The sequence below is a fragment of the Narcine bancroftii genome, chromosome 1 (genome assembly GCF_036971445.1).
Source record: "Narcine bancroftii isolate sNarBan1 chromosome 1, sNarBan1.hap1, whole genome shotgun sequence".
Lineage (NCBI taxonomy): Eukaryota > Metazoa > Chordata > Chondrichthyes > Torpediniformes > Narcinidae > Narcine > Narcine bancroftii.
This window is the reverse complement of record NC_091469.1, coordinates 460,460,079-460,532,167: the sequence shown is the minus strand read 5'-3', so window position 1 is coordinate 460,532,167 and position 72,089 is coordinate 460,460,079. Positions and strand designations below refer to the sequence as shown.

Sequence of the window (72,089 nt, the reverse complement as noted above, 5' to 3'; positions counted from 1 at the left end):
TCCTGAAATAAAATGGAGATTGTGGTAGACTACTTCAAGCTGAACACAAAGATAATTTCAGATGTCTTCTATCAAGTACAAAGTTGGAGAAACATCATGTTCACTTTTATTGAATTTAGCTTGTTTCATCGCTGAATGAGGCTGACACATTGCAGTCAATCAACTGATCTAAAAATGTTTTGCCCCTAATTTTAATTTGTCCTCAGCATCTGGTGCTTCTCTTATCAGTGTCCGACAATAGTCAACCAGCATTGGTGGATTCCATTTGCCCTAATACCGCTTTTCCATGGTTCCAATGTCCTGGTAAAACCATCTACTATTTCGTCACTGACCACACCAAGATCTGCAAGGAAAGAGTCCAAGTGAAAATGAATTTTCAATGATAATGTTGCACTTTATGTTTGTAAGCTTGAAGTAGACTTAAAATATGACAGGAAATCACAAAAGTAGGTAGGATCTAAAAAAAAAGATATTTGATAGGAAAATTTTAAGGTGATATCGTTACCCATTATCCATAAAACACACCCAAAAGTGTTCAGGAAGCAAAATCTTTGTAGTCTGTTGTTATAAGGAAAGATAAGAAGAGTGTGAGCTGGTGGGCATAGGTGGAGGAAAGGAGATGCAGAAGGAAGGAGAAGATATAGCTGGGGTAGATAATATGAGCAATAAAGTTACAAGGAAAACAAGAGTGTATAGGTTTCCAGAGGAAATATCCCTAGTTGCAAACTGGGCTTAGCCTATCAATCAGACTTACCATCTGCAATGTTCAACTACTCAACCACACACCCACATTCAGTTACTTTCTTGGGATGAAATAAGATGAATGAAATGGACCTGCAGACCCAAGAGCTGCATTTCTGTATTCTGAGACCTTGACTGAAGAGACCCTGAGAGTACAGCAATGGTTCATAGAAATGAATAAATGTATTCCATTGGAAAAAATAACATATAATTTAAGAAATAAAGTCACAGTATTCGAACAAATTTGGGAACCGTACATGGAACACAACAGAGAGGGCCTAGCGTGGACCTTCACCCCCTAAAATGACAGAATGAGAAGACGACGAAATGAACTGACCCAGTGTGTAAAAGTAGATGGTACAATTTTCTTGTTTATTTTCATTGTGTGATGACATTGTTTAATGGGTTTATTGTATTATATATGTTCAACATTTAGTGGATAGGGAGGGGGTGGGAAGGAGGAAGGCAAGGGAGGGAAAAAAGGGGAGAAAATGACACTGTGTATATTCAAGAGGGAAATGTTTGTGTGTACTTTGGTTAATATGGTTCATAGTGTGAAAAATTAAAAAATAAGAATCCCATGTTGGTTTTGATAGATCACCACTGCCTCGAAAAGATTTTGAAATTGTTTTTATTTGTGTCAGAGAGAGAGAGAGAGAGAGAGAGAGAAGTAATCGGTACCTTACTGATCAGTGAGATCATTTATGTCGAGCCTTATAAAATGGAGATGGTCTTAAATGAATATTTCTCACCTGTATTTACCAGAGCTCAGAGGAAGCATTGGTGATCAATACACATAATGGTGAGCATATCTTTCGATCTTAACCAAATGTACCCAGACTTTTGGCAAACAAGTAACAGAATTCCTGGAGCACTGGCAGATAATTTTGTATCTTCCTTAGCTGCCATTTTTTTTAAATTTAGACATACAGCACAGTAACAGGCCATTCCAGCCCATGAGCTCATGCCAACCAATTACATCCAATTAACCTACAACCCCTGGTACGTTTTGAACAGTGGGAGGAGTCCAGAGCCACCAGAGAAACCCCACAGAGGCACAGGGAATATGTACAAACTCCTTACAGATAGTGCAGGATTCAAATCCTGGTCCCAATCGCTGCCACTCTAACAGCATTGTGCTAACTGCTATATTAACCATGCCAACCAGGTACCAGAAACTGGACAGTGGCTTTATTTACAAATGTAATGAGCATTATTGCTAAGTTTATGGATTACCACAGGATCTAGATGAAATGGGAAAGTGGCCAAGTAATGGCAAATGATATTAAATATGGACAAGTGCAAAGCATTTCACTTTGTTAGTTGAAACCAGGGCAGGATTTACAGAGTAAATGGTTGGATCCCTGAGACAGGCAGACAGGGAGATAAAAACCATTTGATATCTTTGGATTGATTGGTCAGGGCACTGACTATAGGAGCTGCCACATCACAAACTGAATTAAATTAAATTGTTTATTATCAAGAGTCTGAAAATAAAGCGAAACTGTGCTAGATCTATTAGATGTTGGTGAGAGCATATTTACAGAACTCTATACAGTGCAGGGTATAGTGGTAACAAAGAAAAATGCAGGGTGTAGAGAAGAGTACCATAAGTACGGTACAATGAGTGTATGGACACCATCCTTTACCAATGAGAGGTCAATTTAAGTGTCTGATAATAGCAGGAAATAAACTGTCCTTGAACTTGTACATTTGTGTTTTCAATCCTGTGTATCTTCTGAATGAAAGAAAGGGGGAAAGGAGAATGTGACTGGAGTGGGATTTATCCTTGAATATATTGGCAGCTGTCCTGTGGCAGTGGGAAGTATGGACAATATAGCTCACTACTAACTTTGGTTTAGTAGATCTGAGACTGAGTGTTGATAACACTAACCAATAAATATTTTGCTTCCTGAACACATATGGGTATATTTTATGGATTTGGTACTGCTGATCACCTTAAAATCTTTTTATCATGTACCATTTTTCAAAGATATAGCCTAGTTTTGTGATTTCAAGCAAACAAAACCATAAGGTGCAACATGTCATTGACATTTCATTTTCTGTATTCACACTTGGATATCTCTCCTGATCTTGGTACAGTCAGTGACCAACATGGTGAAAAGTTTCTCCAGGATATCTCATCCATGGAAAATCACTATCATGGCAACTAGAATCCATCAATGTCGGCTAACACAAGAGGTAACAGTGGCAAAACATTTTTAGATTAGTTGAATCAATGCAATGTGTCAGTGTCATTATGTGATGAACCAAACTAAATTTAATCAAGTTAATTTAATGTTTCTCCAACTTCCTACATGATCCAGAAAATCTGAAATTATCTTTGTGTTCAACTTGAAGTTGTCCATCATAATCCCCATTTTTTTTTCATGAAGCTGTGACAAAGTTTATAGAATATATAGATATGTTTTTGGGAGATAAATTGGGAAAGGTTTGTTAGAGTAGGTCACATACAAACACTTTAAAACAGATCTTATTTAAAATACTGGAGCTCTTCCCCATGGTTGACATATCAGCTCCAGAGCTTTTGCAAGAGGTTTTGAAGAATGATCAAAAAACTTCACTAATGGATTGTTGTTTACAAAAGGCAACAAATGAAAGAGTATATCTGGAAGAGAACATGCTTTTCTGTGAGGGTCACGTGGGTTTGCAAGCAGAGAGAGTCAAAAAGGCTTTTTCTCACAGAGAGAGAGAGAGAGAGAGAGAGGTCACTTGTACAGTGTTACAGTTAGCAGACAGCAGCTGGGACTGGAACAGGACAAGCTGGTAAGCTTATGAAAAGTCCCCTACTTGAAAGACAGCCTGGTCAAAGCCCTTGTGGTTCATGCAAGAAGAGAGGTCTGGCTGTCTAATATTTCACTTGGAATAAGTGAAACAGAAAGGAACTCTGTGGTGACCTGAAAGAAATGGTTATCATCTGGAGAACCTTAAAGGGGCAAGTTTTGTCAGTAAGACACTGAAGTGGCTGATTAAAAAGGAACAACAAATCTCTCTCTGAAAACCAACAAGAACCTTCCTGAGCGGTAACCATTTACTTTTCAAGCACCAAAGCCTGCTGAACTTTATAAATGTTAAATTCTGAGCACAGTATAAGAATTGCCTGCAACCAGTGAACTTGGAGGAATGAGAAGTGAGATTGGACTGTGAACCAAAGAACTTTTCTGAACTTACACACACATTGCATCCACGTGCACTTAGAATTAAAAGGGGGTTAAGTTAGGTTAAGTAAGTCAATCAATAGAGATAAGTTAAAGTTTGATTCTATTTTCATGTTCAAAGATAATTAAAAACAACTTTTGTTTAAGTAACCATTTGTCTTGGTGAATATCTATTGCTGCTGGGTTTTGGGGTCCTCTGGGCTCATAATAAAGCAAATATTTTGAAAACATTTGTTGTCAAGTGCAACCTGTCACAGTTTAAGGCAAATCAGAATAATCAGCTCTGTGAAGGCCAAGCTGAGATAGCACAGTAGCACAGAGTACGCAAGATGTGCACAGTGTCTGGGGGCTTCGACGATAATTGTATCTTCATAAAGATCTCTTAAGTGTTGACCAATATTGACCTTCAACCAGCAACACTAAATCAAACTGCAACAAAGCAAGATGCTGGAGGAACTCAGTGGGTCAGGAAGCATCTGTGGATGGAAATGGCAAGTCAACTCTTCGGTCAGTGCCTTCATCAAGATCCCAGCATCTACAGTCCCTTGTGTGTCCTGTCATTAAAATTGATTACCTGCTAAATATTACATTGCTTTTCATGGATCTTGCCAGGCACAAATCAGTTTTGTGCAAGATTAAATTTCGGTGGCTAAAAGAAAAGCCCTGAATTTATAAATGATGCTATTGAAATGCAAGCCTCAGGTTCTCTTTTATTTAAATTGGCCTTCAAAACTGAATGGTATAGTTAGGACTGAATTAACGACTCCTGGGAGATTACTTGACGCAAATGAATAAGAAGAGGAAGTAAAGGTTGCATTTAGTTGAAAGTTATTTTGGTGAAACAATGGTATTAATATCGCGAGAAGGGTGGAGAATTCCACATGGGGTGTTACTGTACTTTTGACAAACAATGAGAAAGCAGACAAATTCCAGCCAGAGCACATTACACTATTCAGCTGGCCAATTTACCTTCATTTTAGCATCTAAGACTTTTCTCTAGTAAGATTATTGAGTATTGAAGGAAGCTTCAAAAACTTTAATGGCTCCCTTCTTGCTTTCATTTTTTCTTCAGGCTTGTAACCTGGTCAAGTCAAGTTTATTGTCATCTGATTGCAAAAGTACAACTTGATGAAACAGCGTTCTCCAATCCTCAGTGCAAAACAGGCAGACACTCAACTAGAGATAACACATACAGACAAACAATACATATGCAGGACAAGTATTCATACATACAAATAAATTAATAAATGCTGTTTCATAAATATAAGAGACTCAGATGGTTAGTATGAGCAGTTCTTAATACAGTGCCCTGGGAGGATGCAGTGGAGGAGGTCTCTGAGTGCAAGAAACTGAGGTATGTTGAGCTTGCAGCTGATGTGCAGCAACATGCCTGGAAGGCAAGGGTCCGACAGGTTGAAGTAGGCTGCAGAGGACTAATAGCTACATTGACATCAGGGCTACTCCAGAAGTTGGGGGTGCAAGGAAAGGTATACTGACAAGCAGTTAATGATCTTTCCAGAGCTGCCGTAAGGAGTAGTTGGTGGCTCTGGATGAGGAGAAAGGATTCCATTTGGGCCCCCGAGTGAATGAATGATATCTAGGGGGTGAGCCCGGGAGGCCGGGATTCACTGCAGAACCCTCTGAAGGATTCATGGGTCTATCAGCGAAACACTGAGGAAGGATCAGCCCACTTGATGCCACCATTCACTTGGTTACACCGCAGAGTCTCGGTAGCAAGTCTCAGGAGTACAATAAGGGATATTTACACCTCATCCTACATTACACACCTGATCCAATGAATGCTGTGAAAGAGCAGGTGACAACTAGGGAAAGATCTTGTGACAGGACAGAAAGACAGCTGGCAGGAGGGAACAGACCCTGCTTGGCCTTCCGCAGGCTGGTTACCTGCAGAAGCAGGGCCCAGCAAAGTCCCACTCACTCTGGATACAAAAACTTGTAAGAAGAAGATACCCCCCTGAATCAACGAGTACAGGGGCGGAATATGACTCATCAGCAGATAACCTGGTAACTGACACAGGAATGGAATGTGTTGGATGATCAGCATACCTGAGGCTGCCACAGCTGCAGCAGGACACACACTCTAGAGTTGCATATGTGGCTATGCAAAGGTTACTTCCACTAGAGGCCTGAAGATACATCAGGGCAGGAAAATATGCCCGAAGAAGTGGCAACAGGGACCTCGCATCGACAACGACTTTTGGAGAAGCGGGTCGAGTCAGTCAACTGAAGTTCAGCAGCAGAACAAAACCCAATGTCTGCATATCATCAATACCTCTGCCCCAACGGAGGAAGGGCAAGGCACAGGAGAACAACCCAAACCCAGCCCATTTCGATCGGAAACGGTAAAGAAGATCCAGGGGCCAAAATAGTGTGAGAAGGCAATGTGGGGGGAGGTTAATGCTGATCTCTGCAACATCTTTGTGATGTTCAGAGGCAATACCATGAAGAAGTTGGAAAGAATGGGGGAATTAATCTATAGTTAAGAGCAAGAGAGGAAGAAGACTACACCGAAGATCCCCACTAGGGAGACAGAAGGAGATAGATCATCTGGTCAGAGAGAGGAGGCAACTGAAGAAACAATGGAAGGCAACAGAGGAGGAGAAGGAAGGTATAAACCTTTTGCAAGCAGAAATCATGAGCAGGTTTGCATCACTAAGGAGAGCTGAGAACTTGGTAAGGAAGCACAAGAAGAATGAGCAGACCAGAACAAGCTTCCTTTCTTGCTTCATAGTCTCTTCACAGTGGATAAGAGTGGAAGAATCTCAGTGTCAAGGGCAGAAATGGAAAAAGCACATGGGTAAGATCAACACAGACAACCAACACCCACAAAGAAATCACCATCCCTCCTAACATGCCACCAATCCATCCAGCAGAGTACCACTTTGATATCACCCCACCTGGATGGAGTGAGGACAAAATTGTGCAGAGAGCAAGTGTTGCATCAGGCCTGGGTCACAATCAAGCGCCATACAGGCTCTACAAAAATGTACCAGGTGTCCTGCGGTTCCTCTTGGAAGCTCATGAATGTGGTATGGCATAATCAGGAGATACTAACATCCTGGTGGAGAGGTGGAAGTATCCTGACCCAAAGGAAAATGGTTCATCAGAAATTAACCAATTCCATCAGTTCACTCTTCTGAACATTAAGGGGAAAATCTTCTTTAATGTAGTAGTTCATAGGCTGTCAAGATATCTACAAAAAAACCATTTATAATTCAATCGAGAAAGCAGGAATCTTGGGCTTCTCTGACTATCTTGAACATGCTTGTGCTCTCTGGCATCAGATCCAGGTCTTCAGGAAGGAAGGAACAGATTTTCACATAGTGTTCCTGAACCTCGTCAATGCCTTCGGCTCAGTCCCTCATAAATTCCTCTGGACTGTTTTTGACTTCTTCAGGGTCCCAGTGGCCCTTACAAGCCTCATTAAGGCCACATCTAGGATGTGCAGATATGTTTGACAACAGCAGACGACACCACAGCATGGCAACATCTGGAGGTTGGAATCATGGCCAGTTATAGCATCTCCCCACTAGCCATCACTATAGCCAGGGAGATGATCTTTAGAGCATCTTGATGGGTGGTTAGAGGGTAGTGTATAAGACCTGGCTTGAGGATGCCATCTATCAGAGCATATATGGATGATCTCACAACACTGACCTTGATGAAGGCTTGAACTGTACGCCCATTGAGGAAGCTTCAAGAGAACATCAAGCAGGTTCGGATGAAGATCAAGCTGAGCAAATCCAGAAGCATCTCCACCATCAAGGGGAGCTCATAAACCAACACTTCTACATGGGCAATGAGATGATTCTAATAGTCTTTGGAAACCAGTGAAAAGCTCAGGTTGGTGGTATCCTTCAAAGATACAGAGAAGGAACATCAGCTCAGGAAGGATGCCGTCAGTGGTCTTGAGAGCATTGACAGAACCACACTACCTAACAAGTTGAAGCTCTGGTGTATGCAATTTGGGCTCTTTCCATCCTCATGTGGCCACTAACCCTACACAAAGTTCCAGTCTCAAATGTGGAAAATTTGGAGAGACAGATCAACTCCTACACAAGGAAGTAGATTGGTCTTCCCAGATGTCTCAGCAGCATAGGGCTTTATGGCAAAGGAGTCCAATATTTTAGAGGTGTATAAGGGCCCCAAAGTAAGAATGGAGATGATGTTAATAGAGGTGAGTGATCCATTTGTAGCTTAAGTTGCCATCATCCTGGATACTGGGAGGAAATGGATTCCATCAGAAGCAACCAAGCAAGCAAAATTGTCACTCAAGCATCGGGACATTGTGGGCCGAGTGCAGCAAAGGACGGACTGTCTTGGTCTTAGGACCGGTGCACTAGCCTGGGAAAAGGCTGCTCCATCTCAGAGTCACAGGCTTGTGGTGCAGAAGATACGTCGGCAAGAGGAGGTGGGAAGGTACACAAAGGCCATCGCTCAGGCAAGGCAAGAGCAATTGATGAGATGGAAGGCAATGGTGAAAATAAAGATCTCCTGGAAAGACCTGTGTGAGATGGAGACACTCAGCGCGAGCTTCACCATCAGGCCCGCTCTCTGCCATGAATCTCAGTCATTGGTGTGGAGAGGGCCCCACATGTTTCTTCTGCCTGATTTTGGCAATGTTAAAACCGATACACATGGCATCACAACTAGATGCTACAGTGTCTTGCAGCAGTGCTGGAAAATTGGCGAACGAATGTCAACACTTTACCTCCCCTTCAAGGTCAAGCCGGAATTGCCACATTAAGATTAGACTCTGGGCAATTAGGAGGGGCACGCGGTTGGAAGATGGCAGCAGACTTAGGCCAGAGGCTCTGCTTCCCAAATGAAATCATGGAAAGAAACCTCAGACCAGACCTTGTGGTCTGGTCAGCCTCATTCCGACATGTTTATATCATTGGAGGGCCGGCACCAAGTGGGGGGAGGGGGAATCCACAGGCATTGCCCCCCCAAATGAGACATGGTAGCCCCCATAGGCTCGCAGCCATCATTCACCTTCAGACCTGACCACACCCCCACCCATATCACTAGCATGTCAAATGTCAGCAGTGTCTAGCTTAACGCACACTATTGACTCTCCACACAATAAAAGCAGCACTTTCGTCTGCTATTTCAGAGGAACCTAGGACGTCAATATTTGTTTGGTAGGTAGGTAGGTACCAGCACCAGTGAGTTTACAAGTGTTAGACTGTGCCCATTCCCCCCCACCCCCACCCTGGTTACCCTAATGGCCCTCTCTAACACTCATTCTAGCACTGATCCTGCATTATTGGTGTAGGGCACTATCAGTAGCCAAAAAGACTAGGCTAAGGGAAAGATAGGCTTTTAATATACAGAAGAACCTTGCTGGCCCGGATCCAGGAATAGAAATGGAGGGAAGGGAGAGGTGGCTCAAGCTTTATGGCCCAAGGCCACGGGGGAGGAGTCATAGGGTATGAGTCATCAGTGGGCGAGCCAGCTCCATAAGTACAGTAGCCAACAATAACTATATACAATGGAGGAAACATATCACCACAATCGAGCTTTAGGTGCTCTGGGAGGATGCAGTGGAGGAGGCTTCTGAGAGCAAGAAACTGAGGTACGCTGATCTTATAGCTGATGTGCAGCAATGTGGCTGAAAGGCAAGTATCCAACTGGTTGAAGTAGGCTGCAAAGGACTTGTAGCCACATCAACATCAAGGCTACTCTGGGAGTGCGAGGAAAAATACACCGACAAGCAGTCAAAGATCTTTCCAGAGCTCCTGGAAAGGGTAGTCAGTGGCTCTGGAAAGGGAGAACAAAATCCACATAAGTGAATGTCATCTGGGGGGGGTGAGCCCAGAACACTGGGATTCACTACTGAACCCTCTGGAGGTGTTGTGAGTCTATCAGCCAAAAAACTGACGAAGGATCCGCCCACTTGATAACCCAGAAGATGCCACCATTCACTTGGTTACCCCGTAGAGTCCAAGCAGCAAGTCTCAGGGTGCAATAACATACCTTGGTTGTTCAGCATTCTCACTGCCCATGGGAAGAAGCTCTTCCTCAGCCTGGTGACGCTGACTCCGATACCCCTGTATCTCTTTTCCAATGGGAACAGTTGGAAGATGCTGTTTGCAGGGTGGAAAGGGTCATCAATGATTTTGCACGTCCTTTTCAGGCCATGATTCCGGGAGATCACATTGATGGGAGGGAGGGAGACTTCAGTGATACTATTTGCCTCTCTTATGGTCCTGTGGATTGACCTCTGATCCATTTCTCTGCAGCAACTGTACCACATCATGATACAGCTGGCAAGGACGCTCTCGCTGGAGCTCCAGTAGAAGGTTGACATAATGGTGGCATGTAGCCATGACCACTTCAATCTTCTCATTGTTGTGCCTTCCTGAGAAGTGAGGAGATGTGTTTTGTTGGTTGTGTGGAACCATCTGATCATCCTCCTTATCATTGGTCTAATTGAGGTCAAAGGCCAGATCTCTTAGGGGTACAGTGTCAATACTCTCGTCTGGGAATTTAACATGAGCGTAGTTGGGGTTAGTATGTAGTATCTGAACTGGTTGGACTAGGGGATCTGTTTTACACACCCGAGCATGGCTCTTCAGCAGCACGGTTTCAGGCTCAGATAAACAGGCTGGCCAGTCCATCACAGTTCTTGATTTCCTAGGAAAGGCAAACATACGTTCATGAGGTGTTTGATTTGTTGCAGTACACAATAATGACCGAATAGAATGTAGTGCCTCAGGCACCACCTCCTGCTACCGGGTAACAGGGTAATCATGTGATTTTAAAGCAAGATTAACAGTCTTTCAGACTACAGCATTAGCCCTTTCAACCTGCCATTGCCCTGCAGGTTGTAGCTCGTGGTAAGGCTGATGGCAATCCCCTTCCGTAGCAGGGCTCGCTGCAGTTCAGCGCTCATGAATGCTGAGCCTCTATCGGCATGAATGTAATTGGGAAAACCAAAAATGCTGAAAATTCTGTCAAGTGACTTAATGACAGACGCTGACAAGACGTCGAGGCAGGGTATCGCAAAGGGGATCCTGGAATATTTGTCAATTACAGTAAAGAAATATACATTTTTGCCATTGAAAGGTAACAGTCCTTTAAAATCTAAGCTAATCCTCTCAAAAGGTCAGGTTGCCTTAATGAGAGTGGCCTCCGGAGCATTGAAGTATTGCAGTTTGCATTCTGCGCAATTTCCTGACTTCTTCCAGAGAGTAAGGAAGGTTGTTAGCCCTTATGTAGTGGAAGAACCTTGTGACTCCTGGGTGGCACAGTCTGCTATGGATCTCTTTTAGCCCCTCCAGCTGAGCACCAGCAGCAAATCGTGACAATGCGTCAGAGGGATCATTTAACCTGCCCGGTCTGTACTGGATCTCATAATTATAATTTGAGAGTTCTATTTGCCAGCATGCCATCTTATCATTCTTGATTTTACTTTTGTGTTTAGTACTGAACATGTAGGCTACAGATTTCTGATCAGTGACAAGAGTAAATTTTCTGCTGGCTAGAAAGTGTCTCCAATAGCGAACAGCTTCAATAATAGCCTGAGCTTCTTTTTCAATGGGAGGATGTTTAAGTTCAGGTCCGTGTAATGTGCGGGAGAAGAATGCCCTTTTGATTAAGGGTTCCTGCCAAGGCACAATCTGAGGCATCAGTTTCCACTTTGAATGGGACATCCTCGTCAATGGACGAGAGTGCAGCTTTGGCAATATCAGTTTTAATTCTCTCGAAAGCCTTCAAGGCCATTGGAGAGAGAGGAAAAGATTTAGTGTCAAACAGAGGGTGTGCCTTCATGTCGTAGTCCCGAACCCATTTACAGTAGTAGGAAAGGAATCCCATACACCTTTTAAGGGCTTTTGCTGAGTCTGGGGGTGGTAACTTCTTAAGGGGGGGCCATTCTTTCTGGGTCGGGGCGGATTTCGCCCTTGCGGACAATGTAGCCCAGAATGGGTAGCTCTGTCGCATTGAACACACATTTGCCCTTGTTAAATGTAAGGTTGAGTTCTTTAGCTGTTGCTAAAAATTTCTTTAAGTTGTTGTCATGCTCAGCCTGTGTTTTCCCACAGATAGTGACATTATCCAGATAGGGAAACGTACCCTGAAACTCATTCGTCCTAACAAACTTATCCATTTCCCTGTGAAACACGGACACACCATTAGTGACCCCAAAAGGTAGCCTTTTAAACTGGTATAACCCCCCATCAGCCTCAAAAACCATATAGGGCCTTTCCCTTTTCTTAATGGGGATTTGGTGATAAGCTGCTTTGAGGTCGATAGTGGAGTACACTTTGTATTGCGCTATCTGATTAATCATTTCATTGATGCGTGGCAGGGGGTAGGCATCCAGGTTCGTGTAACGGTTGATTGTCTGGCTGCAGTCAATAGCCAGTCGTCCCTTAGTGTGATTTTTCACGACTACCACTTGGGGCCACGGACTCTTACTAAGTTCAATTACTCCCTCTTTAAGCAGTATCTGGGTCTCCGCTGGCTTATAGCATTAAAAAGAAATTCCTTTCTGCAAACTTCCTCCATATTATTTTTGTTTAATGGCCCTCCTGAGCCAACATGTATATAGATGAAGATTATGATATGATTTGAGGTTATTATCTTACACATAAGCCTACTCAATGTAGGAGGAAGCACTGAGGGTGGCAAATGTGAATATGTGCTCTGGGTGGAAGACTTCAATGTCCATCAAGATTGGCTTGGTAGCACCACTATTGGTTGAGTCGTCTGATATTGGTGTTAGATTAGGTCTGCATCAGGTGTTGAGGAGACTGAGAAGAGGGAGAAATCCATTTTCCTCCATCTACCCATTGCAGGTACAAGAGTATTGGTAGGAGTGATCACTGCACAGTCCTTGTGGAGAAGAAGTCCTGCCTTCACTGTGAGAATACCCTTCATTATCCTGTGTGTCAGTACCACAATACTAAATGAAGCAGAGGTCAAATAGACCAAGCAACTATTTTCCCCCTCTATCGTAGCCATCTCTATCCTGCTGCCATTGCAATTTACATTTAGGACACTAGTTTCAGGCACAAATTATTCATCTTCACACTGAGTCTGAATGCTCACTATTTCCTTGGGGGGATTTTCACAATGAGATCATTAATTAATCCTGTTTCATTTTACACAGCACAAGATCTAAAATTAACTACTTTCTGAGGATTTCTCAATGGGTGATTCTATGAACTTGTCCTGAAAGCTACCCTTTCCATTTTGAATCATTCAATCCATGTGATCATTAAAATTTCCCCAAACCATTACCTTTTGATGCATATTTTTCTGGGTCCCACCACTTTCTTTCTTTTTTCTTTTTCAATCTTTTTATTATTATTATAATTTATAAACACATACAGTTCAAAGAGATATAAAAAAAATACATAGTAAGTAATGAATTAATACAGAACAATAATATTACAGAATAAAAATATATCATTAAAAAAATTTTGATCAGTTTAGGGTGTGAACTATTTCTAAAAAAAAGATATAATTAATAACAATATATGAAAAAATAGAGAAAAAAAAACCCAAAAAAGAAGAAAAAACAAATCTGAATTAAAAAAAACTTAAAAAAAAAACTTAAAAAAAAACCTACAGATATAGCTAAACCACGCCGATCACTCCGATCTCATCTTACAGCCCAATTATCATACATAATCATAGAAAGAAAACAGAGCCAGATCAACTCACCACAAATGAAAATATTGAATAAATGGTCGCCAGGTTAACTCAAACTTAGAAGGGGATTCATAGACAGAGTTTCTAATTTTCTCTAAATTTAAACATAGTATAGTAAAATGGGTCCCACCACTTTCAACTGTTTCATATACCGCTTTCCCATCCTAAAGAGGTGTCTTGAGGCTTCCTGAATGTGGCTGAAGTTGCAAGTATTCATAAAAGTGGAGGTATTCTATCATGTTTCTGGTTTGTGCCTTCTGGATAGTTAAAAGTGTATGAGGAATTAGGAAGTGAGTCCTTCACCACAGGCCCAGCCTCTGTCCTATCGATCCCATTATATATTTTTTTAAATGTTTTATTTAAAATTTAACAAACCACTAAATAATTGACAATGAATATTGTATATCATTATAAAGATACAAAATAACCCCCCCCCTTTCTCTCACCACCCCCCTCCCACCCAATAACACCAACAACAAAAAAGAAAGAAAGAAGGAGATTTTAAACAACCAACTGCTGTGCATCAGGACAACACCACCTAAATGAGCTATAGGTGATTCAAATTTGTCAACCCATTTGGTCTAAATAAAAGTCTGAAAAATATGATAATTGTCACATAAATATATGTTTTTTTTCCCCAATGGAATACTGGATTTTACTTCCATATGCCATCTCTTTAATTCCAAATCAATCTAATTTTTCCAAGTAATAGCTATACATTTTCTCGCAACAGCCATTGCTTATCTTAAAAATGCAATTTGATTCATAGTCAATCTCAATTTTAAACTAAGCATTTTAACATTGCCTAATAAAAATAACATTGATAATTGAACTTTTAAAACTTTCTCCATAAATTCCTTGTCATGCCCAAAATAACTTAACGCTATCACATAACCAAGTCGAATATAAAAATGAACCTACTTCTTTGCAACATTTACAGCATAAGCCTGAAGAATCAATCCTACTATGCTGGTCCAGTTGATAATCTTATCATGGTGTCTCCAAGAATGTTGAGGTGGGATGCACATGGGGTCTTGGTGATGGCAATGCCTGAGGTGAATGGCTAGTGCTATGTGCAGTGGAGACATGAAAAGGGTTGGAGCAGGTTACGCTTGAAAGATCTGAGATGCTACACACTCCTTCTGCTTTAATTGGAAAGACATGAAGATCCCGGCAACTTTCCAGATAACTCTCCAACATTCCAAACAGCCCTGATTTCTCGAGCAATTGATATATTACAGGGGAAGAAAAACAGGAGAGAAATACGAGTCAAAACTGAGGAAAAGCTGAGGCTGCACAATTTATGTTTTCTCATAGGTCATGTATTTTACACGTGCTGTGAAATTCTACACTTGTGGCGTCACCTCCTCCAAAAGTACTTCTCTTGTGAACCTGCAGGAGTTATCTACTACATCTGGTGCTTCTGCTGTGGCCAACTCAACACCAAAAAGACTGGACGCAGACTGGGAGATCATTTCCCAAACTCTCCTGCCTGATGGTCTGTGCTCCTCCTCCTGCCCCTTCTTCCCTCCTTCTCCCACCTTTTTATTCAGTCACCTCCCTGCTTTTTGCTCATACCTCGACGACGGGCTCAAGGCCAAAGCCCTGGTTATATGCTTTTGTTTCCTATGGACACTGTGTGACCTGCAGAGTTTCTCATTCGACCTTCTGCCACCAGAAGAGGGGTATGTTAGCCCGATTGTTTTAGAGCCTGTCAGGGTCAAAGGCACATCTAACAAACAGCTGGTTTCAATGCATCCACTGCTGAAGGGACTTGCTCTGTTCACTTTCTGCCTTTCATTCCTTGCATTTGCTAGTGGATTGTCACAACTTCTTGTTTCTGAAGAGTGGCACTTAGAAGTTAATTCTTTATTCAAGACTTACAGGAGATGACAGACAATGGAATATAAAGACAAACAAAATCTGCTGGAGGAACTGAATGGTTCGAGCAGCATAAAAATATTGGCCGACATTTTAAACCAAAACTCTTTGTCAGGACAATGATGAAGAATTTTGGTTTGATTCATTGATGATCCTTTTCTCCCACTGATGCTACTTAATCTGCTTAACTCATTATTCTCCTCACTGGAGCTCTGTGGGTAGCATTTTAACTTATCAGGTGGGTTTGTGCTCCGAGAATAAAAAAATTAACAGGATGCTTCAATTTGAAGAAGTAATGTACCCTTACTGGGAGGAGATATTTAAAGAAATCTGACCCACCCTTTAATGTGGCCCATTTGAACATCCATGTGATAATTTTGTGGGTCATGGTCCATAACTCATCATCACATATCATGTTATAACAACCGAGAGAGATGCAGGACTGAAATGGCCCCTATTGGTCCACCAAAATGAGGCAGGACATCAATCCCATTAATCCTACTTTATGGGCTCTCCGCATTCTTATCAGTCGGCCATCTATGTACTGTAAATGCGATTTTGGGGATTTTCTGCGCAGATATTGGAAACTTGCTATGATTTAGAGCTTCAAAATACAGTAAAACCCCTGTTTTCTGGAATTCAAGCAACTAGCAACCTCAACCAAGCAGCAAAATCATCACGGAAAATAAATAAATATATACACAGACTGAAATAAATAAGAATAAATAAATTTTTAAATTAAAAGTTTTAAATTGTAAATGTTCTCTGAAGTGACACATAAGCCTTTAGTGTTACTTCAGCCAGCTGACTGCCTTGGTCCTGTTTTGCTCAGAGCAGCTATTTGAATAAAATAGCAATGCCCAAGGATGACTCTCTGAAAGTATCTCCTTATCCCTGCTAGGTTATGTAATAATTAGGTAATAATTAGACTTTATCTGTAAACTTGAATAATTATGATGTTATTGTTCATCATATGGGCGGCTCCATGGAGGGAGAGAAGCCAATAGATGTAATGACAGTTAAATGCTTTCAAAGAACGTGACTGAAAATAAAGCTTTATCTTTTATACATTCATGCAAGTGAAGTTTATTCAATGTAAGTACACTATAGTATTTTTGCCTTTTAAATTATTTATTATTACTGCACTAGTTAGGCATTCAAAGAGTGAGTCAAAAGCAAATGGAAATTTCACTTATTCGGTGTAATGCGCGTCGAAAGAACCAAAGACTTGTTGATCCAAACCAAGGCTTTTATTAACTAAAAGACTGGAGCATATAACAAGTAGGTCGACCAGTCCAGAATGACCTGGTCTGACTAGGAGCAATCCTTTAAGACCTGCCAGTAGGTGTGGCTACACTCTCAGCCAATCACAGTCATCCTACATTACCATCTGTACATATGTACATATACACATTGGTGATAGAATCTGTACTATCACATTCACCCCTTCTTTGAGAACTGACCCTAGGGTGAATGGAGGTTAGGGGCTGTACCGGTCAGGGGGTCTGACCATCTGGCATGACCGCCGTGGTGCCAGGACTGGGGTCGCCGGAGTCGTGTCGCAGGCAGGCCCATGGGGTGCGGCCACTGCTTCGCTCAATTCCCCAATGGCATTGTCGACAGTCTGGCCTGAGCTGGTGGGAAGGTGCTGGTCCCTCTGTTCAAGCACATGACCTGGGGGAGAAGGAATGGGGGAGGTTGGGTTAAAGGCACTGCTGCGTCTGATCTGGCTTGGGCTAGGTCCCTTAGCAAGATTGTGTCCTCCCGTCCGTCTGGGTACTCAACGTAGGCGTAATGCGGGTTCGCATGGAGCAGATTCACTCAGTCAACCAAGGGGTCATTCTTAGAGTACTGGACATGACGCCGTAAAAGGACTGGACTGGGAACCGTGAGCCATGCCGGTATGGTCATACCCGACTCGGATTTCCTCTGGAAAGAGAACATCCTTTCATGGGGGGTGGCATTGGTCGTGGTACATAAGAGGGAGCGGATGGTGTGTAGGGTACTAGTGAACACATCCTGCCAGTGAGAGGTGGGGAGACCTTTGGACCAGAGGGCAAGCATAACCACTTTCCAGACAGTGGCATTCTCTCTTTCGACTTGCCCATTACCGCTTTGGTTATAGCTGGTGGTCCTGCTTGAAGCAATACCATGTTCCAAAAGGTACTGCTGCAGCTCCACTCTCATAAACGAGGACCTCCGTCACTGTGGATGTAACTGGGGTACCCGAAGATGGCAAAGATGCTGTGCAGGGCCTCTATAACTGAGGAGGCAGTCATGTCCGATCAGGGCACAGCGAACGGGAAGCGGGAGTTCTCATCGATGGCCATAAGGATGTAGGTGTTATGGTTGGTTGATGGTAGGGGCCCGTTGAAGTCTAAGCTGAGACGCTCAAAGGGGCGGTTGGCTTTGATGATGTGGGTGTTCTCCAGATGGAAGAAATGGGGCTTGCACTCAGCACACACAGGGCGGGCTCGGGCCATGGAGTGAATCTCCTCGACTGTGTAGGGCAGGTTACGAGATTTGACAAAGTGCGTGAATCTAGTGACCCCTGGATATCAGAGCTCCTCGTGGAGTTTCTGCAGCCTGTCCAGTTGCATGTTGGCGCAAGTCCCCTGGAGAGCGCATATGGCGGGTCATTGAGTTTACCTAGCTGATACAGTATGTCATAATTAAAGATGGAGAGCTCTATTCTCCACCTGGTGATTTTGTCATTCTTGATCTTACCTCATTGGGTATTGCTAAACATGAAAGGAGACCGCGTGTTGGTCGATCAGCAATGTAAAGCGCCTGCCAGTGAGGTAGTGTGTCCAACGACATACTGCATCGACTATGGCCTGGGCCTCCTTCTCGACAGAGAAGTGTCCACTCTCAGGGCCCCGGAGGGTTCCGGAGAAGAAGGCTACCGGCCATATGGCCTGGTTCAAAGTGGCAGCCAGTGCAAAGTCAGACGCATCGCTTTCGACTTGAAACGGAATGGACTCATTGATGGCATGCAGCATTGATGCAGTCGAAGGCCGCTTTGACTTCAGTTGACAGGGGGAAGGAGGTGATCTTGATGAGTGGCCGTGCCTTGTCAGCATAGTGTGGAACCTATTGGGCATAGTAAGAGAAAAAACGAAGACAGCATTTGAGTGCCTTCTGGGTGTCGGGGGTGGGGGGACAAGTCCATGAGGGGCATATCCGGTCAGGGTCTGGCATGACCATCCCTTTCTCCACCACACAAATCAGAATTGCGAGGTGAGTGGTCCGGAAGACATACTTGTCGAAATTGTAGGTCAAGTGCAGCCGAGTTGCAGTCTGAAAAAAATTCTCAAGGTTGGCATCATGATCCTCCGTGTCGTGGCCGCAGAGGGTGACATTATCCAGATACGGGAAAGTAGCAGTCAGCCCGTTCCTGTCCATTTCCCTCTGGAAGACCGTGATGCCATTTGTGACCCCAAAGGGTACCCTGAGGAATTGATACAGCCGCCCATTCACCTCGAAGGCCGTGAAAGGTCGGTCTTCTCGGCGGATCAGGAGCTGATGATAGGCCGAACGTAAGTCAATGGTGGAAAATACACAGAATTGGGCGATCTGATTCTCCACATCCGTGATCTGTGGAAGGGGGTATGCATCCAGGAGCGTAAAGCGGTTGATTGTCTGGCTGTAGTCAACCACCATCCGTGGCTTCTCCCCATTTGTAACAACTAATACCTGGGCCCTCCATGAACTCGAGCTAGGTTCGATAATGCCCTCATCCAGCAGTTTGCGCACCTCATTTGTGATAAATTTCCTGTATTCATAACTATTTTGCCGGCTTTTGGTGGCCACAGGCTTCCAGCCAGGGGTGAGATATGCAAAAAATGCTGGCGGAGCAACTCGGAGGGTAGAGAGACTACAGGTGAGGCCCTGGGGTGCGGGGTTGGGTGGCTCGGGCGTCCACTGGCAGGAGGTTCCCAGGGTGGACTGGTTACAGACAGAAAGCGGTACGTGAGGCCCCTCAAAGTGCAGGGTAATGGTTTGAAATTGGCACTAAAAATTCAGTCCCAGCAGAGCAGGGTTGCACAATTGGGGAAGGACTCGAGATGGCAGAGGTCGACAGCATCGAGTCCACGCTGCTGAAGATCCAGCTGTGCTGGGTGGGTCACATCTCCAGAATGGAGGACCATCGCCTTCCCAAGATCGTGTTATATGGCGAGCTCTCCACTGGCCACCGTAACAGAGGTGCACCAAAGAAAATGTACAAGGACTACCTAAAGAAATCTCTTGGTGCCTGCCACATTGACCACCGCCAGTGGGCTGATATCGCCTCAAACCGTGCATCTTGGCGCCTCACAGTTTGGCGGGCAGCAACCTCCTTTGAAGAAGACCGCAGAGCCCACCTCACTGACAAAAGGCAAAGGAGGAAAAACCCAACACCCAACCCCAACCAACCAATTTTCTCCACCGCTGCAACCGTGTCTGCCTGTCCCGCATCGGACTTGTCAGCCACCAACGAGCCTGCAGCTGAACTGGACATTTTACCCCCTCCATAAATCTTTGTCCGCAAAGCCAAGCCAAAGAAAGAATAGTTTGAAGTCTGTGAACGTGATGCCCTGGACTTTCAGGGTCACCATGCAGTACCCCTTTGCCCCAGTCGAGAACGATCTGGTCGCCAATGAAATTCTCAGTGTAGTGGGGAGAATAGCTAGTCCACAACGGTGGGCCAGGTCCGGGCAAATAAAACTGTCAGTTGACCCCGAGTCAAATAAGCAAGTGGTATAGTGTCCATGCACTTTAATCAGTTCCATTGCTTTTGTGAGGGGCTGGGGGAAGTCCTGATCAAGGGTTATTAATGCAGAGACATGTAATGTAGACAGTGGAGACCTGCGTGATGACGTCACGCAAACAGTGGGGCCTGAAAAAAACAGTGTCGGGGAGGTGGTGTTGGTGCCTGAAGCCAAATGTAAGTGTTGGGGTCATTGCTTGCCGTCGGTGGTGGGGCGTTCAGCGCGGGGGTGGTCAGTGGTGGCGGGTCCCCGGATGGCAGCGTCGGGAACCTGGATGGCAGTGTCAGCAGGTACCGGGTCGGCAGCGTCGACTTCTCCTCAGTCAGCAGTGGCGGCGGGTGCCCGGTTGGCAGCGCCAGATCTCTGGTCGGCAGCGACAGCGGGTCCCTGGTCATCGGCGGTGGTGGCAGCGGGTCCCTGGTCAGCGGCAGCTGCGGGGGCTGAGGTTGGGGCTGGGGCCTTGTCAGACATTAGGGTGAATGTCATTGAGGCGAGGGTAGGTTGTACCTTGCGTGCTCGGCGTCTGCCCCGTGACGTCAGGTGCTGCCATGCGGTAGAGTCCTCGCTCTCATTGGATGAGAGCTCTGAGGAAGAAGTGTTTCAAATGGAGAGTGGTGATTTGGCTTCACATGAGGCACTATGTTTGACGGCGGTCATTTTGGAGCGACAGACTGCAGCAAAGTGGCGATTTTAAAGACACTTCTGGCACCTGGCTTTTTTCACTGGGCACTGGGACCTGCTATGCTTGTTCTTCCCGCAGAAATAACACTTTGGGGTTTTATCGGGCAGCGTAGCGGCAGTAGTAGGGTAGAGGGAGGTCATCCTACTCACATCAGAATGTGGGGTCCAGCCCCGAGAGTATATGTCCATACTTAAGACCACAGCCTCCATTATCTCTGCGATCCGGATCACGTCCTCTAGGTTTTCTTCCCCTGTGCTCTAGCAGGTGCTGCCTCACCTCATTCAATCAAACCCCGGCTACATATGCATCCTGAATGAGATCGTCTGTGGTCTCCACAGCAGTTCTATCTGTGCAGGCACAGTCCCTGCCCATTGCCCTTAGTGACTGAATATAAGCTTTGCAGGACTCGCGGGGCTGTTGCCTCCTTGTAGCAAGTTTGTACCGAGCATAGACCCTGTTCACCAGTCGCTCATAGAACCCTTTCAGCACCTTCATGGTCACGTCCTGGTTACTCTGGTAGACTCTCGGGGACACCATAGTCATCAATATTAGTAATTGATGGCTGTCCTCTATCACGGCAGGATCAGAGAGCTGTAAGTATGTTTCGAAGCATCTCACCCAGTGTTTAAAGTCATTCGAGGCTGTAGCTGTCTGTGGGTCGACGTCGAGGCATTCCAGCCGTAGCAGACGCTCCATCTCTTTAAAATTTATTTTTAGTTAATAAAATTGTAATGCGTGTCGTAAGAACCAAAGACTTGTTGATCCAAACCAAGGCTTTTATTAACAAAAAGACTGGAGCATATCACAAGTAGGTCGACCAGTCCAGAATGACCTGGTCTGGCTAGGATCAATCCTTTAAGACCTGCCAGAAAGCGTGGCTACACTCTCAGCCAATCACAGTCATCCTACACTACAATCTGTACATATACACCTGTACAATCTGTACTATCACATCCGGCATCTACCAATCACTATAGTTTCAGGATACCAGGGGTTTTGCTGTACATAGGCTCAACAGAAACTCAGTTTCCTTACATATAGACCAGAATTTTAGATTTATGATGATTTAGTCTGCATTTAATTTCCAGACTGAGAATTAGAAACATTGTGTTCCCAAAGCCCTTTACAGAACATTGAACAATACCAGCACAGGAACAAACCCTTTATCCCATGTTGTCTGCATTGAACACGATGCTCAAATTAAGCACCAACTCTGCTGCTTGCACATTGAAAATATTCCTTACTCCCTGCATATTAAGACCAGAAAATGTCGGTCCAAAATTGGACAATTCAGCATTTAGCATCTGGTCTGCCAATCCAACAAGACTGGTTTACTTTCCCCTCTCAATCCCATTCTCCTTTCTTTCTCCCTTTAACCTTTGACACCTCCACTAATCTAGAAACAATCAACCTCCACTGGAAGTATTCCTAATGACTTGGCCTCTGCAGCCATCTATGGCATTGAGTTAAACAAATTTACCACAATCTGCCAGAAGAAATTTCTCTTCATCTCTGTTTTAAAGGGACCTTGTTTTATTCTGAGACTTTACCTTCTGATTCTAGACTCTCTCTACTGGAAACAAGCCTTTCCACATGCACTCTATCCAGGCCTTTCAATGCACTGGAGGCTTCAATGAGATTCTCCCCCTCATCCTTCTCAGCCCCAGTGAGTACAGGCCCAAACTCTCCTCATACGTTAACCATCGGATTCAGAATTTATTGCCATCCACATGTGTCATGAAAATCATTGTTTTGTGGCAGCAATACAGTTATAAGATTGCTATAAATTAAATTTTAAAAAATAAATAGGTGCAAAAGAAGAGAAAATGAGATAGTGTCTGTGGTTCATTGTCTATTCAGAAATCTGAATGTGGAGGGGAATAAGCCATCTTTGTGCCATTGGGTATTCATCTTCAAGCTCCTCTACCTCTTTCCTGATGGTGGAAGTGAGAGTAGTCCATTGCCTGGTTCGTGATGGTCCTTGAGGATAGAGGATGAGACACTGCGACTTGTAGATGTCCTTAATGGAATGAAGATTGATGCACATGATGGTGTTGGCCAAGTTCACAACTCTCTGTAATTTTTTTTCTGTTCTGTGCATTGGCACCTCCATACCAGGTAGTGAAGTCCACAATCAATCCCATAGTTTTGCTAACGTTGAGTGCAAGGTTGTGGTTGAGGTGGTGCCCTCATCCTGCTGATCTATCTCATGTCTGCTTGCTTCCTCATTGTCGCCTGTGATTCTGCTGATAACTGTGGTATCAACAGCAAATTTTTATGTGGCATTCGAATTGTGCCTGGCCACACCGTCAAGGGTGTAGAGAGTGTAGAGCAGTGGGCTAAGCACATATCCTTGAGGTTTACCTGCATTCCATACTGACTGTGGACTTCCGATGAGGAAGTCAAGGATCCATTTGCAGAAGGAAGTGCAGAGGCTCAGGTTTAGAAACTTCCTGACCACTACTGAGTCCTAATGATGGTGTTGAAAGCTGAGCCATAGTCAGTGAAAAGCAACCTGATGTACATGTTTCTGTTGTCTAGGTGATCCAGGGCGGAGAGAAGAGCCGGTGAGATAGAATCTGGATGGTGTGATTGTGACAGTAAGCAAATCGCCCCTAACTAAAAAAAAAGAGAAGAAAAAGAGAGACAGAGACTCCCCACAGCTGCACAGACCACAGGTAACCCAATCTCTCGAGCCAAACTTCTGATACGATCAGGAAGCCTTCAGAGCCCAAGGCCCATCAGAAGCTCCTCTTGCTCTCAACACCCCCTCGAATTCTGGTTCTGATATTGGGTTCTCATGAGCCAGTCATTGTAGGTATTATTTTTATATAATTTTTGATTTAATATTTCACTGTGAACCATATCATTAATATATACAAATATTCATAATTAAAATATACCCTCCCCACTCCTATAATGTAAAGCAAGAAATAAAAAGAAGAAAAACATTAAAAGAACACAAAAGAAAAGAAAAATAAATTGTGTCGTCCAAGATTCCATATTTAAGTATTTCCATACTTGTATCTTATCACTTTGAGAAATGGAGGACTGAAATTGGCGGTTTCTAATAAACTCTATATATCGTTCCCAAATTTCTTCAAATAAAGTATGTTTGTCTTTTAGATTGTAGGTAATTGTTTCGAATGGAATACACTTTTTCATTTCTATGTACCATTGTTGTATTTTTAAGGTGGCTTCCATTTTCCAAGTTATCATTATGCGCAATCGTAATAAATCAATTTTGAGCCCTATCTAATTTTAGGCTTAATTCTTTGTCTTTTATGTTGTTTAACAGGAAGATTTTTGGATCTTTTGGTACCTTATTTTTTGTAATTCTATTTAATATTAAGTTTGAATCTTCTCAAAATGTTTTCACTTTTGTACATGTCCAAATATAATGCTGTTCCAATTTATTGTTTACAACGGAAGCATTTGTCCGATATTGTTGGATTCCATTCTTTTAACTTTTGAGGTGTAACATATAATCTCTGTAAGTTGTCAGCAGCCGTGTGGGGTCCTTTGGCCATTGAATCCTTCACTGGTCTGCTATCACGGTCACTGTCATGTAGGACCATCTCCTTCTCAACAGTGGGGGGGGGGGGGGGTGGGGAAATATTCTTGGTTGCTGATCCCCAAGAATCTGCAATCATTTGTGGGGTTCTGCTTATCACAAGTGCCTGCATCTTGCCCACAGACTCCATGGTTGCAAGATTTTATTTTAAAACTCACCGTTAGTTTTCTTTTTTTTAATTATATATTTTTATTTTTCACACTGAGCCATATCAACCAAAATACATACAAACATTTCCCTCTTAAATATACACAGTGGCATTTTCTCCCCTTTTTTCCCCCCTACATTCCCTCCCCCCTTCCCACTCCCCTCCAAAACCAATAAACATTCAACATATACAATATAATAAAACCATTAAACAATGTCATCACACAATGAAAATAAACAAGAAAAATGTACTTTTCCACACTGGATCAAGTCATTTTGTCTTCTTATCATTTTAGGGGGTGGAGGTCCGCGGTAGGTCCTCTCTGTTATGTTCCATGTACGGTTCCCAAATTTGTTCAAATAATGTTACTTTATTTTTTTAATTATATGTTATTTTTTCCAATGGAATACATTTATTCATTTCACCTGTTAATTTTCTTAAAAGGCCATTTAAAACCTATATGCAGCTGTTGACATTAGAACTGGGTGGTAGGACCCCGTTGGATAGCGCTGCTCTGCTTCTCCGCTCTTCTGTGTCCACACTAACTGCAGTTACAGCAGCTCTCTCTGGCAGCATTCCCATTTTTTTTTCTACCATATGGATAGAACTGCAAAATGCTTTGCACTCCATTGAATAAGCCCTTGACTTCGGTCACTGTTTACTTCTAATTCCATTTGCCTGTGGTCCTTGAAGATCCCAGTGCATGTTCTGTTCATCAATCACCGGTGACAAAAACTCATTCACTTCTCACAGAGAAAAACGAAACTTGGTGAAAACTCCAAACGTGACCCTCCATGTCTTGTTTGAATTTATTCTTGTTTTAGAATAAACTGTTTGACTTATGAAATGATAGATCATGGTTGCAGGAAGCTTTGTTGTGCTCAAAAATGCTTCAGTTTACAGCTACATGTGAGATGTGTTAACTGTAGTTTGCTGGACACTTTGAAGTCCTCGCATGTATTAATCTTAATTATTGTTGAAGCTTTGATAGAATCTGTTTATACATGTTTCTGAATGCCATTTTCTGGGATAATTTAAGATGAAGTGGATGTTCTCTTCCTTGGATGGGCCGTACAAATTTATGAATCCATGCTATTACTCCCCTCTTAAATGCATCAAAATATTTTGAGAAAGAATTATTCAGTCACGATTGCTCATATATCTCAGGAGAAAAAGGCAGTAAATAGTTTTTGAACAATCCGTTTATTGTGAGTTTTAACTCAACTTGACTCCTTTTCGGTGAGCCAAATATTGTGTTCACTCGCGTGTATTCCCTTGAGTTCTGAGTCAACTGGGTAGCAGCGATAAATATTTGAGAAAAATATATTGCTGCTCCTGTACCTTTCCAAGAATTGGTTCCCCAAATCTTACCAGACATTCACACAACACAAAAAAAAACTTTGCAATTCTCTGAAGCTGAAACAGAAATCTATAGTTCATGTATATTATAGATGCTGGAATCTTGAGTGAACAAAGAAATGGTGGAGAGAATCAACAGGCCAGACTGAGACAGTCCATGGAGAGACAGTGATCATTGAAACGTTCAAGCCAGGACCTTTTGACAAAACTAAAGTGGGAAGTTGAGATAGACAGCACAAAAAAAGAGGGTTCTGGGGAAAAGGCCAAGATCTGATGGGATACTGGGCAAATAATGTGGGGATAGGTGGAGAGGGAGGTGGAGAAGGAGCTGGGATGAATAGGCAATAAGTAGCAGATTTAAAAAAAAACAGCTGAAAACAGTAAAACCAAATCAAGGTGGAGATTACCTAGTCTTGGGAAACACAGTGACTCACTTTGGCCAGTGACAGACGTGTTTTCGTGGAATGGTGAAAGGACTGGCTGGCGTCTGAGAGTTCAAGCTCGTACCCAGTGCTTGATGAATGCATTGAACCAAGGCCCTGCACAATGTCTGACCATAGTGAGTAAGGTTATTCTGAATGCCTTTAGCCAATGCCCAGCCTCCAGAATGTCTGCCGTGGATCTGCATCAGGGACCTGCATTTACAAATATTTGGAAGAACAGGGATTGATAGGTAGTAGTCAGCATGGTTTTGTCAGGGGTAGATCATGCTTAACAAACCTTATAGAGTTTTTCGAGGGGTTTACAAAAAAAGATTGATGAAGGGAAGGCTGTGGATGTTGTCTATTTAGACTTTAGTAAAGCTTTTGACAAAGTTCCGCACATGAGGTTAAAGGTGGAGGCATTAGGTATAAATAAGGAGGTAGTGAAATGGATTCAGCAATGGTTGGATGGGAGGTGTCAGAGAGTACTGGTAGAAAATTGTTTGTCAAATTGGAGGCCGGTGACTAGTGGAGTTCCTCAGGGATCGGTCCTGGGTCCACTATTGTTTGTTATATATATTAACGATCTGGAAGAAGGGGTGGTGAATTGGATAAATAAGTTTGCAGATGATACAAAGATTGGTGGTATTGTGTACAGTGAGGAAAATTACCGTAGCTTAAAAAGAGATATAGGAAAGCTAGAGAAGTGGGCTGAGAAATGGCTGATGGAATTTAATATGGATAAGTGTGAAGTGTTGCATTTTGGAAAGGCAAATCTAAATAGGTCATATACATTGAGTGGTAGACAATTGAGGAATGCAGAGCAACAAAGGGATTTAGGAGTTATGGTAAATAGTACCCTCAAAGTTGATACTCGGGTAGATAGAGTGGTGAAGAAGGCATTTGGAATGTTGGCCTTCATAAATCGGAGTATTGAATTCAAGAGTTGGGATGTTATGATGAAATTGTACAAAGCATTGGTGAGGCCAAGTTTGGAATACTGTGTGCAGTTTTGGTCACCAAATTATAGGAAGGATATAAACAAAATAGAGAGAGTGCAGAGAAGGTTCATGAGAATGTTGACAGGATGCCAGGATTTGAGTTACAAAGGTTGAGCAGCCTGGGGCTTTTTTCTCTGGAGTGTAGAAGATCGAGGGGGGATTTGATGGAGGTGTTCAAGATTTTAAAAGGGACAGAGAGAGTCAACGTGGATAGGCTTTTTCAATTAAGAGTGGGGGATATTCAAACCAGAGGCCATGGTTTGAGATTGAAGGGGGAAAATTATAAAGGGAACATGAGAGGAAATTTCTTCATGCAAAAGGTGGTTGGGATGTGGAATAAGCTTCCGGCAGAGGTGACTGAGGCAAGAACGTTATTTACATTTAAGGAAAGACTGGATAATTACATGGAGGGGAGAGGATTGGAGGGGTATGGACCAGGTGCTGGTCAGTGGGACTAGGAGGGGGAGGATTTGTTCTAGCATGGACTAGTAGGGCAAAAATGGCCTGTTCTGTGCAGTATATGGTTATATGGTTACATGGTTTTATGGAACAAAATCTTCTGGACTTGATAGACTACATTTCCCTTCCCGGATTGTATAGAATTAGCTGAGTGTAGCCAAGGTAGCAATCAGAACTTTAGAATCAAGATTCATGAAATAGGGAAATTACTTCAGTGGGTCTACACACAGTTTTATATTTAAATAAATGTTTTGTCTGTTATGGATATGGGTAGAGTGCGTAAGGGTTATTGATAAATTCCTGTACACAAGAGTCCTCCCCCTTTACATCAGGGACCTGAGGTGGAGAGGGCTGCACTGAGCAATGCCGTGTACCCACTTCCTGAGTCAGTTCACCGACACCCTGGCCGCCTGTCACTTCTGCAGCCAAAAGGAGATGGTTTACACATCTTTGAGGAATGTGTGAGGTTGCTGCCCCTCCTCGCCTACCTGAATGGGATGCTGCTCAAACTCTGGTGCACTTCAGCCCCACGCACCTGATCTATGGCTGCCCGGTGTGAAAGGGTGGTGGGGGGGGGTCAGGCATTCAGTGGATCTTCTTGTGGGGTTGCGGTGAAACTGACCATTCATGGCTTGAGGCGATGGGTGGTTGCGGGGGTGGGACTGCCTGCCTGTCTTTCGGGGTGACGTCCAGGCCCAAGCAGTGTTGGAGCGGGAACATACGGTGGCTGAGGGGACGGTGGCTGAGTTCAGGGAATGGTGGGCCCCCACAGGGGATCACGTATGCGATAGACGATGAAAATTGTGCTTTAATTTGATATGTATTATGTGTAATAGAGAAGTGGCCATAATTACTGCTTCTCACAGTTTTGTTGCCATATGTTATGGTGGGTTTTGATTTTAGTTGTAGCTCTATGTGTGTTTGTGTTTGTAATGTTGTAGTTGAATAAAGTTTGCATATTTATTTAAAAAAAGGGTTACTTGATCAGAAGGGTTAATCAGTAAATCCTGACACTGAGTATTTGCAGTATGTATAGAAATAGAGCACATGGTCAGAAGCAGAAAACAAAGGAAGTAAATCACTAATAAACCTAACAAATAGGTGAAATATCTTTGTTTAAACTAAACAATGAAGAAGTAGATATGCTTCTGAGAGGCATAAAAAGGCTGAGATTGAAAGCTCACAAACAGTTTGTGGAAGAACTATGTATTTTTAGTGCAGCTATTAAAGTTAAATTGTGCAGCCATCTGGCTGCAAACTCATTTGTTGATTAAAATAATGGGATCACCCGACAGTTAGTCTGGTTTAGGTCTAGAAAATGTTTTCCACTGGATAGGAATGTTAGTCTGGTACTAGCATGGCAGGCTAACAACATTTCTTTTTAAAGATGCATTTCTGAATGATTTTACAATTCAAAAAGTTCATGACATCATGTGTCATTGGATACGTCTCATCAAAGAAGTGAAACTCTTTCATAGAACATAGAACACTATAGCACAGTACAAGCCCTTCGGTCCTCAATGTGCTGACCTATATAACCCTATTAAAAAAAAGGACTAAATCCGCCCTACTCTGTAATACTCTATTTTTCCTTCATCCACATGCCTTTGCATATGGATCTTTAGTACTTTCAATGCATTGTTTTTTTTTCACTTGTAGTTTACATGAACTGACCTGTTACACTTCGGTAAACTTTGAGTGATTAACAGCCAGGAATTTGTCATAATCTTTTTTTCAGAAATGTCTGCATATGTTAACCATATAACCGTTTATAATGCGGAAACAGTCCATGTCGGCCCTTCGAATCTACGCCAGTTCACACGAACAACTCCACTAGCTCAACCATCCCGCTCTCTTCCCATAACCCTCCAACCCCCTCACATCCATGTACACATCCAACCTTGTCTTAAATCACAGAAGGGACCCTGCCGCAACTATCTCTTCTGGAAGATCATTCCATTTCGCCACCAGTCTCTGAGTGAAAAAGCATCCTCTCATATTTCTTTTAAAGTTTTTCCCCCTTACCCTTAACTTATGCACTCTTGTTCCAACCTCCTCTGCCCTCAGGGGAAATAGTCTATTTACATCTAGTCTATCTATTCCCTTCATAGTTTTAAATACCTCTATCAAATCCCCTCTCAGCCATCTACGTTCCAATGAATAAAGTCTCCTTAATCTTTCTCCGTACTCTAGATGCTGTAAGCCAGTTAACATCCTTTTAAATCTTCTCTGCACCCTCTCCCCCTTATCTATATCCTTCCTATAATTTGGAGACCAGAACTGAACATAATAATCCAAACCTGGCCTCACCAATGCCTTAAACAGCCACAGCATCACTTCCCAGCTCCTATACTCTATACTATGATTTATGAAGGCCAGCATACCATATCCCTTCTTAACCACCCTGTCTACATGGGAATCCACCTTCAAGGAACTCTGTACCATAACCCCTAGGTCCCTCTGTTCCTCAGCATACCTCAATGCCCTCCCCCTTAACTGCATATGTCTTATTTTGTTTTTTTTTCCAAAATGCAGCACCTCGCACTTGTCTCCATTAAATTCCATCTGCCATCTTTCAGCCCGCTCTTCCAAACAAACCAAATCCTCTGTATTCCAAGAAAACCTTCATCATTATCCACCACTCCCCCCATTTTCATATCACCTGCATATTTGCTTACCCAGTTAACCACACCCTCCTCCAAATTATTAATATAAATGATAAACAACAAGGGACCCAGCGCTGATTCTTGAGGCACCCTGCTCATCACAGGCTTCCAACCTGACAAACGGTTGTCCACCATGACTCTCTGCTGTCTATCTTCCAGCCATCTCTGAACCCATGTTACTATCTCTCTATTAATCCCCCGTGACTGAACCTTCCTTAATATCATGTTCATCGGTGGGAAGGCTATGCCTCTTGTCTGTTGGCCTGTGCTCCTTCCCCTGCTCTTTCTTCCCTCCTCTGCTCTCTTCTCCTTACCCTACTTTTTATTCAGGCCCCTGCCTGCTTTTTGCTCATGCCTTGATGAAGGGCTCAGGCCCAAAAGATTGGCTACCCTTTGTTTCCTATAAATGCTGTGCAACCTGTTGAGTTTCTCCAGCACCTCTGTGTGTTGCACTACATTTACAGCATCTGCACTGACAAAAGACAAAGGAGGGAAAAACCCAACACCCAACCCCAACCCACCAATTTTCCCTTGCAACCGCTGTAACCGTGTCTGCCTGTTCTGCATTGGACTTGTCAGCCACAAACGAGCCTGCAGCTGACGTGGACATTTACCCCTCCATAAATCTTCGTCCGCGAAGCCAAGCCAAAGAAGACAACATCTGCAGATTTCCTGTTTAATTCATTTGGTGACTTAGTGGTTTGTTCCTAACATTTTGGAAAATACTGCATTGATTCATAACTGCAATAATTCATAACCACTGTACAATAAGGGCCAGTAGGCAAAGCTTTTTGAAGTTGACCTGACGTTAACTGTGTTTAGTGTCAAGTTCAGGCACAATCTCAGAGCAATTGCTTTTCTCACCTTGTGATCCTACTTGATTCACTGTTTGCTTGCATGACAATTTGTTGTAATTAGTAAGATTTCAGTTCCTCATCTGTGCCTTATCCATCACCAAAGCAGGTTCGTAGTTTGACAGTACTTTTCGCCAAAGGCATTTGGTTGAACATATTAGAGGATATATCTTTGCTCATTATTGAACAATTATGAGGTATCAATCATATGTAAACCCATGAACAACACTAGTCAAAAGGGTGTCCACTTACTGCTCTTTTTATTTGCTCAATAAATATTGTACAACTCCAATTCCTCCTTGTCTAAGTTTTGTTTTATAAGTGTTATTTCAAATTACCAGTGATTTTTATTGTTTACCTTATTTTCAGATCTGCAGGTTGCCAAAAATGACCTTTACTTCGGCGACTTAAATACTTGGCTGCTCTGACCTGGCAAGATGATGGTTGGTGCCAGCTGTTGTAATGACTGAACTGCTCTCATCAGTATTCTTCAGATTTGCCTTGATAGCCCTGGATGGGGCTGCATCTCTCTGACTGGTCATTGTAGGGATAGAAGTCATTTGTGATTCACAAAATTCTTCAGGATTCTTAGAGTTCATGACCGTCAACATCGCCAGTTGTCATGAAAGTTTGAAACTTGAGTCTCACATTCCCCAAATCTTTGACGGAATCCATCCTTCTAACAGTCCGCACACAAACCTAGCGCAGAAAGCATGACCAAAATGGGAGTGGGATTTCAAGGCTAGGCAAATCGTACTCAATAATTGTCTAGTGCTCCTTCTGACTCCTCATAGCAGATTTAACAATTTCGTAAAGCTTCACATAAAAGTCATCTTTGAATTCTGTGTGACATCTTTAAACATCCTTTCGCCTTGGATCTTGTTGGGTTTGACAATGGGTCATTTACCTCTTGCTCAGTAATCATCAAGAATATTTTTTTTTCCCACTTGCACTTCAGATCATTTTGTACTCTCACGATATCATGTTCCACCAGGTAAGCCTTTATATTCATGAACATTCCCTTTCGTTTGATATCTGAGTGATTAGCTCTTGAGCTCGGTCATGCGGGTTGAGGTCACGAGGTTTCCAATATAGTCATGCTTTACTGCTTCCATTCAGATGATGAAGATGATTTCATGTGATCGGTCACAGGACCAATGTCATTGCTAGCACAGTAACAAGCAATTCTGTTACCAGGTTCATGCACCATCCATACCTTCTCTCAGTTTCGCCTTTTCCCCTTGAATGAATCCATGCTGTTTGCATCAGCAATCCCATTTGGAAACTAGTTTCTGAATGAGCACATTTCACCTGATTTTTTTCATTCTTTACCAAATAAATATTTTATATTTATGACAAGTGGGTTGAAATACATCCTTTGTTTGATTGGATAAATCGCCAAACAAAATGGCAGATGGTTGTCCTCTTTCCCCTTCTGAAATTCCAAAAAAAAAAATTACTTTAATCAAGCCAGTTAGGAAGTGGAGTGCAAGGATAAGGGTGAATTTCTGCTTCCAGTCCTTCTGCTTAGGAAAATCCTTAAAATTCTCTTTTTTTTCTTTTTTTCGTTAGATATAATTTTTCCATCCTCTGCACCAAAATGCTTCCAGATTGCCTCAAGCATCCTTTAGATGAGGGGTGGCGAACCTTTTAATTTTTAATTTAGACATACAGCACAGGTCACAGGCCATTTCGACCCACGAGTACGCACCGAGGGTGATGCATGCTTAATTGGTTGGCACAGTCTCGTGGGCCAAAAGCTTAATGGTGGAGCAGGCTCGAAGGGTCGAATGACCTACTCCTGCTCCTATCTTCTATGTTTCTATGTTTCTAATGGCCTATGACGGTGCTGTACGTCCAAATTAAAAAGCAAAAGGATGGCCGTCCCTGCCTTAGATATTCTTCCTAATCTCTTAAGATTCCACAGGATCCTTGCTCATGTTAGCATTTTAAGTTCATGTTTTCGGGTTATGGGCATCTCTGGTTAGACTCACATGTTTCCTAATTGCTCCTGAGAAGGTACCTCTTGTTTTTCATAACCTGGAACTGCTGCAAACTTTCTGATGAAGGGAGCCATAGTGCTGCACAGTTGGGAGTTCAGAGGTGGGAAGATGATTTAGGTATAGTTGTAAATGATAAAAATTGGGCCCAGATATGTCACGACAGTATGAAAAGTACAATAAATGATTCAATATAATTTTTTGCATCATTTATATATTACACCTCAAAAGCTTAATAAGCTGAAATTAGACTTATCAGATAAATGTTTTCGATGTAAACAGGACATTTATACTTTTTTCTCATTCCACATGGACATGTCCTAAACTGAATTCCTTTTGGACCAAATTGATCAATTTCCTACAGCAGGTAATAAGGACTCCACTTCCATGAAACCCTATGCTATTTTTACTAGGAGATATATCAAAGATTTCCCTGGGGTCAAATGATTATTCTCAGGAGGAGTTTTTAAAGATTGCATTGGCAGTTGCTAGAAAATGTCTAGCAGTTTCAAGGAAATTAGAAACAGATCCAATACTAGAGCGATGGCAAAGTGAAATTCGAAGTTGTATACCTCTGGAAAAAAATACATATAATTTAAGGAACTAGATTCCCTCCCAAATGAGAATGATTGGCATTTCGCTGCGCCTTCCGTTTCCGAGTCCAAATCATTTATGATGAAGGAACACAGTCTCAGTTCTCATCCCACTTGGATACCGTTTTGCCCTCACCTAAAATCCAGTTCCTGACTGCTGCAGCAGTTATAACTTGTCAATTTGTGGATTTCCGTATCACAGAAAGTAGTAGAGACCAGTTTTTTTTTTAGATATATTCGTAAAGGAGTTGAATCCATCCCTTGTGGCCAAAGGGATCAATGAATGCCGAGAGATAGTAGGAAAAGGTTACTGAGGTATAATCATCCACGATCATATTAAATGGTGGTGCAGGCCTGAAGGGCTGAATGGCTGTATGGGATACTATATTATATGATTCTACAACAAGGAATAAAAGGAAGACCAGAGGGCTTAATAAGTAATCTCATAGAATAGAGGAGGCTGCAGCAGAAAAAAAGTTCATGGGTAAAGAAAAGTTACATTAAAGTAAAGACTGGTTGAATGTGGAATTTGGTGATGAGGCAATGAAGGGAATTCAGAATTAGAAAACTAAAGGTCATAGGGAACTGTGAATGACCAAAACACAAGCTAAAAACAATCATAAGAGAGAAGGTTAATGAAACAGAAATGGAAAAAGGGTTGGATTTGTACCCAAAGATCATTTATCCTCATGTGTTTACTGTGGTGCACTGTGTGGTGCAGCAAGCAGACTCAAAACACAGAAAGACTCGACTATAGGCTTTAATCCTCTTAACCTCTTGTACACCAGTTTCAGTCTCAATGGTTCCACGTGTGACTTGCCCGGGAGGGGCCGGCTCAAGGTCTAGATCTGGATCAGATGATTGACAGCCAGCCAGGTGGAGTCAGCCTCCCGGGTGTTCTTCCTGCAGGTACAAAGGTTGACCGCTGCAGTAGGCTGGTGGTTGTGTCACCACATTTACGTAATGCAAGAAGGAAAAGATTTGGTGAAAAAATAAATGAGTTCAAGGCCAATATGGACCTGCACCACAGTGGAAGTGAATGAATGTAGCTAAGTGTTACTCAGTTGTGTATGACCCCAGGGATAGTGTTCCTGGGCCATTGAATATAATCAGAAATGGACTGGAAAAGGGAAATCTAATTTCCACTTGAATCGATAGGGATTGTCAGTGCTGGAAGGAACAAAGGTATGTGATTTTGCCCATTACATGTTCAGAATAAAGCAAAGTTCATTTTCCTGGACAGTCTCTCTTGATCCACACTAGTTCTGAAGAGTGGAAGATACCAGAAATCAATTTATTTATCATAGTGTGACTGTTGTACAACAGCTAATACATGGGCTTGATAGAGTCAGTTTTGGTCTAATATCAAAGATTTCCAAATGAATGCACAGATTTTGCACACCCCTCAATGTGGGCACACACACGCACGCACGCACGCACGCACGCACGCACGCACGCACGCACGCACGCACGCACGCACGCACGCACGCACGCACGCACGCACACATGCACGCACGCATGCACACACTTAGACACAAATGTTCCTTATTCCTGTCTTCCCCTTTGCTCAGAAACAATTCTCCTCCAACCCCCACCGATCTCCTCTCTCTCCAGTTTCCAAATCTCGCTGCACCCTTCTGGTTCAACCCTGCTGCACACCGTACCCCCCACCCCCTGACCTTTTCAGGGCCTCTCACTGACTGTGAATCCCCTCATCTCACATCCCACTCCCAGCAGTTACACTGTGGCCCAGTTCACAACACCTGCACTTCCCAAAGAAGGTTGCGAAGACTAACATTGAAAGGAAACACAGTAACATGGACAATGAACGAAGAGAGGAGGGTTTTCCGTGCAGGGCACATATGAATTAAACAAGATGACTACAAATTAAATGACTAAGTAGCGGAAATCAAGTCTGAAAATGATGGAAAAATCCCAGTGTATCTGCCAGGATTGAAAAAGCTCATCTAACTTTTTAGTTGTAACGTCCTCTATTATTTGGGTAGTGTAGCAGTTAGCACAACGCTGTTACAGTGCCAGTGACCAGGGTTGGAATTCGGTGCTGTCTGTAGGAGTTTGTATGTTCCCCCTGTGTCTGCATGGGTTTCCTCCAGATGCTCTGCTTTCCTCCCACCATTCAAAACATATGGGGTTAAAGGTCAATTGGGTGTCATTGGGTATCATGGGCTCGTGGGCCGAAAGGGTCGGTTACCATGCTGTCTGTCTAAACTTTAAAAAAAATAAAAATTCATATGTATGTTATTATGAGAATTGGATTCACAAAAAGAACAGGAAGATGATGATATTCAGTAGTATCACATGGTTTACCAATGGAAGATCTTTACTCCAAAAATATGCTCCTACTTTACTGCGTGGCAGCAGACTTGATGTAGGTGTAATGTATTGGTTTTATCTATAATTTAGTGATAAAGCTCAGGCCTTTGATTTGCTGGACAACTGTAGAGAATAAATATATCATAGACAGCAAACATGTACATCTTTTATGAGATGAGCACCACCCTTGGTGTATTTTTTGTGCCTTTGCTCCTGCACAGCTCCTGAGCAGTTGTTTCTGGTAAATTAAGAAAGGAAGAGTTAAGTGTTCAATGCTTATCGGTTGACAGGCGTGTGACGAGTGTGGAAAGGCAGAGCTGTCAAGCCAATCTGGTTTTAATTCACAAGCAAGTATCTATCTATCGGTGGTAAGTGTAATTCACGCAGCAAGAGGAAATGCTTCTGTTGAAGCATAATTGAGAGGATTTGAACCACACGCACAATTACGACTCTTCTGGACCTCATTATTAAAGGCTTCCTTTGTTTGGTTTTGTTCCAAATTAGTTGCATGTGTGAATGTTTTTGCTGAAATATCACCCACAGCTGTTGGATAATCAGCCCACATCATTGTATTAACCTTACAATTAACCCTTGTTAGGCGTGTTACCCAGCGCAGGTGCAAGACATAGACAGTGTTGTTTCCTTTTAATGGAGGTATAGAATCTATAATACTCTCTCCATAAATAGCCTCTGTCACTAGAAATAGCGTTTGCCTGTTAGCATGTCTTGTATCATGGTTTAAACCCTTGACTGCCTGGTTCAGAAGTGTTTCTGCCATGTGCTCTGTGTAACTCAGAAGTATTTGGCGAAACATTTGACAAAGCACTTTAATGCAAATCAATGTTTCAATTAGGCTTTAAACCTTCCCTTATTATCATGAGATAATTGCACAATATTTGTCAACTTGTCCCTGTCGTAAAGGCAGAGAAAGGGGTGCCACTCGCCTAGTGCACCCAGCAATAAGAGAAAGAGAAATCAAAATCAGAATTTATTGGCATTAACACGTCCCAAAATGTGTTGTTTTGTGCCTGCGACACAGTGCAAACATTATTCTAAATCTCCTCTGCACCCTCGCCAAGTGTGATCATATCCTTCCTAGAGAACGATGATCAGATAGTATTCCAACCGTGGCCTCAGCAAAGTTATATAAAGTTGTGCTGTGACTTCCATGCTCTTAGAACTTAAAACCGAACATAGAACTGTACAGAAGAAGAGGCCCTTCAGCCCATAATGGATATTTGTGCCAAACACAATATCAAACTAAAATTGCTGCTTGTACTTGATAGATATTCCTGAATCCCCTTCATATTGGAGCAGCACAGTTAGCGTCACGCTTAGTGGGGTGGTTAGTACCATTGACTGGTGTTCGAATCTGGCACTGTTGTACATTCTCCCCTTATCTGCGTGCGTTTCCTCTAGGTGCTCCAGTTTCCTCCGACCCTCCAAAATGTATGAGGGAGGGGGGTGGTGTGTTAGTTAATTGGTGAATTAGGACTCGTGTGCTGGAAGGGCCTGCTATGGTGCTGTGCACTTAAATTTAAAGTGGCTATCAAGAAATTTATTTAATGTTACCGTTGTACCTGCTTCCACCAGTAATCCTGGCAGCCTGTTCCAGGCATCCATCAGTCTGTGCAATACATCTCCTTTACACTTCCTCCCTGTCACCTTAAATGCATGTCCTTTAGTGTGTGATGCTTTTATTCTGGGGGGGGGGGGGATTTCTGACTAACCACCCTCTTATACAAAACCTCATTCATGTGGCTCTTCACTTTAGTGAGTTCCCAAGAAAACAAATGAAATTTTACCACCCTTTCCACAAAACTTATACCCTGAAAACCAGTTGACCACTCTGTGTCCATTCCAAAATCTCCATGTGGATTTTATATGGATTTTAGTCAGGCATTTGACATGAGAGGCTCATCCAGAAAGACATGAAGCATGGGATACATGGAACCTTGGCTGTGCAGATTCAAAATTGGCTTGCTCCTAATCAGAGAGTAGTAGTCGATGTAAAGTATTCTGCCTGGAGATCAGTGACTAATGGAGTTCCTCAGGGATCTATTCCTTGTGATTCTTATAAATGACCTAGATGAAGTGGAAGGATGAGTCAGTTGGAGTGAAGAAAGATGGGAGGTAACTTAATAGAGGTCTAAAACCTAAGTTAGACAGCTAGTGCCAAACAGCAGAGGACATATGTACAAAATGAAGGGAGAATCATTTAGGGGAGACATCAGAGGAAAGTGGCTTACACAGAGTTGTGTGTGCTTGAAATGCCTTGATGGCTTTGGTGATGGAGGCTGCAACATTAGGGGCATTTAAAAGACTCTTAGACAGGCACATGGATGAAAGTAAAAATAGAGGGTTATGAGGTAGCAAGGGGTTAGTATTTTATTTTAGTAGGAATGTGTTAGTTGGCAGATCATCGAGTGTTCAAAGGACCTGTATTGTACTGTAACGTTCTACATTCTGTGTTCTAACCTTTTCGCTCTGTTCAGTAGTTTTAGCTGTGCCTTATCACTTCAGAAGCAGACATTGCACATCCTGTTTGTTCTTTGGATTAATTTTTATGCTGTTCAGTTGATTTATGTTGATTGTTAGCAACTTGATGGGTCATAGAATCTGTTTCCATGTTCTATCTCTCTGTTACTCCAAATGAAAATTGATATTTATTTTTACACAGATTTTAATATACTTTCAAACATGCATTCAAGTGGTTACTTATTCTCTGGTTCGAATAGTTCATAGGTTATTTATTTTCAGGAATAATAATTTTAATTTGAACTTTTGTAAGTACACTTTGTGAAATATATCTATGTGTTCAGTTGGAAGATTAATGATATTGTGGATCAAAGATAACGTCAGGAGACAATCTCATGCTATATTTACATGCACACTCCAGCGCTTGACTAAAGGAGTGCTTGACTGGAGTTGATTGGCATTTGAAAGAGAATAATTTGCAGGCTATGAAGTAATCTAGAAAAGGGAATGCTCTTCCAAGATTTCATGTGGAACAGATGGGCTTTTGAATGTTCCATGCAATATGAGCTCAATAGGATGGTGAGCATGTACTCAGTGGGTGGAACCTATTCTGAAGTTGGAAGTATTATGGATGCATTAAACATGCACCATGATCACATAATGAATGATAAAAGGGAGAGATGTGTGGTAAGGTGAAGAAAGGCCTACTAGCTGTAAATTCAGTGAAAGCAATGTCACTTTACAAAGGGATTACACTGAACCCAAGATTTCACTTTCCACTGGAAAAGGAAATTAGAGAGATAAACATAAAAGTCTTGTTTTTGGAGAAAAATAGAGGGCTATGGGTGTGAGTCAACCATGCATCTTGGTGCCTCACAGTTCGGCGGGCAGCAACCTCCTTTGAAGAAGACCGTGGAGCCCACCTCACTGACAAAAGACAAAGGAGGAAAAACCCAACACCCAACCCCAACCCACCAATTTTCCATTGCAACCGCTGCAACTGTGCCTGCCTGTCCCGCGTCAGACTTGTGAGTCACCAACGAGCCTGCAGCAGGCGTGGAGATACCCCTCCATAAATATTCATCCGTGAAGCCAAGCCAAAGAAGAAGAGATTGTTGTGGAGTAGGTTTATAAGGATTGGCACAAATTTGCGGGCAGAGGGGCCTCCACTGTGCTATAATGTTCTATATTCTATGTTCATTTTCTGTGGCACAAAGCTTTCAGGATGCAAAAACAAATTGTCACAATGGCTGCCACTCCAGTGTAATTCAGAACATAGTGTGATCAACATGATGTCATCATTTTATAAATTCATTCATGAAAGAAAAGCAATGTATCTACCTTCTGTGAGATATATTTAAATTACTTATCCACTCCCAAGAATGGTTATTATGCTCCCTTGTGGGTGGTCAAAATGTGAATGAACAAAAATATAGTTTGTGTTAAAATGTTCTCCCAAGAGATCTTTGAGATATGATGGATCCTGACACTGGGCACAATCGTCTTATCTGGATCTTGTAGGACCCTGGATTATCACCTGTGGTCTCAACTCACCTGGACTGGATGTGGAGGGCCTAGCTCAATGATCCCCTTCAATCTTAAATTAGGAGGTGAGATCTCAGTGTTAATTAGGTCTCAACCAGCAAAATCTGGTGATCTTATTCCCCAATAAGCTTGATAGGCTTTGACAGAAGACAAAGCTGTGTGGAGTTTTGTCTCCTGGTAAAGCTTTTCTTCATCAATCTGGCCCATGAGTCCACACTGCCCATTCATATAAGTAATTAACCAACTAATTATGTCTTTGGAACATTAAATTAATTAAAATTAATGTAACTATTCAAAGAGAAAATATTTCCTCAATCATTAAGTTATTTAAAACATGCAATACACTTCAAAATGATTAAAACATCAAACAAAATATTTGTTTTAAATGTCACCTACTCAATATATGGTCTACTCAAGGATAGTCAGAATGGATTTGTGAAGGGAAAGTTGTGCCTCATAAGCCTAATTGAGTTTTTTGAGGAAGTAACAAAATAAATAGGGCAGTAGATGTGGTCTATATAGATTTTGGTAAGAGGTATGGCAAGGTTCACCATGATAGACTCGTTCAGAAAGTTATGAGACATGGGATCCATGGAACCTTGGCTGTGTGGATAAAAATTTGGCTTGCATATAGAGAGCAGAGAATAGTAGTGGAAGGAATGTATTCTGCCTGGGAATTAGTGACTATTGGAGTACCGCAAGCATCTGTTCTGGGATCCTAGTGCTTTGTGATTTTAATAAATGACCTAGATGAAGAGGTGGAAGGATGGGTCCATAAGTTTGTGGATCATATGAAGGTTGGAGAAGTGGTGGATGATGCTGAAGATTGTCGTAGGTTCCAAAAGGATATAGACAGGATGCAGAGTTGGGCAGGAAAGTGGCAGGTGAAGTTCAGTCCAGATAAGTGTGAGGTGATGCATTTTGGGAGGACGATCCAGAAGGCTGAGTACAGGGTTAACTAAGAGTATAGATGAACAGAGGGACTTTGAGGTCCAAATCCACACATCCTTCAAGGTCATCATGCAGGTGTTAGGATAGGATGTTAACTTCATCAATAGGGGGATTGAGTTCAAGAATCAAGAAGTCATGTTGCAACTCTACAGATCTCTGGTGAGACCACACTAAGAGTATTGGACACCTCATTACAGGAAGGATGTGAAAGCTATGGAGAGAATGCAAGGTTAGCAGAGCTGGGACTTTTCTCTTTGATGCAAAGGAAGATGAAAGGAGACTTGATAGAGGTCTACATGCATAGGGTGGACAGCTAGCTCCTGTTTCCAGCGCAGGAACAGCAAACATCAGAGGACATGTGTATGAAGTGAAGGGAGGGAAGTTTAGGGGAGACATCAATGGTTAGTTTTTTTTTAATGCAAAGTGTAGTGGATGCCTGGAATGCCTTGCCAGGGACGGTGGTAGAGGCTGAAACATTAGGGGCATTTATGGTAGATACCTGGATGAAGGACAAATACTGGGTAGGGAGGGGTTAGTACATTTTTAAATGAATTTATGGGACAGCACGACATCAAGAGCTGGAGGGCTTGTAATATGCTGTAGTGATTCATATTCTATGATCACTGACCTGATTTCCTCTGATCCCCAGGTTCAGGACTCTATTGCAATCACTAGGTCTGCCATTGAACTTTGCATGAATTGATCTGAGGTATGAATGGATTAAAATAAACCCTTCTGGCCAGTAAGATTCTCCCAGTTTTCTGTGATAGAATGTGTACTGAGGCATGTGTGTGAAAGGAAAATAGTGGGCCATTGTACTCTCTGAACTGTCCCACTATTCATTATGATCATGGCTGATCTTCTACCTGAGCTCCATTTTCCCCCATATCCCCAAACCCCCTTTAATCTGCAGATATTGATTAAGTCCTTCTGTGTAAGAACTGCAGGCCAATTCCTCAACACCCTTCAAGGAAGAGAATGGCCAATCAGCGTTTCAAAGGGAGTCAGTTTCAAATGCTTGTACTTGTCACAGACCTGCTGAGATAAGTCATGTGTCAATTTGGTCAACATTTAACCAAGTCTATGCTACCCATATAATTACATTTAGTTTTTCTCCAGCTCTTTTCGTTCAACCTGCAGAAGAATTTGTAATTTATTAAATTTCCCCATTGATCTTTGTCTGGTGGAGGCTTTGTCTGGTGGAGGATGATCAATGTTTCTCGAAATACCAAGTTCTGATGTCAGGCAAACAGCAAAACTGACAAGGCTTAGCAAGGTAAACTCAAGACTCAAGATTCAATTTATTGTCATGTTAATAAAAAAGTGTCATATTACTCAAAATTGCCTTTTGTCTGCTGTAAGGCACCATCGATGAATAGGCTCCTTGATGAATGTAAGGCTCCTTGATGAATAGCTCAATCCCAAAATGTTGATTATGTATCTTTATCGTTTCTCTATAAAGTACACTGTATCCTCAGTTTTTATTTTAACACCTTTGTGATCCTTTTTTTGCACTCTTTCCATCTTAATCACATCCTTCCTGTTGTTGGTCAACCAGAACATCACACAACAGTCCAAATGTAATCCCATCAACTTGTACAGCTGTAACGTGACATTCTAACTCCTGCACTCAAAGTCCTTACCGATAAATTCATCTGTGCCAAATGCCTTCTGCACACCCTATCTACCTTTGCCCTGCTTTCAGGGTACAGGGCAATGCAAGGGTCAATGCAAGAAAATGGTATTATGGGAAAAGGTCAGCCATGATATTTGTAGATGGTGGAGCATGTGAACTAGGCCTACTTCTGTTCTTGTGTTGACTTATTTTTTTTAAATTGAGACATATAGCAGAGTAACAGGCCCTTCCGGCGCACGAGCCCGTGCCGCCTAAATGCCCCAATTAACCTGCAATGCTGAAACAGTTTGAAGGGTAGGAGGAAACTGGAGCACTCGGAGGAAAAAAAAACTCACACAGACACGAGGAGAATGTACAATCTCCTTGTAGACGGCGCCGGATTCTAACCCATGTCACTGGTGTTGACTGCTCTGTTTACCGTGACACCCTATTGTACATGGTCATATTGTACATTTTCATCTTACTAAGGTCCCCAGTCTCTTGTGGGAGAAGTTTGATTGCTAATGTTGCATCAAGATGGGAATTGATCTTTGTCTCCTTGGCCATCGTGTTTTCATGGAGTCATTTTGAATAACTTCTGAGCGATGTAGAAAATGTTACATTGTCATATACCTTTTTTGTCCAGAAATACAGTTGCCTCTGGATTGCATTCTGAGTATGCCTCCCCAGTATATGTTGAGTGAACAAAGGAGAGGCAGAATCTTTGATAATTACTCTGACTAAGGTAGTCCTTCTGCCATTTTGATTGAAGCTGAACCAGTATTAATGACAATAAACAATTAATTTTTTCGAGTTGCATTTGCACAATCATGTATGAATGCACAGAACTTTCCATTCCTGAACCCAGAGGTGATGCCTTAGAGCAGCCATTCTAAACAGGGTGGCTCTGCTAAACCCCATAACACTTACTGAGATAAGCAGTGATGCTAAACAATAGTTTGCATTTTAACCATGTAAATGCCTCTAGATCCATGGCACTTTTAATGTCACAACACTTGTGCTCTTCTGTTAATAAAATTGGAAGGAGCATGTTCCTGCATCATGAATTACAAATGGCAACAAGAACATGCCATTGAAATGCAACTCCATGACAAATCATACTTTTCTCTGCCCTTTGTGTTCCTGACAAAATAATCAAGTCAAGTTCAACATGCCATTCAACCACAAGAAAGAATGGATGTCTGGAGACCATTCCAATTACAGAACCAGTACTTTTGACATTCCAGAAGGACAAAGATATCTAGGGACCCTTCAAAAGATGGAATAGGTGCTGTACTACTTCAGGCTGTGGATGGAGATTGGAGGCCAGTAGCATATGCATCAAGGACGATGACAACATCTGAATGTCAATGTGCACAGATTGAGAAAGAGTGACTAGGTCTGGTCTATGAACTCGAGAAATTCCACAGTTATGTCTACCAACATTTGTGGCAGATACTGATCATAAGCCATTAATAGCGATAATCAAGAAAAATCTCAGTGAAATGTCACTGAGAATCCAAAGACTGATGATGAAGCTACAATGTTATGACTTTGAATTGGTGTAGATGCCAGGGAAACTTGTTGTGTTAGCTGATGCATTATCCAGGGCAACAACGCGGAGTGAAGCACACAATGAGAGTTCCACAGAGACAGATGTGAATCTCCACGTGAATCTGATTACTGAATCTCTTCCCATATCTGACATGAATCCAAGCAGATTACAGCTAAGACAGAAAATAACACAGTTCTACAGAAGGTCATGAAGAATCTGAATGAAGGATGGCCTAGAGGTGAATGTCAGTCATTCTACAACATCAGAGCTGAGCTGAGTGTTTTCAATGGGCAGAACAGAATTATCATTCCTCAATTACTGCGACAAGATATGCTGAAAAAAGTGTATGAGGGGCATCATGGAATGGAAAAATGCAAGAGGAGGGCCAGAACTGCTGTTTATTGGCCAGGGGATAAATGCTAACATCGATGGGATGGTTTCCAGCTGTGAGACCTGTTTGAAACATCAGACAAAGCAAACAAAGGAACCCATGATAATAACGGATTTACCAGCAGATCCATGGGAGAAAGGTGGGACTGATCTGTTCCACTTGGATGGAAAGAATTACATGCTGGTTATAGATTATCTATGAACTATCCAGTGATTGTGTTGCTTCCTAACATGTCTGCTGCTTGTGTGATCAAATATATGAAATTGATCTTTGCATGACATGGAATTCCTCAAATTGTCCACAGTGACAATGGTCCAAGCTACAGTTGTAGAGAATTCCAGAACTTTGTAGAAGAATATGTTTTTGACATGTGACTTCAAGTCCTCTGCATCCACAGTCAAATGGTAAAGCAGAGAAAGGAGTTCGCATAGTTAAACAGTTGTTCAAGAAAGCACTAGACAGGGGTTCAGATCCGTATCTAGCTCTATTGCATTACAAAGCTTCACCGCTTGAACATGGCATGTCAGCCACTGAGCTTCTCATGGGACATAGACTACGCACAACACTTCCCTTTTCTGCAGACTCAAACTCAAAAGAACAGAGGAGTCGAAGTTGTGAACAGAAACAAAAGCATCTGCAATGGGGACAAAAAGCAAATTATGACAAGACAGCAAGAATTTAGGGCCACTGGCACAACATGACACAGTGAGACTCAGAGATTCCAACACCCAGGACAAGAAGGCCACTGTTCTGAAGGAAGTAAATCTAAGATCCTACACTGGCAGAACAGACAACAGTCAAATACTGAAGAGGATTCAAAAGAGCCTGCTGAAAACACAGAACACACTGCAGGAGCTGACAAATGCAGAAACACCAGCAGTGCTAAACAGTAGCGGACCAGCAAAGCTGACACAAGCACCTGTGTTAAGGAGATCCATACGCACTATCAAAACACCTGACAGACAGAATCTCTATAAGAAATTGAACTGCACACTTAAAAAAATTGTGCTGCGATGTTTGTGTTTACATTTATGTTGAACTTTAAATTGAAATGAATATTATATTAGTGAGTCACATTGTTAGATTAAACATCTCAAGGAAAGGGCATGTACTGATAGAGTGCTTGTGCTAATCCTGTCCACTAGGGGGAGTCAGCAGATGAGCTGTTGGATCTTGGGTAGATTAAAGATGGATGCCTCCATGAGGTCTGGTCTGTGTGTGTTCTAACTAATATAAACATAATTGATTTAAAAGAACCCAAGTTTCTTTATTACCATAAAAGAAACATCACAATACATAACCAACATTTTGGGCTTGAGCTGTTCATCAAGATAAGAACAAAATATAGGTAGGTGCCTGAATTTTGTTCAGGCACCTGCCTATATTTTGCCGACATTCTGCCTACATTTTGCTCATGAGGACTCAAGCCTGAAACATCGATTATAGAAGAAGAAGATTTGACCTGCTGAGTTTTCTAGCATTGTATTTCTAAAAGAGTGTACTCTATTTGGCAGAGATAAGGATACATAACTAACATTTCATGCTTGAGCCCTCATCAAGGTATGAGAAAAATGTCGTCAGGTGTCTGAATAAAATGGTGGTGGCAGAAGGGCTTGGGGCAGAGCACAGAGGCATCATGGGTCATGAGGAGCCTATGTTCTGCTGTGTGAGTGCACTGGAAATCAAATGGACAGAACAATTGCCCTCCCATGTATCATTAGATATTTCATGCATCAGATAAAACTTTTATTTCATCTTTCTTTTTGTCCCTTTCCTGCTGCGAGACTTTCTAAATAAGCCTCTGCTTTATAAACAGACATGGCAGCAAGTCTTCCAATGGCACAGTTTCCAGAATGAATTATGAATATGCCTCACTGGAAAAACCTTATCTGAGTTTTTTTGATAAAGGGACCTGACTCGACACTAACTGCCTCCTGATCCACTGAGTCCCTCCAATCTCTTGTCGTTCACTCACTGTGATACTTCTTTTAAGCAATGAAGAAATTTGGGTTCAACTATAATTTATTAGCTAAAGCACTCACGACCTTGAGGGGGCATCCATTTTGAATCTACCCCTAACTGCAACAACTCATCTCTGGCTCCCTCTAGTGGTGAGAATTATCACCAGGACCTGCATTTTTCTGTGTTTCTCTGCCGACATATTAACTTATCCTGTCTTTTTCACAGAAAAGAAGCAAATACAGCATAAGAGGAGTGCCCAAGGAAGGGCAGTGGTGGGAGGGGTGGAGCCAAATCCAGTATGCAGCAGACAGAACCAATGGATCCAATTGAAGCTCTGCAGTGCTACCATATCTAGCTCTTATGGCAGTGGCTGGCAGGAAAAAGAGGCTTCAGGCTCCAGGAACATCACCAATCTCATTGGTGGCAGAATCCACCTTGTGAGCAACAAAGGAAAAGCTGAAACTTTGAGTCTGCAGTGATGGGGAAAAAACTTTCTGCCTTTGGCACTGACCCCCATCATCCTGAGGATAACCCTCAGTGATTAAAAAGGTAACATGTGATTAAATCATTTACAAGAGGCTCTGGCCCAAAAATTATTTATATATCTTGGATTGCTCTGGATGGTTCGGGACCTGCTGAGAACACTGTTCCGTCGCGTTGTACTGTGCAATCAGATGACAATAAATTTGACTTGATTTGCCTCTCAATAGTATTTATTTAATTCCCTACAGGAAGTTTCTGTTAAATCCACTTCAACCCCTCACTGAAGCAGCACATTCCAGATCATATTGAACTGCAATGTGAAACATTTTCTCTTAGTTATTTTACAAATTATTTTAAATGCATGTCTCATAATTACTGACCTCCTAGCCATTGGAAACAGTTTCCCTTTATCTTGACGCATAATTGTGAGCTCGCTCTCAATTTCTCCTCTGCATCCCTCTGCTGTACAGACACCACTGGCAATGACATGATTGACAACTAATTCCCTTCTGAATTAAAATCCAGCTGAAGATACAGTGTATCTTTGGGTGACTTGCAGCTGGTAGAGGTTGTTAAAGTTGAATGAGATTGCAGGCGCCAGAAATGAATAGTAGTGATTTTTTGGTGAATTAGAACAGGCTGCCAAAAGAAATTTACTGCCGTGATAATTTAATGACAAATTCACCAAGAGTTATTCTGTTATGCTCTTTTAGCAGGTCTGGTTTGGTTTGGTTATGTGCAGATAGATTGATCTTGGACTGTGGAATTATCATTAAAAATGTTTCAAACTTTTTTAAACTTTATTGTTTAGAATATAGAATCATACAGAACAAGAAACAGACCCTTTGGTCCTTCTAGTCTGTGCTGAACTATTTTTCTGCTTTGTCACATTGACCTACACCCAGTCCATAGCCTTCCATGCCCCTCCCATCTATGTACCTGTCCAAATTTTTCTTAAATGTAAACCCACATTCACAACTTCAGTTGGCACCTCATTCCACATGCCCAATACTCTCTGTATGATGTTGCCCTTAACTTTTCCGCTTTCATCCATAACCTTATTTGTACCTCACCTAACCTTAATGGAAAAAAGCCTACTTGCATTTACTCAGTTAAATAACCTTTCTCAACTCCCCTCTTTTGAAAAAATTAACTGAAGTGCCCTCCACTTGCCACCCCTCCAAGTGACTAACCTCTCAATTTATTAGCAATGGCTTTAACTGTACCTATCCAACCTCACTTCACCTACAACACAGGGGGATATTTATCATACCAATTATAAAAGAGCAAAGGTGGAAAGGATAAATACAGAAAATGCTGGGAAAACAGAATTTGGGGAGAGATAAACCATATAACCATATAACCGTTTACAGCACGGAAACAGGCCATGTCGGCCCTTTAAGTCCGTACCGGTTCACTTGAACAACTCCACTAGCTCCTCCGCAAACTCTTGAGGAGATAGAGGCTTTCTTCATGATGCCATTCATGTGATCTAATTTTCCACAGCCAACTATTTCTCCATTGTTTACTCAAATCAAGATACACCAAGAGGAAACAGTTTAAAAAAAAATCTCCATTCACTTATTTCAAAGTGAAGATTTCAGATATGAGACCTTCTGATATGTTTGATCAGTTATTATGGATTTATCTTTTACATTAAGCTACAATATTAAATTGATCCAAATCCAAATAGTTCACTGAACATATCAATCCATTAAATACAAATCAAGTTACATAAACAACTGCTTTCCATTTTATTAAATGCATTTTTAAATTTTCCCTCCATTTCTGTTTCTGTGGATTTCAATGAGTAAGAGACCAGCTGAGTCAACATTGCTCATTTAATAGTCTAACCAAAAGACAAAGAGACTGTCAGTCAGCATGAAAGTCTTGCTGGACATTGAAGAAACTTTTGCCCTTATGAGCATCAGAATTGATTGTTTGATTTGCCATTTCTTGAATTTTACAGCATGGAACCTTGGTCCAACCAAGCTCATGCCATTTGGCCCATATCCCTTGGAACCTTTCCTGTCTATGATCCTGTCTCCATATGCTTTAAATATTACAGATATCCCCACCTCTATCACTATTCAAGTCAAGTTTATTGGGATATGATTGCACAAGTACAATGAAGTGTTCTCCAGTCACACGCACACAAACTAGATGTGACACGCATACAGAATTTTTAAAAATTACATATGCAGGACATGTATTTGTCTAATCAATAGATAAATAAATAATGTTTTATGAATATGAGGATCACGGATGGTTCGTGTGAGCAGTTCCTTTGGTTATTCAGCTTTCTCATGCCCATGGGAAGAGGTTGCTTTTCAATCTGGTGGTGCGACAATGGCGGTAAGGGACCAAGACTATGATGGATCACAAGACAACCTTGCAAAGAAAGGACAATAATTCCTCGCTTCCAAACAGACTGAACATTTTCTATGCTCGATTTCATGAGAACAGGATGGTGCTGCAATAAACTCCATGTCCCCCTGATGAACAGGCCCACTTCAGACAATGGGGGGGGGGAGGGTGGTGGAGGGGGACTGCCAGACTCTACTGTTCATCTCTGCCTCTCTTATGGTCCTTTGGATTGATATGTGATCCACAGTTTGAACACAGTTAGATTTTTGCACGTTAGGGGAATTATGGGATATGTGATCCATTTCTTTGCAGCGACCATTCCACATGGCGATGCAGTGGGCCAGGACACTCTTGATGGAACTCTTGTAGAAGCTTGACATAATGGTGACTGATAGCCTTCAGGCTTTTCAGGAAGTGCAATCACTGTTGTGCATTCCTGACCAGTGAGAAAATGTGTGTCCACGTTAGGTCACTAGTCAAGTGAACTCGAAGGGATTTGGTTCTCTCCCCTTTCTCCACTACAGAGCTGATGGTATGTAGTGGAGGGCAGTCATTCCTGGACCTCCTGAAGTCCATAATTTTCTCCTTCATCTTGATCATGTTGAGATAGCTTGTCACTCTTGCACCATTTCACAAGATTTTCCACCTCTTCTCTGTCGTGCGACTCACGGCTATTGCTGATAAGGCCAACTACTGTTGTGTCATCTGCAAACTTGATGAAACTGTTGAGGTGAGATCTGGCGATGCAGTTGTGGGTCAGTAGCATGAACAGAAGCATGATGAGCACATAGCCATGAGGTGCGGCAATGCTCAGCGTGACACTGGTCGATGTTCTGCTACTGCCCCAAACTTTATGTTAGGAAGTTCAGAAGCCAATTATAGAGAGGAGTGTTGAGACCCAACAAAGACAGCTTTTCAACCAGCCTCTGCGAAGTGGTCATATTAAATGCTGAGCTGAAGTCAATGCTTGAGGCATCATTCTCCAGGTGGATCAGGACGGCTATAGTCTATTGAATGGTTTCTTTGGTAGGTGAATTGAGATGGCTCCAGCATCTCTGGAAGGTGTGCTTTAATTCATTACATCTTCAGATGCTTAAAGCATTTCATAATGGTAGTTGCCAATGCCACAGGGCGATAGTCATTGAGGCCAGTTATTTTCATCTTGTTAGGTACCAGGATGGTGGAGGGTGTCTTATACCCTGCAGCAATGATGGATGACTGGCTGTGAGGTGTTAAAGAAATCTGTGAAGACCTCAGTGAATTGGTCTGTGTAGTCCTTCATACCCAACCAGGTATGTTGTCTGGTCCCACTGCCTTGTGAGGGGTTCACCTTGGATTGGGTTCTCCTCATCTTGGCTGTGATTCGAAATTTTAAAATTTAAATTTTAAATTTTAATTTAGACAAACACAATGTTAACAGGCCCTTTTGGCCCACAAGCCCATGCTGCCCAATTACGCCCAATTGACCTTCACCTCCAGTCTGTTTTGAAGGGTGGGAGGAAATCAGAGCCCTTGGGGCAAATCCACCCTTCATGGGGAGAATATACAGTGCAGGATTCAAACTCTGGTCCCGATTGCTGGCGCTGTAACAGTGTTGCGCTAACTGTGCTTCCCAAATGCAGGGAACCCGTTCATCAGGGGGCATGGATCTTTCTTTAGCGTCATCCTGTTCTTCTCATCAAGCCATACATAGAATATATTCAGTCTGTCCAGAAGGGAAGTGTCATTGACCTTTTCTCAAATGTTGCCTTGTGATCCATTATAATCTTGATCCCTTATAACCAGTGTTACACAGCTGTCTCTAGCTCTTCTGGATTGCATGGGAGAGTTCAGCCCTGGCTGATCTTCGTGCTCTCCACTATCCTAAATGCAGTACCATGTGGTCTGAGAAGGGCCCAGACCTCTGCATCCAACCATGGTTTTTAGTAGCTCTGGTTATGAATCATTTGATCTCAATGACATCCTTGATGCATTTGCAGATGTATCCAGTCACTGAGCTCGTGTACTCCTCTATGTTTACATGACCATTGTAGGTGTCTGTCCCCTCGAAACAGCTCTAGTCCATGGTCTCAAAGCAGTTCTTGTAGTGCTGCTGTGACACCACACACCCCACCCCGGCCACATTCTGATCTCCCTGAGAACTAACCTAGTTGGCTTTGCGAGCCATCTGTATGCCGAGGGTTAGCAGGATTGATATGTGATCTGAGTAATCCAGGTGGAGGCGAGATGCATCCTTGTATGCACCAGAGAGAGGGGCGGACACCCGATCCAGGATGTTCCCTCCTCTGGTGGTGAAGCTAACGTGCTTTTGAAACCATGGGAAGACCTATCTTTGAGTTGTATCAACAATAGTCAATCACTGTTTTCCATTTCAGAAATGTAATAGCTTCAGTGGAGCTGAATTTTGTAGCAGTTTTATATTATCCATTTTGTGTGTCTGACTACATTCACATTTTTGGGCAGAGGGTTTGAAATAGTGGCACAGAGCTTTATCATCCACTTGAGATTGCAAATACCATGCAAATTTAACATCTGATCTGAAGAATATCCTTGAGCTCTGCACCACTCTATTGTTCTGAACTGTGCAAAATGCATTACTTTGCTAAATATCAGGCCTGAACTCATAACCTCTCAGCAGCTGGAATGTTTCCAAGAAGCCAAGGCCAATATCGAACAGGAAGCTGCCCTAATCCACAACTGCCAGAGTGATAAATACCTCACCTGAATGCATCATTAAAGAGCAGAGCAATCAGAAAGAAATGCTGCATTTTAATACTCCAATGCTTCAATTTCTCGTTCAAGTTCAAGTTTAATTTTTGTATGTATCAAGTTTCGGTTTGTTTTGTGAGGTGCCCAGCTTGTCAGCCCATTCATAGGACAGCAGTAAAAACACTGCAGAGTGCGGTGTTAAACAACGGGTTAACAGGTTGGCAAACAGAATGTTGGTCTTCATTGCTAAGAGGGATTGAGTTGAAGGGCAGTGTGGTTCTGCTCCAACTGTGCAGGGTACCAGTTAGGGGCCGCAACTAGAGAAGTACATGCAGTCCTTGAAAAGAATATGCTAGCTTTGGAGACGTTGCAGAGGAGATTCAACAGGTTGATTCCAGAGCAGGGGGGTGGTTAGCCTATGAGGAGAAATTGAGTTTGAGTTTCTGAGGACAATACTTGCTGGAATTCCCAAGAATGAAAAGGGATCTTATGGAAACATATGGAAATGTGAAAGGGATAGATAAGATAGAGGCTCAGAGACAGGAAAATTATATCCACTTGTGGGTGAGACTAGAACAAGGGGACATTGCCTCAAGATTTGAGGGAGTGGATTCTGGATGTAGGTGAGAAGGAATTGATTTTCTCAGAGTGAAGAGAATCTGTGGTTTTCTCTGTCCAATAAATCAGTGAAGACTGCCTATGAAATTAAATTTGAACACAGTTAGATTTTTGCACGTTAGAGGAATTATAGGTTATGGGAAAAGGCAGGTAAATGAAGCTGATCTAGCTGATCCACAGCTAGATTAGCCATGATCTTATTAAATGGTAGAGCCAGCTCAACAGAGAGGAAGGCTTACTTCTGCTCCAATGTTCTTAAGTTACAAAGTTAGAGAGAGATCAGATGAAACAGAGCAAAGGCAACATTATTTTACTGATGTGAGTTTGATTCTGGAATCCGATGATGATGCATAAGAAACTGTCCTTGAATCTGGAGGTGACTGATCTTTCACTCATGAATCCTCTTCCTGGCCAAGTCCCTCTATCTCCATTCCATATTATTTGATTGAAATCCAGCCTACAATAGTGGTTTCATCTGCAAATGTATAAATGTAGTTGGAACATTTTTTTGTCCATAGTCAGGGTCTACAGCAAATATAGTAGGCAGTTAAGTACGCAGCCTGTTGAGTCACTTGTCTCAAGGTTGATAATGGAAGAGGTGCTGTCACCCATCACACTTAGAGTTTTGTGTTCAGTTCTGGTCACCTCATTATAGGCAGGATGTGGAAGCTCTGGAGAGGGTGCAGAGCAGATTTACCAGGATGTTGCCTGGATTGGAAAACAAGTCTTATGAGACAAAGTTACCAGAGCTGGAACTTTCCTCTTTGGAGTGTAGAAGGATGAGAGAAGATTTGATCAAGATCTACAAGATTATGAGAGGTGCCATGTTTCCCAGGGCAGGATCACAAATACCAGAGGGCAGATGTGCCAAGTTAAGGGAGGGAAGTTTAGGGGAGACATCAGGGGTAAGTTATTTACATGGAGAATTCTGGGTGCCTGGAATACCTTGCCGGGAATGGTGGTGGAGGCTGAAAGATTAAGGGCATTCAAGAGACAGACACATAGATGAAAGAAAAAAATAGGTTATGGGGTAGGGAGGGTTTAGCACATTTTATTTAGGAGGGAATATATGTGTCGGTATAACATTGAGGGCTGAAGGGCCTGTACTATGCTATATTGTTCTCTGTTCTATGGTTGTGGTCTGAAGGAAAACAAGTCATGGATCACACAGAGAGAAGCACTGAGGGCCAAGTTCTCAAAGTTTGGGGATGAGTTTATTTGGCACAATGGTGGGGACAGTGGGAAAGTTGTCAAAGAACAGTAGTTTGATGCAGGGGTCCTTGTTATCCAGATGTTCCAGTGCCTAGTATATAGGGGCAGGGAAATGGTACCTGTGGTGGACCTTATAATCCATGAGGAATATTGTGCCACCAGAATATTATAGAAGAGCTCACAAATCTATTTGAGCTACTCACAGCTGAAAAACTGCAGGCCAGGAAAAAATGTATTGATCATGTTCACAGCAAGACAGGAAGAAGAAAATGGTTCTGCGAGAGCCTCCTGAAACAGTTGTCCTGGTGTTGTTGTGAAAATGTTGCTTCTGTGAAGTATTGGTGGACTTTTGATTCAGTTATTTATGAAGGAAAAAAAAGCTTCCATGTAGACCACAAGGTCAAAAGGCAGGAGCAGAAATGAACTATTCAGCCCACTGAGTCTGCCCCGCCATTCAATTATGAGCTGATCCATTTTCCCACTCAGCGTCACTGCCTGGCCTTCTTCCCATAACCTTTGATGCCCGTAGCTAATCAAAAACCTATCAATGTCTCCCTTAAATACACCCAATGACTTGGCCTCAACAACTGCCTGTGGCAAAAAAAATCCTCAGATTCACCACCCTCTGGCTGAAGAATTTACTCCACATCTCTGCTCCAAGTGGATGCCCTTCAATCTTGAAGTTGTGCTCTCTTGTCCTAGACACTCCCACCATGGGAAGCAACCTTTCCACATCTTTGTACATCAAGAAATGTTTCAACAAGATCCCCCCCTCCTTTCATTCTCCTAAATTCCAATGAGTACAGGTCAAAAAGCATCAAGCATTCCTCACATGATTCATCCTTATAAATTTCCTTTGAATCCTCTCCAATATCAGAAGATCTTTTTCTTAAATGAGGAGCCCAAACTGCTCATAATATCTATGATTTCTTACCAGTGGCTTGTAAAGGCTCAACATCACATCTCTGCTCTTATAGTCCTCTTGAAGTGAATGCCAGAATTGCATTTGCCTTCTTCTTCACTGATTAAACCAAAATATTTACCTTCAGGATATCCTGCACAAGGACTCTCAGGTCCATTTGCATCAGGGAATTTTTAATTTCCTTCCCATTTTGAAAATTGTCTGTCCATTTATTTATTTTACCACATACTTTCAGACATTGTATGTCATTTGCCACTTCTCTACCCATTCTCCTAATCAAAGTTCTTCTGCAGTCTCCCTGTTTCCTCGACCCTACCTGCTCCTCTCATATCATCTGCAAGCTTGGCCACAAAACCATATATTCCATAATCTAAAGCATTGATATTCAACATAAAGAAGTGGCCCCAACACTGGTTCCTGTGGAACACCACTGGCAACTGGCTGCCAACTGGAATATGAGCCCTGCATTCCAACTCTCCACTTCCTGCTAATCAACCAATGCTCTACCCATGCTTGTAGATGTCCTATTATACATGGGCTCTTACTTTGTGAAATGGTCTCATGTGTGGCACCTTCTGAAATTGCAAATACAGAACATCCATTGTATCTCCCTATTCAGCCAGCTTGTCACTTCTTCAAAGAATTCCAATAGGTTGGAAAAGCAAGATTTTCACTTGAAGAAACCATGCTGGCTTTGGGCTATCTTGTCATGTGCCTCCAAGTATTGTGTAACCTTATTCTTGATAATCAACTCCAACATCTTCCCAACCAATTACATAAGGCTACCAGTCTATAATTTCATATCTGTTGCCTCCTTCCCTGTGGGGTGACATTTGCAAATTTTCAGTTGTCTGGGACCATGCCAGAATCTATTAATTCCTGAAAGATCATTGTTAATGTCTCTGCAATTTCTACCATTACTTTCAGGTGAAGGAAGTATTGCAGGAAAGAAAAAGGTTCTTCATGGAACAAAATATGTGTCTGGTGTGGCTTTCACACAGTTTTGGCATATCCACAGAAATGGAGAGCATGTACATGGGATGATCTCATAGACACGTTCTCCCTGTGTCTATGTTGGTTTTCACCAGGAGTTCTGGATTCCTCCCACCGTACAAAACATTCTGGGGGTGTAGGTTATTTGGGTGTAAATTGGGAGGCACAAACTCGTGAGCCGAAAGAGCCTGCTACTGTGTGGTAAGTCTAAATTTAAATTTTAATAAAGTATATGCTCTCTGGGCTATGTTTAGGTTGATGGGAACACAACAGAACTCTACCAATTTATGTTTCAATCTGCTTACCACATGATTTACATTATCTTCGTAAGACAAAATTACCCCAACCTTCGTGTATTAACTCATATTGGTTACCTGTCAATTAAGTTACAGGCTAAATGTGGCAATGCTCAGGGGTGCCTTGAGGGAGGGAGGTGTATGAGAGGAGGTGAGAGAGCCAAGCATCAGCAATACAGAGTTTGAGACTTGCTTCAGTCATTGGAAGGCTGAGATGGATTCACCTGGGCTGTTCCAGAGTCTAGAGGGTCATGCAGCAAGGGAGTAAAATGGAAAGGTTAGTGAGGATGGTCATGGAAGAGGAAGTTTGGTCATGGAGAGGATGTTGAAAAGCAGACTGTGGGGCTTTTAGATGGTAGATCAATAGGTGAGGAGTGTAGTGACAGAAAATCTATGGTGGGGGAGTATCAGCAAGAGTAGTCAGCTATGGAATTGGAAGATGCAACCAGGCATCAGGGTATAGGATGGAGAGCACAAAGAGAAAGCCTCCATAATGGATAGATATTTTACTTAATGAAACCCAACCTGAAGAGTCATGGAATCCTTGATTTGGCATCTGTTCTTACCACAAATGCTCTGAAGAATTGTTTCTGCATGAGTACACCATCCATGAACTATGCATGCATGCAGAATATCCCAGGTATACACTGCAGGCATTAAACATTATTGCATCACCTAAGCTCCTCCATTCTTTGATCTTTCAGTTACCAGGGGACCCAGACAAATACTGCAGAATTGTGGAACTTGTTCAAGGTCAATTTTATTTCAAGATCAATGTCTCGTACTGAAAATTTAAAGTCACAAAAACATGGCCCAGATTTGAATATGTGACAAACTGCAACACTCCAGGTATCATGCAGTATCTGACTTTCAAGGCAGTGTGAGGGTTGGGTAGCTGATGACAGATGTTGATTCCTGCTCCTTTAATATAGCATGGGTGGGAAAGTATCAGAAACCCTGGGAAAAACAAAGGCATCAGCTGTGAGTCAATAATTGTCATTCCCATTTCTGATAACTTGAAGAAGGCCTCAGGCCCAAAACGTTGATTATAAGTCTTTACCTTCTATTGACGCTGCGAGACGTGCTGACTTCCTCCAGCCTTTCTGTGGTTTTATTGCAATCATTACACCTGCAGACTTTTATGTTTCACTCCACAAAGTTGGAGTCACGGACTCACTCTGGAGAGCTGAGCACAAATTTTGGCACAAGAATTCCGTGCAAGGGTAACACTGAAAGCAATTGTGATGTTAAAGGGAGGTCACCTTTATTAAGAATAAAATCCGCATCAACTTGACAAAGGTCAGAATACACCTTGGCCTTGGCCTCCTTCTAGGCTGTTACAAGTTGACTACTTGATTCCATTCTGCCATCCTGTCCAATTAACTACGCCAATGAAAAAAATCTTCCAAAGTTGAATGAACTTGCACTTTGGCAGCTCATTATTTCCCCTGCAAAACTTCCAAAGCACATCACACAAGCAATGCCAGAAGTTAAAAGAGGACAGCATCTTCACCATCATTCAATAAAATGCCGGCTGATCTTTTCCTCAAGGGTCTGTGCCCAAAATGGCGGCCCGATGATTGGCAGCAACCACAAGGGGGGTTGTAGATTCCGAATCAGAGGACTGGCACGGGGCACCAGATAATGGGGAGAGCACCCCCAGTTTGATAAGGAGAAGCAGAGGAGACGACCCATGGGATTGTGACCATGGAAGCAGACTAGGTTCTGCGGCTGTTGGCAACGGGACGCAAGGAACTCATGCAGGCTGCAGACTGCTGGCAACTGTGGCTGTGGGATTCACACCAGGCAGTGGACTGCTGGAGATTGGCTGATGTAGCACCAGGTATTGGAACTGGGAGGCGAGAGGGTGCTGTGGGCACTGGAGGTTTCCTGATCATGTTGGACGTTTAGATCTGGAGCTCAGGCTACTAATGGCTATGACTACGGGGGCTGCAGTAGCACTGGAGGTGAATCCACAGACACTCGGGGACTCTGAGGGGACTCTCTTTTGCTTCTCTTCCTCTGACCGAAAGAGACGCTTCAGACAATTTCTGCCGATGGCGATGCCTTCAGACTAAGGCAAATTCCGTGTAATATCGAACTGTTTTTATTACATTACAATAAATAAATCGTGGACCTTGAATCTTGGAGCACAACAAAGGTACCGCATAGATAGAACATTGTCATCATTCCAGCTAAAAGAAACAATGTTTTCCACCCTGTGAATCCTTCTCAGAATCATGTGCAGATTAAAGTGATCAACTCTTCTGAAATTTCAAAGAGTAAAAGCCAGCCTTGATAATTTTCTCCTCATAGAACAAACTCCCATCCAGGAGTGAAAGGTTAAAAAAGAAACATGCAGATGCTGAAACTCTAAAATGCTGGAAATACTCAGCTACGTCAGGCCAGCTCTGTGGGAAGTTCCAATGAAAGAATCAATGCTATTGGAAACCTGTTTCCCACAGATATGGCCTGACGAGCTGAGTATTTGTATAAAGCATTTGTATGTATAGTTAGAAATAGAGTCAGAGGTTTATTTTGCGTGCTATCCAGTCAATCTAACTTACACAGCAGGTGGTGCAATAATAACCAATAAACAAACAAAGAGACAAATAAATAAAGAAGACAACAATGTGACAGTGGTGCCGTTGGAGAGCAGCAGCAATCAGCAAGGATCCACGCCACCCAAGGCACGCTCTGTTCACTCTAATGCCATTGGAAAGACGTACCGTATAGGTGCCATAAGAATCATTCCACCCCCTCCACAACAACAAACTCAATCAGAGACTCTTACTTCACACATTATTTATTACTGAATATTTATTTTCTGTATTGTGCAGTTTGTTTGCAATTCCTTCTTGTTGCTTTTCTCTCTTTTAATGAGTATGGGTTTTTTTGCACTACAAACAGGTAGAAATTCCACTAAAGAATCTTAGGTTTGTATGTACTCTGACAATAAATTTGAACATTTTTTTGAACTCTGAACTGTAGACAAACTCAGGGGGTGGAGAAAAGTACAAAAAAAAATCCAGGGAATCGAGTAAAATATACCTATAAAATTCAATGCAAGGTTACCATTTTTGGCAACATGAGTCATAAAGTCATACAGCACAAAGCAGACCTTTGTTGATCAATTTGGCATTCTCAAAGTCCCATTTGCCTGCATTGGGTCTATTTTCTTCTAAACTCTTCCTATTTTTCCGAGGCTTCTGAGCAAGTCACGTCTCCCCTGAGCTTTCGTCATTGTAAGATCCATTTGCTTAGACCAGCACAGATTGCTGGTGATACGTATGCCAGAGAATTTGAAGTGTTCCAGCATTTTCTGCTCTCAACTCATCCCAGGGATCAATCCCTTGAATCCACGGCGCAGACAACACCATAATTGATCGATAAGCTGAGAGCTGACGAAACTGAGACCCTGATATCATCACATTCTACAATTTTGTAGCCTCCTAACGCAGTCAGGTTCTGCCTTCTTGGGTGACTAAAGTCAAGCAAAAGCCTAACCATGGGTTGACGACTTCATCTTGGGAAAAAAAAATCCAGATTTTTCCACCTCTCCTTAATGCATAGCCACAAAGTCAAAGTAGTTCAAAATGCAGATTAGTTTGTTGGGGGGGTGGGGGGGGGGGTGTTTCAGATATCTGTATTTCCTCTTACAATCATAACTGAATCTGCCAGCCTGTCCATCTTGTCTTTTTTAAAAAACTTTATAATACAACACCATGATTCCTGGCATTGAATCATGTGCCGCTCAATTACTCCCAATTAACCCACTAACTCCAGACATTTTGGAACATGGGAGGAAACTAAAGCACATGGGGAAAACCCGTGAATGTCAGAGAGAATGTACAAACTCCTTACAGATGGCGCCGGATTCAAACTTAGGTTGCAGTTGTTGTAATATTATGCTAATCACGGTGTTAACCGTGCCACCCAATTTTCCTCAATAAAATTAAGGTCTCTATTCATGAATGGTGGGGAAGACCTCATGATGACCCACTTACAGCTATTCCCATAGCTATTCCCATAGCTGTTAAATCTTAGACCATAAGACGTAGGAGCAGAGTCAGACCATTTGTCCCATAAAGTCTACCCACCATTCCAGCATGGCTGATTTACGAATCTTTTTAATCCTATTCTCCTTCCTTCTCCCCATAAACCCGAATCAAGAACTTATCCATCTCCATCTTAAGTATACCCAAAGACAATCCATGTCATTTGAATGATTGATGGGAGCAACAGCCATTTCAAAATTATTGCCTTTTGCTCAATAGGAAAGAAAATAAATGATTTGCTTCTCCCTTTTTTTCTTACATAGCCTAGCATTAGATTTTCATAATAATTAAGGGAAGAAAGTTGTCCTGTGTACATAATTATCTCACAGCTGACAAGACGTTGCATTCCCATGGTGGGGTTAATGTGCAGGTGAACCTATATGCTGGACAAACAGGCCTTTGTACCTGAATATTATGTACTGAAATAAATTGTGATAGATGAGGCAGCCACTAATGAATTGAGGAGACACAGGTAAGGCAATTAGAGACGTGGGAAAGTGTATTCTTGCCACACTTAAGGACATGCAGTGTATTATTTCACCCTGAGGGTATGAAATATGAATGGAGGTCAAAATTATAGTTTATCCTTCACAGACTGATAAACTTCCATTTTCTGTCGATTAAAGGATCAAAAGGTGATGTGAGTAGAAGAAAAGGAAGAAAGATAATCTTGAATTCAGGTTCTATCTCATATCCTGAGGATATTTAATTTTAAATGAATTTAGAAATACAGCATGGTAACAGGCTCTTTCAGCCCATTAACCCATGCCGCGCAAATACCCCCCTACATTTTGAAGGGTGAGAGGGAACTAGAGCACCCGGAGGAAGCACAAGCAGACACGGGGAGAACATACAAACTCCCTATGGATAGTGCTGGTTTCAAATCTAGGTCACTGGTGCTGTAATAGCATTGCACTAGCTAGTACGCTAACAGCTCTGCCCTTGTGATGCATTCTGCATGGACAGTGAAGACAGTGCGTTTCTAGAATGGAATACAGTAAATGCATAAAATTATTTGAGGCTCTATAGGAGGAACAGGTAACTGATGTAGGTGTACCATGGTTGGTAAAAGGTTACAGGCATGCTGAAGCACAAATAAAAACATCTGAGGAGAGATGGGGTCTGGAGCATATATTAGGGTGGAGTGGAGAGTCATAAAAACAGAAAGCTTGCGTGGATGGGAAAGGTTATACCATTAAATGAGGAAGTTCAAGTAAACTCAAGACTAGTTGTAACCAGCCTTTCATATAGAGTGAAACATTAAAATCTTCAGATGACATGATTGTAGTAGCAAAACAAAAATGCTAGAGGAACTCAACAGGTCTTCACAGTTTCCATAAGAGGTAAAGATATATAACCAACTTTTGGGCTGAGCCCTACTTCAGTGCTCAGGCTGGAAACATTGGTTTTATAACTTTACCTCTCATGGATGCTGCAAGACCTCCTGAGTTCCTCCAGCATTTTTGTATGTTTATTGGCCTTTTTGTATGTTTATTGGCCTTATATATATGTGTTTGTATGTATAAATAAATATATATATATATATATATATATATATATATAATATTTTTAGATCAGTCATGGCACATTTTGTTTATTTAATTTATTTTTCTTCTTTTTATGCAACTTTGAGCTGTGGCAAGCAACAATTTCATTATAGAAGTTTGGACATATATATGACAGTAAATTCACATTATCATATAATACAATAATAATTATACAATAATAATTGATTGTATCGGTTTTCCACTCACTGCTATTGTCAAGTAGACTCAAGTCAAGTTTATTATCATCTGATTATACAAGTACAACCGAAAGAAACAGGGTTCCCCAGTCCTCGCTGCAAAACACGCAGACACACAACCAGACATAACACAAATACAGACAAATAATACATATGCAGAACAAATATTTAATCGATTTAAATAATTAAATAAAGAAGCTGTTCCTCATCCAGCTGGTGCTGGCTCTGGTACTCCTGCATCTCTTCCCTGACAGGAGCAGCTGAAAGATGCTGAGTGCCGGGTGGAAGGGATCCTCAATCATTTCGAGCACCCTCTTCAGACAACGATCCCAGTAGATTATGCCCATGGAGGGGTGAAGGAGGTTCCTATCATCCTTGCTGCCACTCTTATGGTCCTGTAGGTTGACCTCCAATCCATTTCTCTGCAGCAACTGTACCATTCTGTGATGCAGCCAGCCAGGAAACTCTCGATAGAGTCCTATAGAAGGTTGACATCATGGTGCCCAGCACCCTTGCCCACTTCAGTCTTCTCAGGAACCGCAGTCGCTGTTTCATCTTCCTGGCAAATGAGTAGATGTTGAGTGTCTACGATAGATCAGTACTTACGTGAAGTCTCTGCTCTCTCTACTACAGAGTTGTTGATGTTCAGTCGAAGGTGGTCATTCCTGATCCTCCTGAAGACCACGATCATTTCCTTTGTTACGAATCAAGTTGCTACTCTGCGTCATTTCATGAGATTTTTCACCTCATCTTTGTAGTGTGGATCATTGTTGTTGGTGACGAAGCCAACTACTGTTGTGTCATCTGCAAATTTGATGACGTGGTTGGAGCTGCATCTGTTGATACAGTCATGCTTCAGTAATGAGAACAGAAGTGGGCTGAGCACAGAACCCTGAGGTATGCCCATGCTCAACGTGACGGTGCTTGACGCTCTGCTACCGACTCTGTGGTCTTTCTGTTAGGAAGTGCAAGGATCCATTTACTGCACAAAGAAGAGTGTTGAATCCCAGCGAGGACAGATTTTCCACCAGCTTCTGGGGAATGATCGTATGAAATGCTGAACTGAAGTCAATGTAGCCTGGCATATGATGCATTGTTCACCAGGCATGCCAGGGCAGAGTCAAATGATAAGGCTATAGCATCGTTTGTGAAATGGTTTCTTCTATAAATGTATTGAAATGGATCCAGCATCTCTGGGAGGTGTGTTTTGGTGCATTCCATCACCACCCTTTCAAAGCATTTCATAATGGTGGAGGTCAATACCACAGAATGATAGTGATTTGGGCCTGCATGAGTAATGGGATGATAGTGGACTGACCTGTGGGAATGATGGACTGCTGCAGTGAGGTGCTGAAGATTTCCATGAAGACCTTGTCAAATGGTCTCCGCAGCCCTTTAGTATTCGACTAGATATGTTGTCTGGTCCTGATTCTTTGTGTGAGTTCATCTTAGATAGGGTTCTCCTCAACTTGATCACAGTTATCCAGGGGGGTCCATTCATCAGGGGGATGTGGAGCTTTCTTTGGCATAATCCTGCTTTTCTCATCAAACCGTGCATAGAAGATGATCAGTCTGTCTGCAACTGAGGTGTCATTTTCCTTAACTTGCAAGGTTGACTTGTGATCTGTTATAGTCTTGATCCCTTGCCACATGTGCTTCATGTCGCTGGTGTCGCGCAGCTTCCTGTGGATCTTCTGTGCGTACCTACACTTTGCCTTCCAGGTTGCACTCGAGAGCTCAGCCCTGGCTGATTTAGTGTCATCCTACACCCGTCCTGAAGGCAGCATCATGAGCTCTGAAAAGGGCCTAGACCTTTGCATCCAACGATGGTTTCTGGTTAGCCCTGGTTGGGAAGCATTTGATCTCGATGACATCTTCCATGCACTGGCTGATGCTGCCAGTCACTGAGCTCGTATACACATCTATGTTTACATAACCATTGTAGGTGGCTGCCTTCCTGAAACAGCTCCAGTCCGTGGTCTCAAAGCAGTCTTGCTGTGCCTGCTGGGCCACATCCTGATCTCCCTGCAAACTGACCTCATTTGATTTGCCAGTGGTCTGTAGCCCAGGGTTAGTAGGACAGATATATGATCCAAATTTAGTGGTGAATCTTGATTAATTTGCAAGTTACATAAATTTCTTCAAGAATAGCACGGCTGTAGAGTTCTGGGCATTAGAACCCTGGGTGATTTTAAAAATCAGTTTGAAGATATGTGGATTGTAAATTCACTTGAGGTTGTCAGGTTGTAGAATTTGCCATTTGTCTGTTTTTAGCTTAAGCAGAAACTACTGAAGGGAATTAAATTAGTGCCAGACTTCACGGCAGAAGGTAAAGATGAGTCCTCTCATTAGTTAGCAGATAAAATAGCAATAACTTCAGTCATGGATGTCAAGGAAGAGGCCTGCCAACACAGAAGATGTGAAAAGTTCGGCTGAGCAGGTGGAAGGAAAGATCTGGCTATAAACATCTAGCATGTGAATGATGGCTGAGGATCTGTGTATTCACTTGCCAGGGGGAAGATTCTAACTGAAGAGGAGGCAGGGAACCATAGGTCTAAAGATTGGAACAATAATCAACAAAGAGCAGCTTCACTACACTGCACAGCAGAGGAAAGTGGTGACCCATGGTGACTTTCTGCGGGTTGAAGAACCCTCGTTAAATACTCGCTTAAAATACTCACCTTCCCAGCTTCTTTTGTTACAATCAACTGCATGCAGTTGTTTTCATGACCGACCACCTGCTGAACACAGTTAATGATCTAGATCTCCGGGTAAACGGCTGAGTCAGAAACAGACTGGCTGGAAGGCAGAGGCCTTCAAGGGATGGGCCACCACCAAGTCCGACGTAGGAAATGTGGTGTTAGGGCTGGAATCTAAAGAAGACTGAAGCGCAGGGGTCTGAGGCCTCCCCTGCCATCTGTATTACTGGTGAATGAACAGTCACTGGAGAATAAAATTGATGATCCAAGGACAAGGCTGATTTATCAGAGGCAGGTAAGACCTAGCTAACAGAGAACACACTGAACATTGCTATCCGACCAAAACCATTCATAGACTGGATGGGAACTCAGATTCTGGAAAAATGAGAGGGGGCGGTGTGTGCTTTTTTGTTAATACTGGATGGTCCAAAGACTTTGGAGTTATGTAGATCTCCTGCTCTACTGCCTTACAGCAAATCTCAGTTCAATCCAGACCCTTCTATCTACCCCAAGAGTTTTCTCACTGGAATTTATCTCTCTCCTGATGGCAATTACATACAGGCACTTGCGGAGCTGGATGAGGTGATCAGTAAACAAGAGACAGCCCAACTCGACACACTACATATCTTAGTCAGTGACTTTAACCAGGCCTGTGTCAAGGAAACCCTTTCCAACTACCATCAGCAGAGGTCCCAGAACACTCGATTACTGCTACACCAAAATAAGGAAGGCCTACAGTCCTATCCTGAGATCACATTTTGGCAAGTCTGAATCTATGGCTGCGCTCTTCCTGCATTCATACAGATGGGGCCTGAAAAGAGAGGCTCCAGAGATCAGGGAAACTGAAGAATAGATACAGGACTTGCTCTACTCAACAGACTGGGCAATGTTCAAGGGCTCAGCTCAGAATCTGAACGATTACACCAGCACTGACATATGAAAAGCTATCTCCCAGGTGAAGTGGAGATTCTGGGTGATAATGGAAACAACAAGGGACACCCGACAGCTGTGGCAGGGTCTAAATGCCATACATAACCTGCTACAAAATCAAATCCAGTGAAGCAGCAGATGGTAAATCTTCATTCCCAGAGGAATTCAATACCATCTATGTCTGATTTGATGACAGTAACAGCAAAGAACCACCACTTCCACATCCATCGATACCTCGTGTCTGAACCTTCTGGACTAACTTCCCACGTGGGACCTTGTTAAAAGCCTTACTAAAGTCATTGTAGACAATATCCGCAACCTTTCCTTCATTTACTTTCTTGGTAACCTCCTCGATAAACTTTATAATATGCTTTAAAAAATGACCCTACTCTGCACAAAGCCATGCTGACAATCAGCCCTTGATTGTCCAAAACTTATATATCCAATCCCTCAGAACACCTTACAATAATTTACCTACAACTGATGTCAGGCTTACCTGCCTGTAATTTCCTAGTTTACCCTCCAATCCTTTGGCACCTCACCCGTGGCTGAGAACATTTTAAATATTTCTGATAGGGCCCCTGCAATTTATACATTAGCCTCCCTCAAAGTCTGAGGGAATATCATGTCAGGCCTAGGGAATTTATTCACTGTAAGGCAGCAAACACCTCCTCCTCTTTGTTTGATGAAACTACTGCTTGTTTTCCTTCATGAATAAATATCGATGCAAAATCTCTTCTTCTCTTTGGCTTGGCTTCGCAGATGAAGATTTATGGAGGGGTAAATGTCCACGTCAGCTGCAGGCTTGTTTGTGGCTGACAAGTCCGATGCGGGACAGGCAGACACGGTTGCAGCGGTTGCAGGGGAAAATTGGTTTGTTGGGGTTGGGTGTTGGGTTTTTCCTCCTTTGTCTTTTGTCAGTGAGGTGGGCTCTGCGGTCTTCTTCAAAGGAGGTTGCTGCCTGCTGAACTGTGAGGTGCCAAGATGCACAGTTTGAGGTGATATCAGCCCACTGGCGGTGGTCAGTGTGGCAGGCACCAAGAGATTTCTTTAGGCAGTCCTTGTACCTCTTCTTTGGTGCACCTCTGTCACGGTGGCCAGTGGAGAGCTCGCCATATAACATGATCTTGGGAAGGCGATGGTCCTCCATTCTGGAGACGTGACCTACCCAGCGCAGTTGGATCTTCAGCAGCGTGGATTCGATGCTGTCGGCCTCTGCCATCTCGAGTACTTCAATCTTAGGGATGAAGTCGCTCCAATGAATGTTGAGGATGGAGCAGAGACAACGCTGGTGGAAGCGTTCTAAGAGCTGTAGGTGATGCCGATAGAGGACCCATGATTCGGAACCGAACAGGAGTGTGGGTATGACAACGGCTCTGTATACGCTAATCTTTGTGAGGTTTTTCAGTTGGTTGTTTTTCCAGACTCTTTTGTGTAGTCTTCCAAAGGCGCTATTTGCCTTGGCGAGTCTGTTGTCTATCTCGTTTAGGATCTCCCCATCTTATGAAGTTCCACATACGGATGACCACTCTGATCTTCTAGGGGACCAATTTTGTCTCTTTTTGTTCTTTTACTCTTTAATATATTTGTAGAAACCCTTTGGGTTTAACTTTTTTATTTTCTGCCAAATAAACCTCGTGTCTTCATTAATCATTCCTGATTTCTTTCTTGATGGTTTTCTTGAATTTTCCATTTTCTATACTCATCTAGTACTTCACTTGCTCCACATTACCTATACCTGTAATAGACCTCTTTCATCTTCCAAGCCAGTTATCTAATATCCCTCAAAAACCATGATTCCAAAGACCTTCTAACATTGCCTTTGATCCTGACAGGAACATACAAACTCTGTCCTCTCAACATTTCACCTTTGAAGGTCCTCCACGTGCCTCATACATCCTTGCCAGAAAATAACCTATGCCAATCCATGCATTTTTACATCATTTTTCATTTCCTCAAAATTGGTTTTTCTCCAATTTAGAATCTCAACCTATGGCCAAGACCTACCCTTCTGCATAATTAACTTGAAACTAATGGCATTATGATCACTGGAACCCAAAATGTTCCCCTGCACATACTTCTGTCAACTGCCCTGTCATATTCCCTAATATAAGATGAAGTATTGCATTCACTCTAGTTGGTAGCACTCTACATATATTACCATATAACAGTTTATGGCATGGAAATAGACCATCATCCCTACAAGTCCATGCCAGTTCACTCAAACAACTCTGCTAGCTACCCCCACCTATTCTCCGCCCATAACCCTCTAAACCCCTCTTATCCATGTATATATCCAGCCTCCTCTTAAATGAAAGAATTGACTCTGCCTCAACTATTTCCTCTGGAAGATTATTCCATTCAGCCACAACTCCCTAAGTGAAGAATCATCCTCTAATGTTTCTCCTAAAACTTTGCCCCCTTACCCTCAACTTGTGTCCTCTTGTTTCAACCTCCCCTGCTCACATGGGAAGAGTCTAATTGCATCTAGTCTATCTATTCCCTTCATAATTTTAAACACCTCTATCAAATCCCCTCTCAACCGCCTATGATCCAATGAATATTGATATAGAAAACTTTCCTGAGCATTTTGACAAACTCCAAGCCATTCAGTCCTTTTGCAATATTGGAGTTCCAGTCATTATGTGGAAAGTTAAAATCTCCTACTAACACAACTTTATGTTTTGTGCAACTGTCTGCTAAATCCCTATAGATTAGCATCTCCTATTATCGCTGATTATTGGGTGGTCTATAATACAACCCTATGAGTGTGGTCATACCTTTTACGTTCCTCAGCTCCACAGATATAGCCTCAGTAGATGAGCCCTCTGGTTTGTCCTGCATAAGCACAGTGGTGATAATTTCTCTGACAAGTCACTCCTCCCCCTTTCATTCACCACCCCCCCCCACACCCTCCCATTCTATGACATCTAAAGTAAAGAAATCCCAGAACATTGAGCTGCCAGTACTGTCCCTCCTGCAACCAATTTTCACTGATGGCTACAATGTTGTAATTCCACATGCCAATCCACTCTCTAAGCTCATCTGCCTTTCCTACAGTACTCCTTGCATTGAAATAGATGCCCCTGAGAATGTTTCCACTACATACAACCCGTTGAGTTCTAATATTGCATGCAATTTTCACATAATCTTTTCCCTCCTCCACTCCTCTATCTTCTCTGGCACTCTGGATCTACTCCCCCTGCAAATCTAGTTTAAACTCACCAGAGCACTCCTAACAAACCTACCTACAAGGATATTAGACCCCTTCTAGTTTCAATGCAAACCATCCCATTGGAACAGGTCCCACCTTCCCTGGAAGAGAGCCCAATGATCCAGAAACCTGAAGCCCTCCCTCCTCCACCATGTCTTCAGCCACATGTTAAGCTGCATTATCCTCCTATTTATAACCACACCAGCACGTGGCATGGGTAGCAATCCTGAGATCATTTCCCTCGAGGTATTTTCCTTCAACCTAGTGCCTAACTCCCTGAACTCTCCTTACAGGGCCTCCTCACCCTTCCTACCCACATCATTGGTCCCTACATGGGACCACTGTCCCTCTTGAGAACACCTTGCACTCAATCTGAGATATCTCAGACCTTAGCACCAGGAAAGCAACATACCATCCAGGACACTCACTCTCTGCCACAGAATCTCTTATCTGTCCCCCTAACTATGGAATCCCCTATCACTACAGCTCGCCACTTCTCCTCCCTTCCCTTCTTAGTCACAGGACCAGACTTCTTGCCAGACACCTGATCACCATGACTTGTGCCTGGTAGGTTGTTCCCCTCAACAGTATCTAAAACGATATACTTCTTATTCAGGCGAACACCCACAGGGCTGCCCTGCACTGCCTGCCTGTTCCCTTTCCCTCTCTTGACTGTCAACCATCTACCCTCTTTTTGCATCCTAGGTGTGATAGTGTCCCTGCAACTCCTGTCAATCACACTCTCTGCCTCCTAAATGCTCAGAACTTCATCCAACACCAGCTCCAAAGCCCTAACTTGATTTTTCAGGAGTGGCACCAGGAAACAGTTCACAGATGAAGTCATCAGGGATACTGTTGGCTTCCCTGCCAACCCACACCCTGCAAGAGCAGCATTCCACTTGTTTTAGCTGCCATATTCTAATTCTTATTCCAATATCAAAAATCAAAAATTGAACTTCCCTCAGCCGCTACTCCCGCCAGACCTCACCTCGCCAAGTCCACTGCTCCCACTGGGCCTCACCGAAGCCTCACTGCCTACCTGCTGAAGGCTGAGTCTCTGGAGCCTCACCGCCGACCTGACGAAGGCTGGCTCGCTGAAGCCTCACCACAGACACGCCAAAGGCCGCCCTCAATACCTCGCGCTGCTCAGAATCTCACGCCTGCTCAGTATCTCGCACCTGCTCATTACCTCGTGTAACAGTGATTAAGTGTTTTGAAAGGCTGGTCCTGAAATACGCATCCCCTGTCTGAGTGGTTACAAGGATACGTTCCAGATCAGAATCAGCATTGATTGTCATGAAGAAGTCAGGAAATTTAGTGTTTAGTGCAGCATCATGCTGGAAATATTCATATTATGAACCATCTTACAACAATAATATAAAAAATAAAAATAAAAATAACAATAATAGTGAATAAAAGTCAGGCAGTGTCTTTGGTTCATTGATTATTCAGGAATCTGATGGAAACAGGGAAGAAGCTGTCCTTGTGCCGCTGAGTGCTTGTCTTTAGGCTCCTGTACCTTTTTCCCGATGGTAGCATTGTAGCAACAGATCTACAGTGGATGCTTCTCACTGGGTCTACAAAAAGCCTGGAACATCTGGACAGTAAGGATGCTTACATCAGGATGCTCTTCGTCGACTACAGTTTACCATTTAACACCATCATCCCCTCAAAACTGATCAGCAAACTCCAAGACCTGGGACTCAACACGCCACTGTGCAATTGGATCATGGATTTCCTCACCTCCTGACTGCAATCAATAAGGATTGGTAAGAACATCTTCTCCACAATCTCCATCAGTACCGGAGCACCACAGGGTTGTGGTCCCTGCACTACTCACTTTTCACCTACGAATGTGTAGCTTAGTATGACAATAATACCATCTGCAAATTTGACAGTGATAACATAGTAGTGGGTTGTATAAAGGAAAGGGATATCAGCATACAGGATGGAGATTGAAAACTTGGCTGAATGGGGCACCAGCAACAATCTTGCTTTCAATGTCACCAAAACTAAGAAGCTGATTGGTGACTTCAGGAAGGGGAAAGCCAGAGATATACAATCCAGTGATCACTGGGGAATCAGAAATGAAGAGGATGAGCAAATTTAAGTTCTTGGGAGTCATAACTCAGAGGATCTTTCCTGCACTCTACACACTAATGGCATCATACAGAAAGCACGTCAGCAACTCTACTTAGGAGTTTGTGGTGATTTGGTATGACACCAGAAACACTGGTGTAGTGGAGAGTGTGCTGACCGGCTGCATCTTGGCATCATATGGGACCATCAATACCCCTGAGCGTAAATCCCTCCAAAAGGTCATGGACACAGACCTGGACATTACAGGCAAAACCCTCCCCACTATCAAGAAGATCTACAGTGAACGCTACCATTGGAGAACAGCAGCAATCATCAAGGATCCACTCCACCCAGCACACACTCTGTTCTCGCTGCTGCCATCAGGAAAGGGGTATCGGTGGCACAAGACTCGCACCAGCAGGTTCAGGAACACCTGTCTCCCCTCGAACATCAGACTCCTCAACAACAAACTCGATCAAGGACTTATTTAAGGACTCTTACTTGAGCACTTTATTGTTTTGTTTTATTCTCTCTGTATTGCACAGTCAGTTTGTTTACATTCATTTTCTGTTTACAGCTAATAATGCTCAGTTTTGTTTTTGCACTACCAATAAGTGGTAATTCTGCCTCGCCTGCAGAGAATCTCAAGAGCATATGTGTTATATGTGTACTCTGACAATAATCTAAAATTTGAAATGTGAAATGTTCAAATATGGTATTCCCAGTCATCCTGAACCTAATTTCAAAGACCTACTTTGCATCTAAAGATCAAACACTAAAGATCATAAAATTTGTGATGCTTTGCCACTTGAACGAGAATGTACCATCACTGATGGGAAATGGAAAGTTAATTTCTCCATGTAATTATCTCTTTCCTTGCTGAACTCCTTGTGTTGGTCACCATTTAGAAATGCAGTTCATAGCTTGGGCATTAAGGTTA

General features: G+C 42.6%; 1 long non-coding RNA gene across 2 annotated transcripts; it reads left to right on the top strand.

Moving 5' to 3' along the window:
* The first annotated feature begins 16,481 nt into the window (after positions 1–16,481).
* LOC138753715 (uncharacterized) lies at positions 16,482–47,476 on the top strand. 2 transcript variants are annotated; one of them, XR_011351383.1, is made up of 3 exons: positions 16,482–16,580; positions 23,460–23,596; positions 47,051–47,476. It is a non-coding gene; the product is annotated as an uncharacterized lncRNA (long non-coding RNA). The 2 variants fall into 2 exon arrangements; XR_011351381.1 differs by having other exon boundaries at positions 23,460–23,732.
* The last annotated feature ends 24,613 nt before the right edge of the window (positions 47,477–72,089 follow it).